The sequence below is a fragment of the Mustela nivalis genome (assembly GCF_964662115.1).
Source record: "Mustela nivalis genome assembly, chromosome: 4".
Classification (NCBI taxonomy): Eukaryota; Metazoa; Chordata; class Mammalia; order Carnivora; family Mustelidae; genus Mustela; species Mustela nivalis.
In genome coordinates, this window is record NC_139023.1 from 97,549,559 (window position 1) to 97,621,237 (window position 71,679).

At 43.5% G+C, this 71,679-nt stretch overlaps 2 protein-coding genes across 4 annotated transcripts; both read left to right on the forward strand.

Moving 5' to 3' along the window:
* The first annotated feature begins 20,191 nt into the window (after nt 1-20,191).
* On the forward strand, nt 20,192-40,030 carry PITX2 (paired like homeodomain 2). 3 transcript variants are annotated; one of them, XM_082728756.1, is made up of 5 exons: nt 20,192-20,375; nt 24,165-24,220; nt 24,706-24,843; nt 36,080-36,285; nt 38,777-40,030. In XM_082728756.1, the coding sequence occupies exons 2-5, from the start codon at nt 24,175-24,177 to the stop codon at nt 39,338-39,340; spliced, it is 954 nt and encodes a 317-aa protein (XP_082584882.1). In that variant the 5' UTR covers nt 20,192-20,375; nt 24,165-24,174; the 3' UTR covers nt 39,341-40,030. The 3 variants fall into 3 exon arrangements, with proteins under 3 accessions (XP_082584882.1, XP_082584883.1, XP_082584881.1); XM_082728757.1 differs by lacking the exon at nt 24,706-24,843 and having other exon boundaries at nt 20,196-20,375; XM_082728755.1 differs by lacking the exons at nt 20,192-20,375; nt 24,165-24,220; nt 24,706-24,843 and adding an exon at nt 34,681-35,221.
* Nucleotides 40,031-40,828: 798 nt separating this feature from the next.
* On the forward strand, nt 40,829-49,722 carry LOC309863122 (uncharacterized protein; the record flags this gene model as incomplete). The annotated part of the gene is made up of 5 exons (XM_082727593.1): nt 40,829-40,903; nt 41,399-41,562; nt 41,676-41,797; nt 41,889-42,144; nt 45,081-49,722. 5 exons carry the CDS (start codon nt 40,829-40,831, stop codon nt 45,253-45,255), a joined length of 792 nt encoding a protein of 263 aa, XP_082583719.1. The 3' UTR covers nt 45,256-49,722.
* Nucleotides 49,723-71,679: the final 21,957 nt, after the last annotated feature.

Consider the following 71,679-nt stretch of genomic DNA (forward strand, 5'->3'; position numbering starts at 1 on the left):
AGCCTGCTTCTCCCCTCCTCTCTCTCTGTCTGCCTCTCTGCCTGCTTGTGATCTCTCTCTCTCTGTCAAACAAGTAAATAAAAATTTAAAAATTTTTTTTTCATTTAAAAAGAACTGGGAAGTGGGGAGACAGACTGTCAGAGGCTCTACCAAAGATAGATTCAGAAAACTCTTGTCAGGTATTGCCAACCACAGCCACAGAATACAGTATCCTCTGGAACTCTGCCCACAGGAACAAGCAAGCAGAGGATATTTGCCAAGTAGTAAGTGAGGAAAACATGTCTTAATACCTTAATAGGAGAAGTTCCAGCACAACCTGCTGGTGACATCCATTTACCAATAGTGAGGACAAGTCCCAACGAGACAAAAATTAACTACTACTTTCTCAAATACATATACTTTTGTGTTTAATGTAGTATATTCATTTCTTCATGGACCTACATCCAAGGAATCCAGTGTTCATCCTAAAAATAAGATTGTTTTTGTAATAAAACCAACAGCTAAATCATTTCAGATACTTAATTTTTCCGTTCCTAGATATATAACTTCTGCACTTACCAATGAAATCATTTTTTATTATTCCCTTAGGTCTAATTATAGAGACAATCCTCTTCTTCTGAATCACTACTAAATTGAGCAAATCCATATCTCCCATCTATAAACCTATGAAGGGAAATCCTCTGAATGCAGGCACTGGGAGAAGAATTCATGTGTTTCCCAAGCAGTAGAGAATGAAAGATGTTTTTCAGTGTCATAATTTGGAAGGCAGATTTCATAAAAAAGAAAAAGTAGGAACAACTGGGTGGCTCAGTCAGTTAAGTGGCTGCCTTTGGCTCAAGTCATAATCCCAGGGCCCTGCGCTTGAGCCACACTCCAGGGTCTCTGCTCAGTGGGGAGCCTGCTTCTCCCTCTCCCTCTGCCTGCTGCTCTGCCTACTTGTACTCTCGCTGTCTGTCAAATAAATAAATAAATACAATCTTTTTAAAAATAAATTAATTAAATAAAATTTTAAAAATAAAAATAATGGAAAAATAGCTTAAGTACCATTCCAGCCATCACCCAAAGTGGTAAAAAAAATGGTTGTGTGATTAAAGAGAACAGCCCTCTCGTGGATCAAGCACACGTCATCTGACCAGCTGTAGGTCAGATGATTTTTTCCTTCCCGAATGTCCTTTTTTCCTCACATCTATAATAAGGGTAGCAAATCCCCTACAAACACCACAGAGTTCAGATAAAAATCATATAAGGAAACAGATGTGAGGGCATTTGGTTCAGGACAATGTAATATACAGATGCAAGATGTTCATATTTCTACAAGAATGAACACTTTCCTCTAGGAGTATTTTGCGGACTCTGACTCACCACAGGGCCAGTGTAATTGTCAGAGTGTTGAGAGGATTTTGTTTTATGTTCATTGTTATATAGTTCGTGTTCCCATTTCATCTTTTGGGTCTTTATCTTGATTCTTTGATTTGTTTGCTGAATTTTCATTTTGCTTGCTCAGGAATAAAAATCTTCTGTTTGTGATCCCTCCACTGCACGGTTTTCTCATTCCACAGCATGGAATTGTTGGTGTGTCTTTAAAGGCTTCTTTCAGGGGCGCACACAGGCTTAAATAAGGAGTGACTTCAGTTGTTCTTTCACTGCTGATTAAGTTAGCAAGTTTCGGAAAGACAAGAGAACAAGTTAGCTCTGTGGAGGAATTGGCAGAAGAGGGAAGCATGGCTCCTCAGCCTTGCACTGTGCCCTCAAACGCTGAGAAGCACTTGAAGTACATACTGAGACACGGATTTTTTCCCCTCAAACAAGACCCCATCCACCTTGGCCTAAGATTTTCCTGACAATAATAATCACGTTGGTTTTTCTGAGGGCTCTCAACTTGAGTGCTAAACCAAGGAGTAAGACAAAAGAGTCAGCTAATGACCAAAAATACCAACTTTGTTACTGATGCAGACTCGGTAAGATGACTTAGCTTACTGTGAGAACAAAATGAGTTTGTTCGTTCCCAGCGTTCAGCCTTGTTTTCAGAACAGCCCACCTGAAGGAAAATGTGAGACCATGAGAAAGATGCACTTACCCCGGTCACTGTCTCCACTGCTCCAAGTGGAGAGTGAAAGGAAAGATACCAGCCCCCCTCACGCTGAAGACTTTTAATAGAATAGTTCCCACAATCAAGGAAATTTGAGTAATGGATATCACTAGGCAACCACATCATCAGAGGAGGAAGGAATTGGTCTAAAGGTTTGGAGTACATAGAGATGATCACTCCTCACAGAAAGCAGGAATCAAAGGAGATAAAGAAATACTAATAGCTTACATTTATTGAGTTATCACTGTGTGCTACGTACTACTCTAAAGGCTTTATGTAGATTAACTCATTTGAGCCTCATAACAAGGTTTTTCTATAAGGAAAGTACCATTGTCATCTCCATTCTACAGATGAGGAAACTGAGGCACAGAAAGGTTAAGTAACTGAATGAGAGAAAAGAAAATTATATCCAAATAGAAGGCTCACTGGGAGGAAAAGCAACATTATATCACCTATAAAAATTCATAGATCGTCCAGCCCAGATGGAAGAGTTTCTTTTCTTCTATGTTTAGGGATTCTATTCCCAATACAGCCACGGCTAAGAAAATCCAGACACACAGTGCTACTCCTGAACTGGGCTGGCCTCAATGTGTATGACAGGAAGGACAGGAGGAATTGTTCTCTCTTCAAAATGTTTCCCCCTTAGGCTGGTGTGGAACCTGCAGGAAGTCCCCAGTGACTTCTCTGTTGGGGGTTAATGCATCCAAAACCTGTTGTAAAAAAAATAAGCATGATTACAACGAAGCGACAGTAAGTTACAATCAGCCTTTATCTCCTTGCAACATATTAACATGAAGGTGGGGATTAGCTCTAGGAAAAGATTCCTGAGGAAAGGAGATGGGTTGAAGAAGGGTGAGAAGAAGGAAAGACAGTTCCCAGGCTGGGGAGCTCAGTGAGAAGGGCTCACAGGTGTCCAGGAGGCAGTGGTGAGGCCACCAAGATTGAGACCGTAAACACAAAACAGGGAATGGTCGCCTTTCTCATACCTTCACTTTATTTGACTTGATGTTCCCAAGCTTTTTGAGGGGGAAATTTTCTTATAAAATCCCTATCATTTGCCAAAAGGTTGATTTATCTATTGCTATAGAATGAGAACATTCACTTGTCCTTGAAACTCTTCAACTGTCCACTGCCACCACCAGACACCCTGAGAGTCTATGAAGTCAGAAATGACAGAAAAGGGGGTGCCTGGGTGTCTCAGTGGGTTAAGCCTCTGCCTTCGGCTCAGGTCATGATCCCAGGTTCCTGAGATCGAGACCCACATCAGGCTCTCTGCTCAGTGGAGAGCCTGCTTCCTCCTCTCTCTCTCTCTCTCTCTCTCTCTCTCTCTCTCTGCCTGCCTCTCCGCCTGCTTGTGATATCTGTCTATCAAATAAATAAATAAAAATCTTTTTTAAAAAAATGACAGAAAAGACATCAGTTCTCTGATGGGATATATATATTTTTAAATATATGTAAAATATATTCATATATGTAAAATACGTATGTGTGTGTATAACATCAGTTTTATAATACCAGTTCTTCCCTTCATTGTATTAGTTTCCTGAGGCTGCTATAACAAATTATCACATGGCTTGAACAGAAATTTATTTTCTCACAGTTTCAGAACCGAAAGTCAGAAACCAAGGTGTTGGCAAGACCATATATACCCCTCCAGAGGCTCTAGCAGAGAATCCTTCCTCACCTCTCCCCCAGCTTCTGGAAGCTGTATGCATTCCTTTGCTTCCTTGGCTTCTGGCCACACCACTCCAATCTCTGTCTCCATGTTCATACCAAATTCTCCACTATGTCTTCTCCTCTTCACTCAGTCTCAGGTTTGTTTGTTTTTTTCTGCCTTTCTGACAAAGCCACTTTATTAGCCTAAGGATCTACCCAGATAATCAAGGATGATTTCATCATCTCCAGATTTTTTTTAACTTAATTACATCTGCAAAGACCATTTTTTCCAACTAAAATTGACATTCACAGCTTCCAGGGATTAAGATGGAGCCATATATTTCAGGGGACTACCATTCAGCCTACTATATTCCAACAGAGGAACAAGTGGGGATAAAAATGGGGAAATAAATGGAGGAGTACACTATTTTAGAACCTCGCTCCTTCCCTCCCATCCCCCAGCCACCTCATCGAGAAAAATACTAAAATGAGAGATCATACAGCAATGCTCCAAATAGCCTCCCAGAAAAGAGCACTGGGGACCTGTCCCAACAATTTTAACAACCAGGAGTGTGATCTTAGATGATTCATTTATGCTTTCAGGGCCTCAGTTTTCTAATCTGTAAAAGAGAGGTTGTTTGGATGCTCCTTGAGTGTCTTCCAATCTCAACATCTTATGATCCTACAAGAAATTCCACACATGCACACTGCTAAAAAATATAGACAAAAGTAATGTTCTCATTCAGCAAACGCTCTGACTGCCTTCTCTGTGCCAGGAAAAGGAAGAGGCCTCGGTACATCAATACCTAAGCTATTACACTAACTAAAACAATCACCGGAATCTCGGTAATGTTAAAATCAACAAGCCCCCACAAAATTAAACTGTTTTACACAAAATCTCTCTTACCCAAAAGAAAAGAAAGAAGAGGAGGAGGAGAGGGAGTGGGAGGAAGAAGGGCAAGAAGAAAAGACTTAGGATAACTAATCGGAGGCAAAGCTGCCTGGCTTTCCCTAGGCATACCTGATTTTGTTCCAAGCTGGGGAGACAGTGTGCTGGAAAAGAAAATGCGTGCATTCTGGAGATTTAGTTCAATCTGAAAGGGATCCCAATTCTGTGAGATCTTGAAAAAGTCATTTAGCCTTCCCGGATCTGTGGGAAATGGGGGAGATGGGGGAAATGTGGAAAATGGGGGAAACCACAAGAATGCCATGGAGGAAATAGTGAGAACACCGAGTGGAGAAGGTATGGAAGTCATTCAGAGGCAGCTGCCCAGCATGTGCTGTTTCCTTCTGTTTGCCCTGCCCAGGAGAGAGTAAACAGATCTGACCTTAAACAAAGCTGTAAAGTGTTTGAAGTTCACTTTCACCTGCTTGCCTGAACTTGTCTTTTCCCTCTTCATGGTAACCCTTCCACGCAAGGAATTTGTCATTTATCCATGTTTATTGGACGATCTGAAATTATACCAAAATGCTACCTGTAGCAGACTTCCAGTTATTTTGTCTCTAATTGTGGAATGTTTGGATGTGAGCAAGAAGGTGACAGCTCAGGGTGTGGGAGCAGAGAAGCAGATTCTGAAGTCCTCTGAAATGAAACTCGGACCCTGGTTGACCCAAAGGAGGACTCTCCGTTTGATATTTTAGAACCGCACACAAGGACTAAATGCAGTAGCACACAGACTCCCCTCTTGCTTATGAAGTCAGTCTGAGAGCTAGAAACTCATTCTAATCTGTTATGATTTAAATAAAATAATGACAATACATATTCATAAGAATAAGAAGCCTATAGCTTGTCACATTCACCTTCCCCACATTTGCTTATTGAGACCATTTCCTTTTCCCCCAAGATATCAAGACGTATAATGAATGTTTTCTGAAAGAAACTTAGGTCGTGTTAGTATCTGATAAGTTTTTTAATGCCCAAACCTTCCCCACAGCTCTTATCCAAGAGGACAATAAATCAGATTTCTTGTTTCTTTTCATATAAATACATTTATTTTTTTAAAGATTTTATTTATTTTTTTGACAGAGAGACACACACAGTGAAAGGGGGGACACAAGAAGGGAGAGTGGGAGAGGGAGAAGCAGGCTTCCTGCCAAGCAGGAAGCCCAATGCAAGGCTCGATCCCAGGATCCTGAGATCATGACCTGAGCCGAAGGCAGAAGCCTAACAACTGAGCCACCTGGACGCCCCATATAAATACATTTAAAAAGCAAGTGGCAAAAGATACTGAATATAATTCAGACCAGTTAATGTTTATATGGAACACTGCATTCATAAGGAAAAAAATTTTTCATAAATTCTAAATTTGTTGTATTTTCAATACAATTTCAATACAGTAACATAATTAGCCAGTCCTTCTGACATCAAGTACTAGATGAATGAAAACGGATTATTTTTACCTTCCCAGGGCCCAAACAATCTAGTGATTAGAACTGGCACAGGATATGTCATCTAAAAATATTTTAGTGCGTCATTTTATGCTATGTCACTTATTTTTTTTAATTGGTCTGAGGCAAGGAGGTTTTCATTAACTCTTACCAACATTATTCCAAAGAAGAGTCAGCTTCAGATAAAGCCATATACTTTTTTAATTATGTGTAACCATGCCAAGGTATTCTTGGGGAGAAAAAATAAAAAGCTCCCTCATAACCCTTACTAAGAATCTTACCATGGGGACTTTGCTCTTATTTAAATTAAGAGTCAATCCTTTATTAAATATATTCTAACTAGCTATTACTATTATAGGAAAATCACCTCTATGAATGAGGAGATTAGGGGTAGGAGAGGCAGGGAGAGTCTGAACTGAATTGCTTATTCTTAACAATTCATCAACAGTTCAGAGCACACTTCGTAAAAATATAAAGCGTTGTTTTTACGTTTTAAGTATTATCCTATAGCGAATTTAGTGTGCTGTTAAACTTGGTGCCAGAGCTTAAGGTCTTCCCGAGCTCACTAGGGAATGAGAAAACATCTTTGGTAAATAAATTAGAAGTATTTAAAGGATTTAAATTTCAGTTCTCTATATAAGTTGGAGAGGTTATTATTTATCCTATTCTTTATTTGTTTTGGTTGTCAAAATTATAAGCAGATAGAACTTACAGGAAATGTTGATATACAGAATATGTATATATGTGCATAAATATTTATCCACACATTTATACAGGGTGACCTATCTAAAATCATAATGCTTTACATGGACCTCCTATTGGGAATATTGAAATATAATACTGGGGCGCCTGGGTGGCTCAGTGGGTGAAAGCCTCTGCCTTCAGCTCAGGTTATGATCTCAGGGTCCTGGGATGGAGCCCCGCATCAGGCTCTCTGCTCAGCAGGGAGCCTGCTTCCTCCCCTCTCTCTCTCTGCCTGCCTCTCTGCCTACTTGTGATCTCTAACTGTCAAATAATTAAATAAAATCTTAGAAAAAAATCTAGAATGTTTAAAAAAAAAGAAATACAGTACTAATTTCTCTATATCTGGAAAACAATATAGATAGAATATATTCATAATTACAAGACTCTTTTAAACTGTCTTTCTTCATTAAAAAGGGTGGAAAATTAAATGAAACAAAACACTATCATAAAGCTTAATTATTTTACTTCTAAGTAAGTAGCTCTGATTTAGCTTATGATGACTTGTTATAAGCTTTTTTAAAATAGGTATGAACCAAATATAAAGAATAAAAATCTGACAAGAATAAAACCCTCAAAAAAAATCCATTGTTCAAAATAAAAATGAAAACCACAATCAATGACTTCCAAAACAATGGGATATTTTTCAGCTCAACAGTAATGTTTATCAACTAACACCGAATAGTTTTAAAAAAAAATTGTAACTACTATATCATAGTCCCCTTGGTTATCAGTTGTTTTGAAGGTCTAGATTCGTATCAGTGTCATAGTTTTCAGATATCTGATAGGAAATCAGACATATGAAATCAATTAAAATCAATGAAATTTACCCAAATCAGTAATTCATCATCTTAGAGATTATTAAATGTTTGCGATTCACAAAAAAATGTTGTTTTTTGTTGTTTCTACCTATTCCTCAACTCCACATATTATGTCTTTGTCTTTTACTATCTATAGGTCATAGACAAGCTGGCAGAGGCCAATGACTCAGTAATAAATAGAATATAGAAGTAGGTTCCTGGGGGGCAGCGAGGACTTTATCACGCAGTAATAGAGGGATAATTGGAGGGCTCCGTTGTTTCTACTCCAGCAATTGTGGCTCCAGTTCCTCCATCCTAGCAGGCTCCTCAGTCTACATGAGTTGTATGACCACCCAACTTGGAACTTCTAGGATGTAGCTTCTTTTGAGGAACTCTCACAAATGTCCTTACCTGTGGGAGATTCCTGGTTGCTGGTTTGGTGGTAAAGCAAAGTGAGAGCAGCCTTGAACCTGATTTAAATCCTCATCCTTGCATTCCTTCAAGTCCTAGGTGTCAGGGTTTGACTCTGATCAGGAGAAGCTCACTGACTGGTTTAGAGTTTTTCAATGAAATAATCCTTGTAGGGTCCTGGAGATAATGTTCTTGCCCAGTTTTTCCAAACTTCCTAAAGATATGTTTAAAGGAAAAAACTAAGAGAGCAACATTAAAGCTAAATCACAGTATTTCTTACAATATAAATCATTATAACAAAATGATTGGGGAGGTGAGAAGTTAACTTCACCTGTGGTTAAAAGTAAATTTTCAATTTAAAAATATAATATTCTTTAAATTCAATCTGGGCAACAAAAGCTTCAAAGAACAGTCTTCTAAAGTCAATCTGCAAACCATTCTGCTCCCTACTCTCTCATCTTCCCCAGCCCCGCATCCTACCACATCAGCACAACCATCCCTTTTTTCTTTCCTTTTTCTGTGATCATTTGCATATAATTAAAAGATTTGGTTAGTCTTTTTTTTTTTTTAATTCAGTGTATGCTCATTGAAGATCTAGAAATATTGTTTCTATCACCCAGAACTCAGCTTCACACACTACTGCCAGGTAAATCTACTAAATTAACTGAATCATCTGGTTGAACCGCAATTCTAGACCTTGAGTCTGCCTTTTTCTTTTGATTTTAGTTCTGTCATTCCTTTTCCTTTCTTGATTTTTTTCCCCTCTATTCAACACATTCATGTGCACTTGGCAAAGGTAGAGAATAAGGAAAGCATTTATGATTTGTGTATGCCCTTTTAACACATAAGAAGACAATAAATAAATATTTCAAGATAAAAAGCATTCTTTATTTCTTACTGACTTTTGCAGATCCTATTTGATTTTTGTAAATCAGAAACCAGTAGAATGACATTAATGCTTTTGGAAAAAAGGGATGAGTTGTCAACTGTAGTGAAAAAGATAAAGAACTACAGGATACAGCTTTAATGCCTACAATTAGCAGCTGCTCTCCAATGGGAGAAGGAAAGAATACAAAATGTTGGGATGCCTGGGTGGCTCAGCCAGTTGGGCATCTGTCTTTAGCTCCAGTTATGAGGGTCCTGGGATCTAGCCCCACATCAGGCTTCCTGCTCAGTGGGGAGCCTGCTTCTCCCTCTGCCTGCTGCTCTCACTGCTTGTGCGCTCTCTCTCTCTCTCTCTGTGTCAAATAAATAAATTTTTAAAAATTTAACATAGGGCGCCTGGGTGGCTCAGAGGATTAAAGCCTCTGCCTTGGCTCAGGTCATGATCTCAGGGTCCTGGGATTGAGTCCCACATCGGGCTCTCTGCTCAGCAGGGAGCCTGCTTCCCTTCCTCTCTCTCTGCCTGCCTCTCTGTCTACTTGTGATCTCTCTCTATCAAATAAATAAATAAAATCTTTAAAAAAATTTAACTTTAAAAAAGAGTACAAAATGTTCTCCATAAATACATCTCTTAGAAAATAAAGTTGATATTTCAGGGGAGAATGAGGAGAGCAAACGTCAAAAAAAAACAAAAACAAAAAAACAAAGAGTAAGAATCCTATTGTTTCTGATTCATACATTACATTCAGGAAAGAGAACTTTTTCACATGTCTAGCAAAAATTGTTGGACTACGTGGATTTGAAAGGAGATAGACATTTACACACAGATAAGGACAATAATGGAAAATCATACTTGCTCCGGGATTACTCCAACATGTTCTTTCAGGACATATAAACATCTTTCAGTGAATCAGTGATTTCAGTTTCTTGAAATCAGACTTCAGGAAACGTACTGAACATACCTGTGAGAAAACACACTGCTGAGCAGAAAGGCAGTTTTTATAACTTCACGAGTGACAGAGACAAAATGATCACCATCCTCCCAAGAGACAGTGTTAAATATCAGAAGCACTAATGAGCAGAGGCAGCACCCTCGAGACAGAAGGTGTGGTATGCATACAATTTCCAGATAAGTATGAAATCATGGCATTTGAACAGTAGCAGCAGTGTTAGTTACAGGTAATATTTGAAAAATACGACAACCGTCTCAACCAGCTCAAATAGCTTTCAACCTGCTCAAGTAGCTTTCATGGTAAGGGTGAAATTTTATCAACATTGGTTAACTTATGGTGTATTAGAAAACTAGCAAGGAGATAAACTGATGGATTAAAAGATAAACTACTCACAGGCCAACAAACAGAAGGACAGATAGAGTTACAATCAAATGTGCACTTTTCTCAGACGGAAAGATAATAACTAGCCCCAGGAAGTGGTGGGTCTGCTAGGACAGCCTTGAACCTTCTTTTCAATTTAGTTCTCACAGGGTCATGCTGCATAACTGAAGACCAGTCTTTAAAAGTCTCTAGGACACTATTTTCCATTGGTTAAATGAGGCTAATAATATTTCATGCAGTTTTGGTTTTTTTTTTTTTTTTGAGGGTAAAACACATAGGAAATATTTGAAAGACTCTGGGAGAAATGCCCTCTATTAATTGGAGCTTTTTGATAGGACATGATTTTCTTCAGTAACTGGAGTTCAGCCAATAGAGATGCAGTGTGGTAGGGAGAGGGTGGTGGGGTTATGGACATTGGGGTAGGTGTGTGCTCTGGTGAGTACTGTGAAGTGTGTAAACCTGGTGATTCACAGACTTGTACTCCTGGGGCCAATAATACATTATATGTTAATAAAAATTTAAAAACTTAAAAAAAATAGAGATGCAGTGTATATACGACAATCAAGTATCAAAATGCATTGTGAAGGGACCTTAGGAGGTCCTTTGCTGAAAAGGGTGACTGGCTATATTTCTGGGAGTAATTTGAAATGTAAGCTGAGGAGGTCACCCTCTAGATCCTTTCCAGTTCTTGCTGTCTACGAATCCTAATTTCTCTTGCCCATTTAGAAAAATGCTGACTAAGAGACCCACAAGATAGAAATGGAAAATAAGACTATGCTTGCCCTCAAACTCTATCACAAAATTTGCAAGGGATAGTCTGGATTTCTGTGACAGCACAGGTGGGGATCCCCTTTGAAATAAACTCAGCTACCGGTTTTCATTAGATGAACCACTCCTCACTTCACCTTCCTTTACACACAGATCAAAGGAATGAGAGAATTTTCACCAGGAAACAGGAAACTCTACTCATCTAACTGTACTCATCTACTCATCTTCTTCTTCTCCTGTGCTTCTTAAAATTGGGAAGCCACACATACACTTACATTTATCTATCCCTTCTGGAAAAGGTTACAATGAGCCCATTTTAAGTCACTTTGATAATGGAACAAACTTGAATTGGGAACAACCTTGTAGGCCAGTATGCATTCTGCTGTGATGAAACAGACCTTGTAGATGGCTCACTGGCCTTCTCTCGTGGCTCACATTCTGCCACACAACCAGTCTATGGACCTGCACTGGTGCCCACAGATGACTGTGTCCTTGAGATCATTACCTTTCCCCCTCATTTGTCTCCTGACTCGCATCTGCCCAAGGTTTCTTCTTCAGCACAGGGAGTCAATTAATTAAAATTTCAAATGATTTTACTGCAGTAATAAAGGTATTAGGGTAGGTAAGTAATGTAATGATAGGTAAGGTGGATAATGATAGGTAAAATCTAATTTCTCCCTTGAGTTTGGCGTGGTTTAGCACCAATAACCAGATTCCTAACAGGTTTTTCTACATTACCCTGCCCCACTCCATGTGCATGTTCTTGCAATGTGGATGTCCCTATTACTCAGTCCTTACTTGCATTTCTCTTTGGTTTTAGGATAAAACTACTCAAACTTCAATTTCAACATTTTTTTTCTCCCTTGGAATATATAGGAAAGAGTTCTTGTAAACCAGTTTTCTGAGATCATATACTAGGCTTAGGTCAACCTGACAATCTGAGCACTAATATTCCTACTGTTCAGAAATATCCCTGAACTTATCTTTCTCTTTCCTAGAATGACCTGCACAGGACAAATAGTAGAGATTGGTTTTTCTGTTCTCTTCAATTCAATCGTTTCTTTTTCCCACCTCTCTAGCACAGAAAACGTTTCTGACTTTCTCCGTCCCCCATGTAATATATTTGCTTTTCTTATCTTTGCATTTTCCTCTTGTGTTTTCAAATGTTCTACATGGAAGTTCTCTATTTCTTTCCCCCAGAGGATTCTAACCCTCGTTATGGTCGCCATCCGTTCAGTGTGCTAATTAACTTTTGGCACTTCAGAGATAGATCTAGATTCAAATTCCCACTGTGCCACTTAACGTCTATGTGATCTGAAGTAATTTCCACTCACTCTGCACTCCAGTGGTTAAAAGCTAGGTGACCATGGGCCAGTGACATAATCACCCCAAATCTTACTGCCCCTATTTATAAAGTGACAGTGCCTACCTTATAACGTTGATGTAAAGAATAAACATGATGATCAATACAAAACTGTTTAGCATGATTGCTAAACAAACTAAGCACCCTATAGATATTCATTATTACCATTATTACTAATGTAGATCCACAATGTGTATACCAAGTTTCCTATCTTTACTTTGTCCTCTATACAAATGCTATTATTTCTTAAACCCAGACTTCATCATACCTCATTAGCCAGAGGCTTTCCCTCATGGTCCACATGAAGTTTAGAGTACAAATTTGGGAGAGCTCCAAGCCTGGCCAGACTTTAACACAGTCAGAGCCATTTAAACACATCTGAATCTGAGTTTTGACAGGTCTTCTCTTGGCCCATCTCTTCTGTGTGCTACAGCTTATGAACAGAGCAGCCTTCACCTAAATACACCAAAACCTAAACGCTGAGATTATGATAATAAGTAAGAGACCTGCAACTACAAAACATCATTGAACCAGAGACTTTCTATATAAAACCACACGGTGAAGACCACAGTGGGAGAATCGACACATCCTTCAAGTGCTTCGGGATCCCACAGTGGGGGAGGCAGGCTTTAATTAAGGCGAGACCCAGGGTGGGAGATCTGACCACAGCATCAGTCAGTTCACTCATTCTGGCTAGTTTCAGCAACAACTTCCAAAGTCTCCTCCCTCAAAGTCCATTCCTCCACAAATGAGAGCCCATCAAAGAGAATACTTTCTGTGAGAGAAGCCGTGCCAGTTGCTGCAAACTCTTGCTAGGAATTCCCAGAAAGCTTACCAGGTACATTTATGGGATGATGTGGAGTCAAGCATTTCAAGCACCAGTTATGAGACAAGAAAAACTTATCTTTTCGATTTTGTTGTTTGAGATGGTGGTGATGATGAAACCCAACCCATTTCCCCCAAAAGTAAAGGGAACAGATATAGTACTACAAATTATTACTTGTAACAACAAATTATTACTTGTAACAATCAAAATGGAAGTTCTGAAGTGAAAATTGGGAGCTGTATATTAAACTAAATTGTTTTTGTTATTATTTGAAAATCAAGATTATGCTGGCAGAAAGACCATTTTGAAATCAGCTCAGAAAGTTGAACTTTTGGGGTGCTCAGTGGGTTAAATCCTCTGCCTTTGGCTCAGGTCATGGTCTCAGGGTCCTGGGATCAAGTCCCACGTAGAGCTCTCTGCTCAGGAGGGAGCTTGCTTCCTCCTCTCCATCTGCCTGTTGACTTGTGATCTCTGTCTGTCAAATAAATAAATAAAATATTTTTTTAAAGGGGGGGGGCGCCTGGGTGGCTCAGTGTGTTAAAGCCTCTGCCTTCGGCTCAGATCATAATCACAGGGTCCTGCAATGGAGCCCCGCATGGGGCTCTCTGCTCGGCAGGGAGCCTGCTTCCTCCTCACTCTCTGCCTGCTTCTCTGCCTACTTGTGATCTCTGTCTATCAGATAAATAAATAAAATCTTAAAAAAAAAAAAAAGAAGGTTGAGCTTTTCCTATAACAATGTAGATAGACAATGATGTCGAGTCTGGTAAAGATTTGCAAACCCTCACAGTTTATCCAAAACCAAAACAGAACCAATACTATACTCCTGAACTTACGGGAACTGTCAGCTTAAGGGGTTTACCCAGTTCAGGGTGTCTCTGTGGCTTTATTTTCTGAAGTTGCCATCAGAAATTAAATTCTGTAAAGCTACTTTTTTAAAAAAGATTTTATTTATTTGACAGAAAGAGACACAGTGAGAGAGAGAACACAAGCAGTGGGAGTGGGAGAAGGAGAAGCAGGCTTCCCGCTGGCAGGGAGCCCAATATGGGGCTTGATCCCAGGACCCTGAGACTATGACCAGAGCTGAGGCAGACGTCCAATAACTGAACCACCCAGGTGCCCCTCTGTATAGCTACTTATAATGAAAACTTAGATTGGTCAAACTACATGAAATAGATAAAGTAGCTTGTGTCTTAATTCCCACTATTATAAATGAAGCTAAACCACTGTAGACATTGGGGGTCTTCTTTTCACTGATGATCCCAAGATATTTACTCTCCCTAATGCCAATAACCATGTTGACATATCCTTTCCTGCCTAATTCTGCTTGTACTAAAACTAGGTGGTTACAAAACAAACCCTAAGACATAATTTGCATTTGAATGAAATGATCCTGAAATTATTCTGCTTTTTACTGTGGCATTACCTGTGGGCCTCCCACTTGCTGATGACTCAGTGCAGACTACGGCCAGGGCTGATTGAGAAATCCTGAAATTGGGGATTCTAAATCCTGATGCAATCTATATCCACTACATTAGTTTCTCTTGATTCACAGTTTGGTAAAGAATGCAGGTAGAGATGCTGTGGGCCCAGCTGCACACATGTTCAAACTGCTTTGCAAATGGAATGGGCAAAAGAGTGGGTATCCAAGTTAAAAATCAGGCAGGCATTTCAGATTTCAAGAGACAACTGAAAAGGGAACATCTGTTAGATCCCCTGGGTTGGAGGGCAGTCTGTGTAAGTCTTGGTATCTCTGAGTGTGTGCACACTGTGGAGAGGGGGGAGTCTTCCATCCTCAAATCTAAAAAGACAGAGATTTCGGAAGGCCCAGATGTGCCAAAGGTCAGAGGGATCAATATACAGACCTTAACCGTGGAAGGGGGTAGAGGAAGATAAGAATAGAAAATCGCTACAAAAGGGAAGCCAATGAGAGGAAAGGAAGTTTCTGAATAATTAAAAAGTTAAGAATAAGCAAACTCAGTTGCCATGGGGGAAGGAGGTGAGGTGGGAGATAAAAAAAGCAGTTGATGTGGTAATTAAGAATTTGGTGAGAGCCTGGGCAGGTCACCTCCTTTCTCAGATCAGAGCCCCATCAGAAATTCTTTCAAGTGTCCTTCTGCGTCGCCAAAGATGACAACAGCAAATCAATAAGTGCTTGAAATGAAAGGGGTTGTTGGCGAGCCCCCAGGCTACAGATTTCCCGCCGCCAGCCGTGTTTGAACTCCTAGCGTGCCTTTGCACCGCCTCTTAAGAAGAGCTACCTTTTATTCCTATTCTCAGGACGAAGGTAAGTGCTCAGTTAGCATATCTATTAAATGTCGGCTCCAGTTCTCGCTCCCCGCGCGCGCCGAGAAAGCGCGGCCGCAGCTCGTCCGCCGGCCGGCGAGGCAGGAGGAGAGGGGAAGACTGGCCAGGCTTTCAGGGGGGCCGCACACCTCCGGGCCCGGCCCAGCTTCTTCCGCGATTTAACGCTGCGGGCTTATACCCCAACGGTCTCTGCCAGAGCAAAGGGCCTGAGCGACCGCTGCCACCAGAGCGCTCCTGCTCTTTCATTTATTTACAAGCAAGCACAAAATCATTAACAACAGGAAATAATCAATGCTCCAAATTAACGCTCGGAATCACAGGAAACTCCGTTCTGAGTTCCAGACTCCGCTCTGTTACCCTTCCAATATTCATCCCTCCCCGAGTATGTCTCGATTTAACAATCTTTCCAGAGCCCAATATCCCCGGGATGTTTTAATTAGGTAATTCATTAGTGAGTCAATACAGACATTTATATATTCTTTTAGCTCGAGTGGTTAAGTACTAATTTCGAAATGATTATAAAACACCGGAATAGGCAACGCACAATAATTTTAATTTATATGCAAATCAATTGGTTCATCTTAATGCCTTAAAAAAAAAAAAAACCAAACTTAAAAAAACAATGACTGTATGGTAGCATTGAGGACACAGATCAAAGTGCCCGAATGGACAATTCGGAAACCGGACCTGGACTAGGGAGAAATTTTAGAACGGCCAACAAATCAATAATGTTTGAGGCAGTTAAACATCTCTAGCCATTGGTATTTACATACTCAGCTTGTTGTCAGATAAGGAGCTGGGGAAATTGCTTGCCAGGGTTGAGATCATAATCCAGAGTGAAGAAAGTAAATGATAGCACGCACCTCGTTGTGGCGGGCTCTAAAATAATACTGTACCTTTCCCAAATGCTGACTTTTGGGTGAGAGTGAGTTGGTGGAGGTCACTCCACATTCGTTCTCGTTTGCCCCGCTTTAATCACAAAATTGTATGTCCTCCCCAAGCTCCACAACTTGATTCCTGTACTAACAGTTGTCACCTGCTTCAAAATATTAGTGGGAGGGGTATAACTCAGAATCTCCCTAAAAATTCTCTGAACCCATTTAGCCAGCACCGCTCTTCTTATGTTGATGGGGGGGAGGGGGTTATGTTTAATTCCCTGTGTCCTCCCACATATTAAATTAGATAACCAAAAAGACAGGGAAAAAAAGGACTGTGGGAAATGATCCAGTGCACTGGCTTATTGGAAGGTTATTATCTTTAGACATAGCTTAAAATTTTGGAAACATAAAGAGAATGTATTCTTCCGGGGAAAACAAAAATTTGAGATATTCTAGAACAGTGAGTCTCACTGGGGATTACCAGAAGATCCACCGGAGTTGTTTACGTAAAAGTGTAACATCCTTGAAATTCACAGATACATAAGGTCAGTGTCTCCCCACCCCCAGGCTCCCAGCCCAGGCGATCTGGCCCTTAAGGAGCTGGTACCTTTGATGCTACAATCTTGTTTACATCTGCAGGGCAGGGAATTGCTGCTTTGCTTGGACGCTCCCTCCACCCCCTTCTAATTTGAAGTAATCGGAATCTAAATACAATCGCCACGGCCCACTCTTCCATTTCTGCTCTGACGAGGGAAAAACCTGAAATCCATGTCTTAAATCAGCTCGGTGGTTTGTAGCCCCCCAGCACCCTGCCTCTCCGCTGCATGCCTAATATATTCCCTAGTGGTTCTGGGCATTAATTAGTTGTTTAATAGGAGTATGACTAAAAATGTAAAAGAAGGATTAGGAGCGTGAAACGTATGTCCAGCTCCTTCCACACACTCGAGGAGGGAATGAGAATCATTCTGTATCTTCTATTTCTCCAGGAGCCATTAGCATTTCCCACCAGCTGCTCACTTCAGCTGCACTGGCGCTGGGCGAGGCGAAGACCCAAAAGCTCAGCGCGATGTCTGAGGCGGCCGGGACTGGGGTTAACCGGCCCCCGGCGGACGAGACTCCAGACAGAAGGTGGGGTGAGGGGAACGTGAGCTTCCAGGAGCCCCTTCATCCCCGCCCGGGTTTGCAAACCTCTGAATCTTGAAAGGGGGAGGGGGTTGCACGCGCTTATTTGCGCGTCTCTCCAGCGCTACCCCTTTCTCTTTCCCGTGTCTCTCCGCGAGTCTCTGAATCTTCCTGTCTCTGATTTTTCTCACTCTTTTCCCACTTTTCCATGAGATTCCTCATCCTCGCCACCAGATGAATGGAGGTCGTTCTGCTATGAGCGTCTCTTAATCTCTATAAAATGAAAAGAAAAAAAGGGGGGAAGGCATTAACCCAATACTCAGGGGATGGGGAGACAGAAAATTCGATGATGGAGAGAGATGAAAATGTCTTTCTCTGACTACATTCTCTGGTTTGCTATGACATTAGATTTCAGTTGTGGGTCTTGTTGAAGAAATTTGATTGTCTTCATTCAGCACGATTTCAAAAACCAGAAATAACAATTCTCAGGAACAGAGGGGAAATAAAAATAAAAATAGTACTTGGGAATCCCCCCCCTTTCTCTCCCTTAAATATAATTGTCTTGAATTTCCAATAGGTAAAGAGAGAAAGTTCGAGTTTTCATAGATGTTAGGTGGAAGTTAGAAATGGCTCTAAAATGTGGATCTCTCAGTTTTTTTCGTGGCTGAAGAGGCTAACCCTTTCCATAAAATGAGTCCATCTGTCGACTGTTAGCTATTTCAAAGTGAAGGGATTTAGCACTCAAAACAAATTGAGCAAGTTTGTTTGCCCGTTTTTACTGCTAACTCAAATGAATTCAAAACACGGAGTAATTCAAGAAAAACATAACATGTTCCAGACAGCCCCCAAATGTAGGGAAAGCCCAGCACCTATGTGGTGACCTGGGTTATTTTAAACACCATGTTTTTTGTAATGCATGTATTTCTCACAGATTCTCCCAACAAGTCATTATCTTTTCCTAAAATTGAGAGAACTGGTATACTGATTTAGGAAGAGCAATACAACTTTTAGAGGGAACTTTATTCTCCATTGAAGACCAAAGGAGAGGGCTCTTTAATGGCGGGCCTGGGAGAGTGTTGTTCCTATGCAGAAATTAATATTGATGGGAAAACCAAACCGGAGGATATGACTGCTTTCCGCGGCTTTCCAAAAACATACATTAACAGGATGCCCTTGAAATTGAAAGAACGTGGTCTAGTATGCCTGGCAGAAGCCTTCACACCTAGCCTTCCAGACGAATCATATTTATAGTTCTTATACCAGAAGGCAGGACAGAGCAAAAATATCCTGCTGGCTACCAAACTTCACGCCCTTGCTCCGGTGAAGAAATCGGAAAATCAGGGTTTAGAAGTAAGGCACACTTTTCGAATGAACATGACTCCTCTAACTTCACGTGCTCTTCGATTTTCAGGAGCAAATGTGGGTTTGAGGGTAGCTTCCCTTCCCACCCCCACCACCATCCTTTGCAATTTAATACCATGCTCGCCAGGAACCTTAACCTCGTCATTTTAAAAAATGAGATATCCGTGACCCGGGGTGAACTTGTTGAGTGTAGGTACAGCAGAGGAAATTCTAGACTCTATGAGCGCCCAAGGCTTGCCCAGCGCAATCCTTTCGTGTATGCTGGTCAGTGCGCTACCATTCCCACCTGCGCAGGGACAGCGTGCTTGGTCCACCCGCCTTGACCTCGGGCGCGGTGTCCGGGCCGGCAGTGCTGGGCCAGGCATCTCGGCCTCCTCTGGTTAACTAGTCTCGCTCGCCCCCGGCTGTCGCCCTCCCGACCCTCTTCCCCACCCTTCCCCCGCTCGCCCCACTTTTCCAGATTTCTCTTCAGTCATCCTCTCTCACCCCCCACTCCGCCTACTTTCGCTCCAGCCTCCTGTGAGCCCCTTACGTCCCCATCACCCCCACTCCGCCATCCCTCGTTTCCGTGACCTCTTCTCTCAATCCTGCAGGCCTGCAAGAAGGTCACATACAGGCACTCTCATACTCACACCCCACATGCCTCGCCCCAAACAAACCCATGCACATGCACTCTGTCCTTTGTTCCATTTCTTGGGCCACTTTCCCTGTCCCTTCCTTCTCCTCCGTCCTGGTTTGCTCCCCAGGAGTACGTTCCCGTCTCCCGGACGCCCTGGTCCTCCCCCTCTGATTATTAGAGCTCCCGGTCCGGCGCAGATTCCTTTTTCTTCTCCTCCACCCCATCCTCCCCTCCTGTCCTCCTTTCCACAGTGGGATTGCTTGTGCCTGCTACTCCTCTGCTCCCGTCTCAGAGCCCTGCCCGGCTCCCTGCCCCTCTTTCGCTCTCGGGGCTTTTCCTCCGGCTCCCGACTCTCCGGCCTGGCGGCCTCACCTCCCTGCCCTGACTCGCTTCTCGTCGCCCCTGTCCGCTCCCCCCCGCGCTCGCCCGAACGCTTTGCTCGCTCCTTGAACGCCCGCCGCGCTGCCGGGCTCGGCTGCCCGCCCGCCCGCCACTGTGCAGTGGAGTTTGGTGGAATCTCTGCTGACGTCACGTCACTCCCCACACGGAGACCGAGCTGAGGGAAGAGAGAGGGATGAGAGCGAGGGAGGGGAGAGAGAGTGCGAGACAGCGAGAAAGCTGGAGAGGAGCAGAAAGAAACTGCCAGTGACGGCTAGATTCCTGCGGCCACCGCGCACCCGTGGACTCCCTCGGAACTTGGCACCCTCGGGAGCCCCGCAGTCCTCTCGGGCTCGGTTTTCAGGCGCTTGCGGTGCAGCCTGCGCCTCGGCTCGCTGGAAATCTCCCCGGGAAGCGGTGGGGCGCAGAGACAGTAGCTCTCTCCCGGTAGCCGGTAAGTGGAGGCCGTCTCTTCCGCAGGGGTGTGAGATAATGCGAGTTTGGAAATTTGTTCCACTTTGGAGAATCTTCACCGTAGGTGATTTGTGGTTCTTGGGGCTGCCTTCCCCCCACCCCTCGAAGTAACTCAGTTGGCTAACAGACCTTGTAAAGCCCCGTTCCTCTTGTCCCCAGTCGCTGACATTACAATCTATGGGGTTGCCGAAGTCGAGTGGGAAGCAAGACCACGGCTGGCATTTAAAACGAAGTATCTTCCCTTAAATCTCGGTGCCAACACTGCGGGGACAAATCCTCAGGCTGAGGATTAGCATTCTCAAGATAAAGGGCCGGGTACAAAGTTTCAGCTACTGGAAGATTAGCCCCCTTCCCATTGTTACCAATTGGAAAAAAGATTCCATTTTAACTGGCAGTTAGTGACCTCTCAGGCCCAAGCGAATTACCTGGGAGCCAGGCCTGGATGCCAAGCTCACACAATTACTTCGGATTATAAATCCTTTAAATTGATCACCAGTCAACTCCAATCTTGCACTTGAGGAGATAGGTTTTAAATGGTAAAGAGGAGAGGACTATTTTTCCAAGTGTCGAGTAAGAAAAAAATTATGTTTCTAAAGCTGGGACATACGGTTCTCTTTTAATTCCAATTCAGTGACTTTACTTTCCTAAGTAATTTAGAAATCATAGGGTAATATGTTATTTACTATCTTTTTGTGGGTGAGTATTATGTCTTACTAAAGTAAACTAAATGAAAAAAACTTTTACTATTATGAATTAAAATAAAAACAGTCACTCATACATTCTAAAATATTTGTATGAAAAAAAATTATCTGATTTAAAGAGATTCCCGTGCACTTTTTGGCCAGTAATAAGAATTAAACATGGTATTAATATAATTTGGGGAGAAATTTATCTAAAATTCCAATACCAATTATGTCAAGGAAACAAAGCACGTAAGTAAAATAGATTGAAGATTTTTATTGGTGTAACATAAAATAAGCATACAAGATTTTAATAATCAAACATTCCCTAGAAATTAAATAGCTACTTCATTTATGGAATGTTTTACTTTACCTCAGCAAAACTCCACTTAAATTATTCAGGTGCATTGTTCCTCAAGTTGAGCATGTTTGTCTTCAAGTGTTCCTAAGGCATCAATATTAATTGGTTTAAAAGAAGGCTTAAACTGGTAAAATACAGAACTGTGTTAAGCAGTATTTTAATTTCCTTAAATGATTACCCACTGCAAATTAATTTACTGGCTAATCTCACCAATTTAGTTCATTTAAAACATATGTTCTTGTGCTGTTTATTTTTAAACTTTCCATTAAAGATTTTGTTATGGGGTAACAAAATAAATGGAAAGGGGAAAATTGTGAAAGGATTTGGAATTATTAGAACTCTATTTTATCCTGCAACTTCCAATTATTACAATCAGAAATTATTTTTAAGAAAATTGTTTTATTTCTTACGGCTTTACTGCCTGCCTTGGCCAGTGTGCTTCAGTGTGCTTCATTAACTATATGGTGCTTTTTAGCACACTCACAATAGAAAACTCAACTTGGCCAAAACAAGATTGCCTGGCATAAACATTAAGACCAGGACATGAACTTTTGGGGTGAGAACAACTTCCCATCAGAAAAAGTTGTGCATCTTAATTTGTGAGATTAGCAGTGGAAGCTAGTCCTAAATCCTACAGCCAAATTTGTCTAGTAAGACTTGTCTTCCTTGACAGGGCAGGTTTAAGGATCAGCAAGCGGGTATTGGAGGTTATTTTTAAAAACTATCTTCCCTAGTTAGTCAGATTCAATTCATCTAGTAGGCCTGGTAATTACATGAAGCAAAATAAATAAATAAATAATGCAGGTCTCATGGCTCATTTTGACTGCAAAATAAATCCCCAAGTCACAAGGACACTTAGGAGTGAGCTAAGGAACACGCCTTGACCTTCTTTTCAGTCCTTAGAACAGAGTTCTTGAAGATTTGTTTTGTATTGCTTTGTTTGGTCTTCAGCACTGAAGCTTGGGAGTGGGGGGAGAATGTGTAATAATTGACTGACTTTACACTGAGCGACCCCATCTTTTTCTTTTGTATATTTCATTCCTTAAAAAAAAATAAATAAAAACGATTTGCAGTTACCATCTGCAATGCTTCGGCTACCCGTTAATAATGCAGCCAGTTCAGATGTTAAAAAAAAAAAAAAAAAAAAAAAAAAAGATTATCGAATTGATGATGACATGCAAATTTCCCCTGAAATTATCATAAGTAAACATTTGAAGTCTGGACTAATAAAATCCCATCTGTGTTACTTCATATCGAGTTAGTAGAAAGCTGTGATAATGAATTTTGTAATATCTCACGAACAGACATCTCAATCAGGGACTAATCCTGTGATTTTACTGCAGAATCACTAAATCTGGAGCCGCCAAACTGCTACTTCTGGGCCCCCGGGCCTGCAAGGATCCGCAGAGCCCCCGCCCACGTCCCAGCTAGCGGGTGGGGGGAACCCCTGGATCCCCACGAGGCCGCGCTGGGCAGCCCCTCCTCTAAGCAGCGACCTTGGCCAGAGGCCCCCGAGGCCCGGCTTGTTCCAGGAGAGGCCGAGGAGCCGGGAAATACGACCCAGACTAGAGCCAGACCGGCAGCTCCCTGCCCCGCCTCAGCACTTGGGCCAAAGAGGCAACGCCCGCTCCTACCCTTAGCCCGGGACCCGAGCGAAGTGGGCCCTCCCGCCGCCGGCGTACCCTGGTTAGTGTGAAGAGAGGCAGGCGCCAAGATCCGAAGGGCCTGGGGAGCCCGAGACCTTCTTTCTTTTCTTCGGTCTTTAAAGCAGCCGCGGCTCTTCTACCCACCCCGACAGGGTCTCTCGCCACCCACCTCTCCCGGTTTGCCTGTGGCGGGAAAGGGGGCGCGCGTTAAAGGCTTGGCTCGCTGCGCTGTGGTTGGAAATTTGAAAAAGATTTGGTTCTCCGGGGAGAATCGGGGGAGCCGTTCTCTACGAGTTATTTCTACATCCTTGGTGGAAAGAAAACCCTCCGGACTTTTGCCCTGTTCCCCTCTGTCTCAGTCGACCACCGTTTCCCTCCTCTGCGATCTTAAATCTTACTTTAGGGTAAATAAATGGCCGGGTAAGTATCTCCAGGGAAAAGTGTGGCTAAATATGGAAAAGTGGCTCCTGATGGATGAGAGGCCCGAAGCCAGCTGGCTCCTGGAGCACCCTGGGCCAAGAACCTTAGAGTCCCGTTCATTTCAGAATTAGAGAAAATCGAGCACAGCCTGTTATATAGGATAGTTACAAGTTGACGCTGATACTCTACAAAGGTTCACTAAGCTCCTACTCACGGAAAGCGCCGTGCTTAAAGGTGGCCTTCCACACAACTTCCTCAAAGGGCTAGTCCTCTTCACTCACCCCCAAATTTTATCTAAGTTTCGCCCCGTGTTCCGAAGGGCTCTTAAGGCCTGACACAAACATCTTGTAAGATCCTGCACAGCCAAAGTCCCCCAGAACACGATGGATTTATCCCTCAAGAGGGCCTGGGCCCATTCACCGCAACTCTGGAGGGCGATGTCCCCCTCAGGTCCATCCAGATGTCCTGGGCCAGGGGCTAGGGTAGGGCTGAGGCTGGGCAGCCAGAGGCTGTCAGGTCAGAGAAACACGCCTGAAACCCAGCACCGAGTGGGCACTTAACAGCGAATTTGAGGTTGTCCGCCCCACAGGTAGCCTCGCTCCGCGGAGCCCGGCACGCTTGGCGACCCCAGCTTCTCACCGCCGTCCTCCTTTATTTTGCAGATAACGGGGAATGGAGACCAACTGCCGCAAACTAGTGTCGGCGTGTGTGCAATTAGGTAAGAGTCTTTCCTCCTGCCCCGGGCACCCGACGGGAGACCGCACCGCGCGAGGGGGGCGAGAGGGCACTGGCCGCTTGGCGAGGCAGGGGCTAGGGGCTCTTCCAGGAGGGGCCGGCCGGGACAGAAAGGGAATCAGAACCCGGACGCCGGTGGCCTCTCCCGGGGTATGGGGGTGAGGGGCCGTTGCGGATAGGGAGGGAGCTGCTCGCCGCGTCCCGACGCCCGGGGCCTACTTCTCCCGGAGGGAGCCGCTGGCAGCCCCAGGGAGGCGCAGAGAACAGTACGCTGCCCTGGGTCGCGTTGCCAGAGGGTCTGGGAGAGGGGAGTGCCCTCTGCCCTTTCCTCTAACTGGGTCTTTGCTCTTTGTCCCTCTTTCTCTTCTTCGTCCTGCTCCTGCCCCCCCTCCCCCACAACCCCGCTTCTTTCCGCGGCGGTCCCGGGCATCTCTCTACCCGCTTGTGGGGCGGGCGCGCGTGGCCCAGGCGTGCAGCCGGCGGCCGTTGAATGCCTCTTCTCCAAAGACTCCGAAATCAAAAAGGTCGAGTTCACAGACTCTCCCGAGAGCCGGAAAGAGGCGGCCAGCAGCAAGCTCTTCCCGCGGCAGCATCCCGGCGCCACTGGTAAGGCCGGGAGCGAAGCGCAGGCCGCGCGCAGGGCACCCGCCTCCGGGCCTCTAGGCTTCGGGTAAGGCGCACGCTGGCAAGGCCGCCTGACTCGGCGTGCCTGCTCCTTGACTTAGACACTTGGACTCTGGGTGGGAAGGGAAATAGCCGTCCCAGGGACGTTAATTCCTTTCCCAAAATTATACTGCACTCCTGAGACCCAACACCTCTCCTCTTGCTCTTTCTCGCTCTCTCCTTGCGGCCTGATCTCCTGCCCACACCCCAACCTACTTCTGTGCCTCGAGCTGGCGCGGAAAAGTAGTCCAACAGCGACCTCTGTCGCCGGCCATGTCCCACTGCGTGCAGCACCACCAAGGGTCCACCCCGCCCCTGCGGCTCTTAGCCGAGCCCCGCCCAGGCTTGTGGGTGCGGGGTTTACCGCGGAAGGCAAGCACCGGAGGCTTGTGTTGGCAAAGATTCGCCTGGCCGAGGGGTGGAAGAGCTCACTGGAGCCCCGCTGAGCCTAAGGGCAGAGACTGTGCGCAGCAGTCAAGGGTGTGCTGAAATGTGTGCCCCTGTCGACGCGAACTTACCTGTTGTGCAGGTTGCAAGGCCTCGGGTCTTGGTGGTGTCCTTGCTGAATTAGCTGGTTTCGTTGTGGACGAGTCAAGGGACACTGCTGCTCAAAGTCTGCAGGCTTGTGTAAAAGTTAAAACGTTAAAAGTTAAAACTTGTGTAAAAGTTAAAACGTCTCCAACCCCTGCACAGACCTTTGCTGGACTGAAACAACCCCTGCACAGATCTTTGCTGGACTGAAACTTAGTTGTGTGTGTGTGTGTATGTGTGTGTGTGTATGAGGGGACACGCTTTCCCTTAGAATTCATGAGAAACTTAAACTTAACTGTTCTGCTATTCTCCGGATTTTCCAGGTTACTATAATAATAAGTGCCTAGCCTTAGGGAGTTGTTGACCTTTGATAGTGTGAGGAGATAAAGCCCCCCATCACCCTCAGCCCCTAACACCCTCTTTCCGGATTAAAGTGTAAGGATACAAATGTAATGTGTGCCGGAGCGGGGCGAATTGGGACCCCCGCCAAGTAAACAAACCATATTACTAAGAAGAAAACAAAGGCCCTACATTCAGGCTTCCCAGTAAATCTGAGAAAATTATCATTTGTCTAAATAAAACTTCTAAAGTGGTCTGGAGCAGAGCACTCCGGACACCACAATATCGGGAGTCCTCCTGCTGGGCCAGTTAAACGCTCACTTGTCTGGGATTAACCCCATGGGGTTAAATGGGGCCATGCAGAGATAACGTCGGGTGATTTCTGTCATTAAGATTGTGTTAAATTCTTCCTCTGTTTGATAATCGGTCATAAAAATAAATTATTAGACCGAAGTATGTTTGGGATATGGTTAAAAATCAAGAACAGCAATGTCTCCCCTCAGGGAAATATTTTGTGTGGGTTCAGTCCTGGCTCTGGCCAGACTGGGGGAGCTCCCCAATTGCACTTTGCATAGGGTGGGCTGGAAGCCTCCAAGCTGAGACTGATGTTTCCTGACGCACTGGGAGCGGGAATGATACAGAATGTTTTCTATCCCTACCCCAACCCAGGGCTTCTAGAGCCCAGGCATGGTTTCTGAGGACAGGTGGTCTCCATCTAAACTAGGAAGGTAGGGCCTGTTGGAGGAGAGGCTTGAAATGGGATGGGGGGGGCCACCTAGGTGGGCAAGAAGCTGCGGAAAGCTGCTCTTTTCTACTTGTGTCACAGTTCCCACTCGGGCCACTGGGCATCCACTTTTGATAATTAGCAGGTAAATAAAGAACTAGAAATAGTGAACAATTGTTTTTTTAACCATTACTTTCAGGCCAGGATTATTTTAGTGTAAATGAAAGGCTCTACACTGGCAACATTCTGTTTTCTACCTTTTGGGCCAAAGAGGGAAATTACTGCCTAAACATGTTTAATGCCATTAATTAAGAAGAGGCATGTGATAGGGAGAAATGCCGAAAATCTTGATTTTATTGGCTTTTAGGGATGTGGTAGACAAAAAAAAAAAAAAAAGTCACACATGAATAGCCAAAACTACAGTGCCTCACAAGGAAGGTTGCCAGAGTTCCCTCTACTGAATACAAGTAAGTTTAACTTATGTGATATGCAAACTACTGGACACAACCTGCTTTTAAAAGAAAAAGTTTTCGCCTTTATTTTTTATAAACTTTTTTTTTTTTTTGCTTTCAAAAAGAAAAAATGTTTGCAACGATATGCAGTTTTCAAAAGGAATTATGACACTTTATATTGGCATAGCCCTCTCCTCAAACCCCAAAACCAGTGTGTCCTCGTTGAAGACTGAAAACGGTCTCTAAGTAGACAAGGTTAACCTCTGGAAGGCTCCAACTCTGCCTTCCTTCCCAAGGGAACCCTCGTCCCCTTAGTAGCCATCCAGCTGACCCACAGCCTGGCTGGAACCCTGAAACTAGAGGAGGCATGAGGTCTGCGGAGACCCTTAAGGTCACGGTGAGGAGAGAGGGTTGAAAGAGGAATGGCTAGGCACCCAGGTGGAGGGAGGGAGAGTTGGCAAGTTAAACTGTACCCCCAGAAAGAAGGGGCGGGAGTCTGCTGTGAACGTCCCCTAGGAGTCAAGGAACGGAGATCCTTGACTTCTTGCTTTGGGTGGAAAGAAGCCTCCTCGCTGAAGTCGAAGAGTGCTCTTGACTTTCAGGAAGGGGAGGGAGTGATCCTCCCCTGTCAGTAACCCTTAAAGTTTCGGGGCGGTGGCTCTGGTTTGCTGGCTGAAATCGGACAGAGCTGCCGCCCCACGGTCCCGGCGCCCAGGTTCCGCGACCATACATGGGCGGGTACCTTGGCCGGGCCTTCCCCAGAGACGCCATTAATTTTTAAATAGCTTTGGTTCAGTGGATGCTGCCAAGAGTCTCACCCAAGTCTCTGGTGTGTTCAGACCTCCCTCCCTTGGGAGGGGGATTCCAAGGCCCCTTGTGGCGCCCCCAGCTGCGACACACACACCCTCTGCAAGCAGCTAGATCCCAGTCTTCTTCAGAGGACCCGGGCTAACCCCCGCCGCTTCCGCGGCCGCAGAGCCTGCATTCATTCAATCAGCAAATGTTTGCCGAGCACATACTACGTGGATTCCTAATGTACCCCCTGAAAGCAAATAAGCGGGTTTCCCTTCGCCATCGTGAAGCAGCTTTCATGCTAACAAGGATCCAAGCGAGAGCGCAGGCCGGATCATCTCTAGAGAAACGCGGAATGGTGGGACAGGCTGCAGTGCCCGGGGCCAGAGCGTGGTCTGAAAGAAGGGGGATGTTCAGAGGGTCCAGGGCTCTTAGAGGTGAGGCCCGAGCAAGCGACAGGGGCAAGCGGAAGGGGCATGAAGTCTGAGGCAGAAGCGACCAGAGAGGGGAAGAGGGTTATGAAGAGATTTCCATTTTCCTTACAACCGCCCCACCCCACCCCACCCCGCGCCAACTCTAGCTTATTGGTAGACGCTGCCTCTGCGTTTTGTGGGTTTGTTTCCCCGTCGGGGGAAATTGTACCAGTTGTGCAATAGGTAGTCAGTCCCTGCGGATCCCCGCCCGCGGAGGTAGGCTTTACAGGTCGTCGCGTTCCTTGCCACCGACACCAGGCGAGCTCAAAGTTTTTCTCGAGGCTGGTTGGGCTGTTATTTCTCACCGCCCGCCCGCTGTTAATATATGCAGCAGTTGTTAGAGCGACTCGGGAGGGAAAAGGAAATGTATAACGAAAGCTTATTCGTGAGCAGGAATATACTAATGGAACAATCTGATGTCTTCTTAATCCTATGTAAAAAGCTTTGTCGTCTTCCTAATATTGACTGAATGGGTAATTAATGGCTCTTCATCTAGGCGAATACCCTGTAATCCAAAGATAGGCAAAAGACAACAAGCCCAAGGTAGAAGACAAAAGGCCCAACTGTGGCCGCCACCCCCCTCCCCCACCAGGGTCTCCAAATAGGAAAGTTTCCTCCTAGGAGAAAAAAGGCAGGAGTGAGAGAATATAAGTACCTTTCTTTCCTAGGCTAGACTTAACCGCAGAAACTGGTCGTCCAGGTCAGTTCACCACACTGTCTGCCCCTGCCCCCACACCCCTAGTCCCCCTCTCTGCATTTCTTTCTTCTCAGTTCCTCTATGGAGTCACCCCCATTTGGATCCCCACGATTACCTTTTCTTCCCCCAAACCCCATCTTTCGTTTGGGGAAGTGATTGATGAAAGGACCAACACACGAAGTCCTCAAAAGGATCGGGCAGAGGATTCAACCTCTTTCTGATCCAGACGGAGACTCCTTTCTTTTACAAGCTAAGGTAGAGTCTGGACAGACTAAGATAGGTGGGAGGGGAGGAAAGAAATTAATAGAAGGAAAATGAGCAGCAAAATGGTGTATGTGTGTTAAAGAGTGATCAGGAGTGGTGGAGTCAACTTCATTGTAAGAATCTGACAGGAAGAGTGCCCCAAATTCTCGCGGCATGTTTTTAACAGGCTGACATTTTAATTTAAACCTTTAGAAGTAATATATTACTTGGGTTACTATGATGAGGTGGGTTCCATTTTTTTTTTTTTTTTTTGTCAGCTGACAGCTTTTAAAATATTATTTCGCTAGGGAAATAAAAGCTTCATCTCAGATTATAGGTGGGTATTTTTGGATTTATGTGATTTATGGTCACCATGACAACTAATGCTGAATGTTAGCTACCAGCATGTCTGGGAGAGGGAAGACAGAAAGAAGGGAGAGCAAGAGAAATAGAAAAAGGAGACGGACAAGAACTAGAGGGGAGAAACACAGAAAAGAGAAAAAGAGGCGCGTTTTAATCCAATTTTTAAAAGTGACTTTAGCCAGTCCCTCTCCAGTTCTCCTCTCTGGACCTGGATATTAATGTCTATCTCATTTTCTTTTACCGCTCGCTCTCTCTCTCTCTCTCTCTCTCTATCTCTCTTTCTCTCTCTGCCCCCCATCTATCCCTATCATTCCCCTTCGGCTTACACAAATTTATACCCTTCCCTTTATTTGACTTTTACACAGCTAGCTGTTTTCTGAGATTAAATGATAAAGCTGTGGAGTTAACAAACTAATGTGAAAAAGCATATAGCATGTGGGTTTCATGGTTTCAGAGGCATGCCCCCCACCCATCCTGCCTCGTCTAATCCCTGCTTTTCTCTTCAGGCGCTATTGTGGGGGTACCTCCCCCTGCCACCCTGAGCACCCCCAGCCAGTTACTCCAAATTTAAGTGACTGAGTGTGTAAGACTAAAAAAATATGGATGCCGTTTGCAGGGACCCAGAGAATGTGGGTGTTGCTCAGTACATGCACAGATTTATGATTCAGAAAAGAATCTGCCCCTTTTCACAAACCAGCACTTTATTAATCCATTTAGAGAATGGTTTGGGGAGGGGGATCAGTCACAGTAAAGTTTTTAATTTCTGGGTGTTTCCACTTTGTGGCTGGAGCGGGTGGGGCGGAGGTGCAACTAAAGGGTCTTTCCAGCTCTATTTGTGTGTGAAGACAGGGCAGGCAGAAGTAGGAGGGGAGGAAAGACCACTTCTTGGGCAGGGGGCAAGGTCTCCATCTGACCTCTGTGCCTTACACCACATGCGCACGCACACACAATCATGCCCTTCACGGGACTCTGCCCTGACTTTGGGCGGGCCAAGGCCTTGAGCTGGCCTGAACCAGAGCAAGACCTCCACCCCTATATGACCTAACAGCCAAAGGAGACACTTAATTGAGCCATCTTGCATGTGAGCTTTGAGGACAGATTTTTTTTCCCAAAAGTTGTGGCTCAATTGGTTGGATATCAGCCCATATTTGGGCCACTGCACCAGAGTTTGGCCTCGCCGTCCAACCAATTTTGCCGCAAGGGCCAACCAGGCTTTGCGCAACTACCACTAAAGAGTGTGAAATTAAATAAGACCTTAAGACTGGTAATCGGTGGAAAATACCAGCAGCTCAAAACACACCTGACCCTGTGTCACACATTTCTCTCCTCAAGGGTCTTGCCTTGAAAGAATAAGCAAGAAAACCCAACTGAGAATTCTTGAATGTCTTTTGATTTGAAAACTCAAACCTGCACTGGGCTTCCTTCCATGGAGGCCTTACAGCGTACCTCCAGTTTCCCTGAACTGAGCATCCTGATTTTTTGTCTGGATTGGAAATTTTAGTGACAGAGTCTAGGAAATCTTAGAAATTTCTAGAACCAGTCAAAGAAGAATGGGTTCGTGAGGAAGCAAGGGTAGTGCTCAACCTGTAAAATACAAAGGATTACTTTCAACCCCTTCCTTGTCTCTACTACCAATATCTGTGCACTCACAAGGTTTTTGTAGATTAAGTCTCCAAAGTTGCCCACCACCACCACCACAATTCCCATCGAAAAGTGTTTCTTGGTTTCCTCCTAGTCGGTTTTTGCCATCTAGACTTTTCATGTAGGCGTATTCCCACCATCCGTGGAATGGATTCTGTTGGGCCTGAGAAGGTAGTCAGCCAGGCTCGCCAAGTGTGAAGTGATTAGGACATCCGGAGAGAGTTGAAACTCTGGAAAACTGCAAAGAAATGTCTTTCCAGCTAAGTTGATGGTTGGGGGGAGGCATTATATATTATGTATGTGCATATCTAGATAGATGACTGATTGATTGTTAGATAAAGTTATGTTCTTACTTTAACCAGAGATCTCCAGATAATTGTCTTTATTTTCCACTTGACTTTGCAATGGATAGATACAATTTAAGATTCTTCAACTCTTTAGGCTTTTAGGCTGCCTGGAGATCACCAGTACTTGCAGTATCTCCCACAATTTGGTACTATGAAGAGCTGTCACTTGCCCTTGAGTTTTTCAACTACTTTGGAAGCTGATTTGGAGACTAGGTCTTTCATATGTGTATTTGCCCATGATGTGAGTGCTGTTAGTCAACAGAGCCACAGAATTTAAAATTCTGTAGATTTAATGAGAGATGAGCTTCAATATCTATATCGCTCTGTGGAGCTTCTCAGCTCTCCTGAGTAAGGAGTTTTGAGAAACACCAAGAGCCTCAGCCAAAAATTGCAACTCCCAGATTTGATTCTCAAAGAAACCAATACTAAGAAAGAAAGTATGCTCACTATGGTGGGGAGTTTTTCGTTCTTTCATGCAATGGAGTTTCCTCATGAAATGAAGCCTTATGGGTTTGGTATTTTGTGGATCACAGCTATGCTGAGGTTTAAAAAGAAGAAACTGGAATATGATTAGTAAACACATTGGGCAGAAAAGAGCTGGATTCATATTGACTTAGTTATAGGTCATCGGCTGGCAGTGCAATGGGAGGAAATATTTACTTTACACATATACTTTATGATCTTGGGGGAATCAGAGGAAATTCAATAAGAAAATGGCTAGAAACATTTAAAACCCTTATTTAAAAGACTTAAGCAAATTAGAGTCTTATCAGATTAAAAACCACTACAAATGTAAGAGCATTGTCTTCGGTGAAACGCTGTGGGGTCTGAGGAGATTCTCCGCCAAATCTCAGGGATAAAATGCGTCATTTAAGCACCAGATAATGAGCAGAATGTAAATTAATTTAACCTTCTTTACCAACAGGCTGCTGGTGTAATATGTATAATTTAGTGATAAGATTGCAGGACCTAATATAGCTGGTTGTATGAGCCTTAGCTAATGCAGACCTGTCACATGGGGATGTGTTCTGAACTGAGCAGGTGTGTGTATGCTTGAAATGGGGTGAACTGGAATAAAAGGTTAAAACCAGAAATGCCGATTTAAACCTTACTATAAAGAAAATTCCTTCTTGCAGCTGTATTTTTCTTAAAGTGGGATGATTCTTCTGGGGAGAGACTGAAGAACAATTCTCATTTGGTTCTCTGGATGGCTCTCAAGCGTGTTTAAAACGGGGGAAGGAGTTGCAGATAGGGTTTGGCAGGGAGAGCCAGGCAAAGGAAAGACACATCCACTCTGCCCCAAACTGCATATGTTTCCCAATCCTGTGAACAAGGACAAGGAGGGAGTTTTCTGAAGATACCTCATACTGGTGTTACAAATCATTGACTGTAATGTCAAACAAATACACATTCAGGGATGATAACACTAACTCCACAATAAAGCAATCACCAGTGCAAAAATCCAAAGGAGATTAGTTTGTGCTCTCTTGATGACCTAAGCAGAGGACAAAAGAACTTCCAAAAATTATTTTGAACGATACATTTGTATTTCTTTAATTTATTTGGAAATTTAAGTTTTTTGAAACAGTATTGTAAAGAGTTGGATGTCCCCAAAGGTGTGTTTTTTTTTTCTTTTTAAAAAATAAATGAATAAGAATTTGCTTTTCCTAGCTGAGTGCTCTCCTAGGCTTTTGCCCTTCGCCCCTACCCCACTGCCTCTGCCTGCTTGGACTTTAAAGATTCAACAGCCTTGAGTTCCCTAGGAAACGAAAATGACTTAGAAGTTATCCTTGAAATTGGTTATTTGGCAACATTCTTAATTGTATGGAAATTCATTAAAGCATATTTTATATATAATTAGCTCAAGGTTGTTGATTCTGCAGGCTTTATGGATTTGAATCTGATTGATAATAAAGTAAACAAGAGAGTCGAATTTAAAGCGGGCTCTCTCTAGGGTTAGGACAAGCTTAATACAGTGTACAAGGAATTTGAAAGATCTAGGATATGTGTCTTAATCAACGCTAAGTAGAATGGATAAGCTTTCAGCATTTTGAAAATGCTGGGTTAGGGTTTCTATTCTGTTGTGTATTTTCTGTCTGGGGACTAATAACCATTACAGAAAACGTGATCTGAGGCGACTTTTTATTCTTGTATAAATCCAGAGTGAACCACCAAACAGTTGTTCGTTTAAAGTCAAGGTAATTTTCTTTTGACGGGTCCATTTGCTTCTCGATTTCTAATTTATTAGCCTGCCTTCTCAGGGCTTTGTCTTCTTTGCAATTAAAACAAAGCTTCTTCAGATTAGCGCAGCATTCACTTGACAGGCTGTTTGGAAAATTTAAGCTTGTAGAGGTGATTTGTTGCTGTTTTTTAAATATTCTGGGTTTAAGTAGCATGTCTCCTTTCCATCCAGGAAGAGAAAAATATTTCTCAATTGGACTTGGATGTAGCGAGATACAAAAGAAAGGGGTGGGGAGGCTTGTCGATCCTTGTACCTTTCAGCCCTCGACCTTTCCGCTTCTTTCTCCAGAGCCTTTTGCTCCCAGCCTCGCCTCTCTTACCTCCCCGGCTGAACTAAAAGAGTTTCGGCCGGGGTCAGAGCCGAATTCCCGGGAGCCGGCCTGTGTAGACTTGGTGGGCGCAGTGAGGTATTAGCCCGGCCCCACACAGCTGATAGGTGCAGACAGGGCTGCCCCTCCGCCGCGGCTCGGGGTCTCTTGATTGGTGCGGAGCCACGTCACTCCCGCTGGGCGAAGGGTCTGGGAGGAGGCGGAGGAGGAGGCGGAGGCGGGGAGGGTTGGGAGGGCTGGGAGGGCCTCGGCAAAGTGACGTCTGGACACCAGGAAGCCCGCCTCTGGTTTTAAGATGTTAGGCCAACAGGGAAGCTCGGAGCCGCAGAGCTGGTCCGTCGCTCGCCTAGGTGCCGGGAGTTGAGCTGCTGCGAGTCCGTGCTCGGGCTCGACGGCCCGAGGGGTTGTGCGTGTGCGCGCAGCGGAGGGTGCGCCCAGAGGCCCGCGCCGCTGCCGCACCCGCTGCCGCCGCTGCGGGGGATCTAATATCAGCTACCTGTCCCTGTCACTCTTGACACTTCGCTGTCAGGGCTGCCGCGCGGGGGGCGGGCAGATCGCGAACGCCGTTAGCTTTCCTTATTGGAGGGGTACTTGGGGGAGGGAGGGAGGGAAGAAAGGGGTCTTTGCCCACTCTGGTTTCGCTTTGGAGCTTGGAAGCTTGCTGCCCAAAGACGCTCCGAGCTGTACCCTCCTACCACATCCCCATGTCTCCGTTTGCCCGCTGACTTTTCGCTGCCGGACCCTTTCGCTAGAGCCTTCTGAAGGAGACGGGGGCGGCTGGGTTCAAAGACTCAGCGGGGGTTGTGCTCCCTGGCTTGGCCCGCGGCGGCCACAGCAGGGAAACTCCGCGCCTAGAGCGCAAAGCGGAGCAGGCGGCGGCGGCCACGGGGTTTCGGCCGGGCGGCAACCCGGCACTCGTAGGGCGGCGCGCTCCTTCGTCCATGAACTGCATGAAAGGCCCGCTGCACTTGGAGCACCGAGCAGTAGGGACCAAGCTGTTGGCCACCTCCTCGTCTTCCTCCTGTCACCATCCCCAGCCACTGGCCATGGCTTCAGTCCTGGCTCCCGGTCAGACCCGCTCCCTGGACTCTTCCAAGCACAGGCTGGAGGTGCACACCATCTCTGACACCTCCAGCCCCGAGGCCGCAGGTAAGGCGCCGCGCGGCCCCGCAGATACTCGGGTCCAGCCGCCCCTTGCCACTCGGCCTTTCTCGCCCCCAAGGAAGTCGGCCCCTCCTGGGGGAGGCGTGGTGGGAGTGGTCGTTTAGTTTGCTTTCCGCAGAACTTCCGGAGCCAGGATTCTTTTGGCCCCGCGTTCCTTTCGCTCCACTTCGACCGCCCGAGGTGGCGCGAACGACGCGAGCCATTCTTCTACTCTTCCCTATTCCCATCCTGGCCTCCCGAGGTTTCCTGGGTCACAAAAATCCCAGCATCTGCACTCGAAGACGGTCAGAGGCCGTCCCCCAACCCCCCAACCCGGTCCCTGTTCTCTCGGCTTTCAGCTCCCGAGAAGCTGCGCCTGTTAGAAAAGTATTTCCGAAATTACGCCGCAGAAGAAGCGGTATTTCTAAAGCGTAGAAGAACTTGGGTGGGTGGCGGAATCCCCAAATCTACCTTTGCTGGCCTTCCGAAGCCGCATCGAGATCCGCGGGGGCTCTGTAAAAGGCGCGCGTGCGGGTGTCTGGGGAGATTTGCTGTGTCTGCGCAGAGGCGTGTAAATATACTTGAAAGCAGAGGCTATAAAAATGAAGGTGCCTTTGCTCTGAGATAAACATGTAAATAAAACGTGCGGCGCTGGGGGAGGGGAGGAGATGGGGCGCTCACACCCACACTCACGTCTGCACACCCTACAGTCGCAGCGCTCCCCGCGGCCCGGAGAGGCCACGCACACACTCCTCCCCTGCATGGCAGCCCATTTCTCCCCCGGCCTCTGCCGCCCGGTCCAGCCGGAGTTCGCGGGTAGCAGGTGGACATGTTGACGGGAACCTTTGTGTGTTTCGTTTTCAGAGAAAGATAAGAGCCAGCCGGGAAAGAATGAGGACGTGGGCACCGAAGACCCGTCCAAGAAGAAGCGGCAACGGCGGCAGCGCACTCACTTCACCAGCCAGCAGCTGCAGGAACTGGAGGCCACTTTCCAGCGGAACCGCTACCCGGACATGTCCACGCGCGAGGAAATCGCCGTGTGGACCAACCTTACGGAAGCCCGAGTTCGGGTAGGACCCCTCGCGGAGCCTGGGAAGGCTGGGAAGGAAGCCATTGTAGAGATGCCGGCCGCGTAGACGCTGAGGGAGTGTGGAAGGCGGCGTCCCCCGGCGGGCGCGGGTGTTGTGCCTTTGCAGAGGCAGAAGGCCTCTCGGCGGCTCCAGTGGGGAGCTTACTGCTCCCCCTTACGAGATTCGCGTTAAGGCTGGCGCGGGCGCCTGGGGCGACACCCGCTCACGGCGCCGCCACCCCAGGCCCTCCCGAACTGGGCCGCGTGGCATTCCCCTGCGCAGGGCATTGTGTTCCCGGCTTGCAGTCGCCAGATGAGCGCTAATAAAATCCCTCCCAGGCCGGGAGGCGAGAACAGGCTCCGACCTGTGCGCTTTTAACAAGAAATACCCGCCAGAGACATGCAAGATTTGGTCCTCCTTGGGACTTAAACTCGGGCAGCCCAACCCCGGACTTCTCTCTCTCTACTCGGCTCATCCACCTTACATAGTCTTTGAGGGTTTTGGGTCATTCAGGTCTCTCCCACACCATATCCCTTAGTCTTTGTGATCTACGGAAGCAGTTTTGATACACCATCTACCATCCCGTTAGTCCTCTTAGAAAGAAAAGAAGAAAGACTTCTGTTTGGTTTATTTATCTTTTCTTAGGAGATTGTTACTCATCTTTCTTCCCAATGATAATAGTTTTTTTTTTTTTTTCCTTAAAGGTGGGGGTGGCTTACCTTTGTAGCAAATCTGTACTTTATGGATTGGCAAAAGTGAACTTAAATAAATTACCCAGTAGCAACATTCTGGTTTATGCTGGTCAGTGGGTAACTCCAAACGCGTTAGGATTCTGGAAGCAGAAACACACATAGCAGGATCCAGAGGCTTTGCTGTTAAGGGAGGAAAAAAAAAAAAAAAGCTCTGGATAGAAAAATAGAGCCCCCAGTTAGAGCAGAGAAGAAAGAAGAAAACACTATACAACAATAACGATGAAAAAAAAAAACCAAAATGTTTTCCCAAAGCAGAGGAAACGAAGGACTTTCTGGGTGGCATTTGTGTAGGATATGAGGCTATGCTGGTGGATAACAGCTGGGATGAAGTTGAAAATGGTTTTAGTTTAACTGCTCAGAGCTAGAACTCTGGCTCTCCAACCGCGTGGTTTTGCGCAAGGTCAGTCTTTCATTAGCTCTCCTGCGCATCAGGGGAAAGGGACTTGCACGTACTCTTCTTGCCTGGGCAAAGTTTAGACGGCCTAGGGTGGAAATTGCAAGTAACGAAGATGAAAACACAATCAGTAGGTTCTCTGGAATCCTTCAGAAAAGACCTCTTTCCTCCACCCCCTCTGATTCTTTGCAATCCCTCCCAAGTTCCCTGTCACTACCATGCTGGGCTGTCGCTCCCTCTGGCTGCCTCCATCCAGGCCCGCTGTGTGTCCCTTCAAGTAGGAGTGAAGCGTGCTTTTTTATAGCAGGCGGGTGCAAAGAGAAAGGGGGATAAAAAGGAAATCGAGAATGAAAGGAAAAAGGGGGGAAAAAAAGAGGATTAGGCGGCTGGGACTGGCTGAGATGTGTAATGTGAAACATCACCGGTGTCAGCTCTGAAATCTGGGGCCAGGCCCTGCTCCAATACACAAAAGCCACAGTCTGCGGCGACGGGCGGGCCGATGTGGATTGAGAGAAGGGTTGTGTCGGGGCCACCGGACGCGGGTGGGGGCTGACCGGGTTAGGAGGCTGCTTGCAAAGCGGAGCAAAAGGTCTGGGCCCAGCAGGAGCACCACTGGGGCGCAGGGGCCTAGCCTGGAGTGGGCGAAGGGACGGAGAGGCTACAGAGCGGCCCATTTTGGGTTCCCAGAGATTTGCCAGCCAAGCTCGAGGAGTATATGAGGCCAAAGGGAAAGTGATCTTTTGCTTTTTGATACCTTATTTTGCTAGGCAAGGATGGGGGTCAAGGGCTGGCACCAGTTGTGAAAGCACGTTCTGTGCAGTGGGGGGCGGCAGGGGAGGTCTGAGACGGAGAGAGGAGCTGTGTGAAAGAGAGCCTGGGCCTCTGGTGCCCTCTGAGCTCCTTATCCTCTTCACTGTGTCTGTGGCTTTGGAAGGGAAGCAAGTTTGCAAGGCCGCTGGGTAAGGGTTGGGTGAAAACGCCGCTGCCCCCCGTTTATTTTACAGTAAGTGTTTTTGGATCTTGAGGAGGGCCTGGGTTAGTGAACAAGCCGCCTACAGGCCCGGCCGCCAGGTGTTGGACTGGGGTTTGTGGTACAGCTCAGAGCCTGGGCTCTCAGGCCTCACCCCGCCAGGCTTCTCTTGCTTGGACAGGGCTCAGGCAGCTGGGGCCCCAGAGGCAGTAGGCGGTTGGGGAGAATTTGGGGGGCCGAGGTGTGTGCGTGCGTGCACGCGCACATACATGTGTCTCTGTCTTTCAGAGGTGGTGGCCTCTGGTGCTTTCTGGGATCGAGGTTTTACTAATCTGCTCTGTGGCATCTATTTGCCCCCTTACCCTCCACCCTCAGGTTTGGTTCAAGAATCGCCGGGCCAAATGGAGAAAGCGGGAGCGGAACCAGCAGGCCGAGCTGTGCAAGAATGGCTTTGGGCCGCAGTTCAACGGCCTTATGCAGCCCTACGACGACATGTACCCGGGCTATTCCTACAACAACTGGGCCGCCAAGGGTCTCACGTCAGCCTCTCTGTCCACCAAGAGCTTCCCTTTCTTCAACTCTATGAACGTCAACCCCCTGTCATCACAGAGCATGTTCTCCCCACCCAATTCCATCTCCTCCATGAGCATGTCGTCCAGCATGGTGCCCTCAGCTGTGACCGGCGTCCCGGGCTCCAGCCTCAATAGCCTGAATAACTTGAACAACCTGAGCAGCCCGTCGCTGAATTCCGCGGTGCCAACGCCGGCCTGTCCTTACGCGCCGCCGACTCCTCCGTACGTTTACAGGGACACGTGTAACTCGAGCCTGGCCAGCCTGAGACTGAAAGCAAAGCAGCACTCCAGCTTCGGCTACGCCAGCGTGCAGAACCCGGCGTCCAACCTGAGTGCTTGCCAGTATGCGGTGGACCGGCCGGTGTGAGTCTCGCCCACGGCACCCGGATCCTAGGACCGTGCTGGCTGGGGCAGCTCTGCCCTTGAAAGACTGGGAGTTACGCGAGAAGGTCGTGGGCACTCAAGAAAGGGAGAGAAAGAGAAGATATAAAGAGAAAAGGAAACCACTGAATTAAAGAGAGCTCCTTTGATTTCAAAGGAATTTCCTCAATGTCTGACATCTTTCACTAAAAGTATTTCCAACAGTTGCAAGGACACACACAAATGTTTGACTGGATATGACATTTTAACATTACTATAAGCTTGTTATTTTTTAAGTTTAGCATTGTTAACATTAAAATGACTGAAAGGATGTATATATATCGAAATGTCAAATTAATTTTATAAAAAGCAGTTGTTAGTACTATCACAACAGTGTTTTTAAAGGTTAGGCTTTAAAATAAAGCATGTTATACAGAAGCGATTAGGGTTTTTCGCTTGTGAGCAAAGGAATGTATATACTAAATGCCACACTGTATGTTTCTAACATATTATTATTATAAAAAATGTGTGAATATCAGTTTTAGAATAGTTTCTCTGGTGGATGCAATGATGTTTCTGAAACTGCTATGTACAACCTACCCTGTGTATAACATTTCGTACAATATTATTGTTTTACTTTTCAGCAAATATGAAAAATGTGTTTTATTTCATGGGAGTAAAATATACTACGTACAAATTGGTCTGGATTCTTTCTGCCCTCCTCTGTCGCCTGGCCAGGGTTTCTCAGTCACTGCTTCCTAAACAAACCAGTTCCCTCTGCCTGCCTAGTTAAACACATAAGGCAGCAGCAGGACTTATTTAAATTTGGTAGAAATAAATTATAGTCATTCATCAGAAACTAAAAAGAAAATAAGAAAAGCCACTCCCAGGGGGGGAAAAAAAGGCTGCAAAGTCTGGTCTTGTCTCCCAGATTTTTCTTTGGCTTAAACCCAGAGGATTCCATTATTGCTAGCAAATAATATAAGAGAGAAAGAAGAAAGGAGAGAGAAATTTAGAAAGTATGTCAGCTTGGAATGACTTCTTGGGGGGGGGGGGGGTCTCCAAATCCAGTAAATTGTTCTGGAGAATTATGTGTGTATGTATACATGTACAGTTTATATACATTCCTCTCAAGAGGCATACATCTATAATAAATTTACAAGGAAACACCTCCAGTTCAAAATATTTAGGCCTCCACGTTTATCTTTCAGGCTTAAGTAGAGAGATTCTTCATGTAATATTGCATTCTATTTCCAAATCCTTTCGAGACATTAAAAGAAACAAAGACCATTTCTAATAACTACAGCCCTTCAGTTTCCCAAAGAGCCCAGGGGTTGAGAGGTTAGAGTGGAGTTTCCTGAGTCTTGTAGAGCAATATGTAGTTGAGGCAAAGGTCATGATCCCCGTGTTTTGTTTTAAATAATATTGACCCATTAATTCTAAACCTGCTTGTTCCTGAAATTATACAGGATTATGGTTTGCAAACTGCGGGACAATGAAGCAAATCAAGATGAATTACAGCCCTGGCCCTCCCTCCCATCCTCTGACATCTAAACGGGGAATGAGGTCGGTGTGAGTGTTTAAAAGAACTTTAAGCACCCGCTCTTCCTTTGTTGGTGGTTTTCAGCTTTCTTTTTTTTTTTTTTAATGTGAAATTTGATTTCGTAACAAATTGTAGCAAATACGACTTAGTCCTAAGGAATTCATTACCGAGGCGCTGGGGGAGGGGGTATGAAGGGTAAATTCTGAGGTCCTTTGCTATTCTGGTCACCCTCCTCCCCCCAGTGGGCGAGGACAAACACACCCTGGGGAGTAGGGAGCGAAAAGAAGCCAGCAGTTTTCTGGAGCCGAGAAAACCTGTGTTTTTGCGCTTAGGTTACTTTTATCTGGCTGAAACTTTACCTATAAGCTTTTGAGGCTCAAACACTGAGTCTTTGTTCTGCATGGGACTGCCGCTACCACTTAAAGAGATCGCAGATAATGTCCCCGATTTAAGATCAGTGCTCAATGCACATTAACTTTCTTTCTTTCTTTCTTTTTTAAGCTCTGCCTCTAACCTACGGAGGGATCACGCGGCAGTGGGGGGCAGATAAAAGTCCTTTGGCCGAGGGTCACCTCCGTCCTTGTTGTTCACTTGAGAGCAGTGGAGAGGAAAACGGTCCCCACGGGCGGACTTTGGCTTCTGGAGCCGCGGAGCCCAGCGGTCCGGGCCTCCCCGAGCTCCGCCTGGTATGGGGGGAGGGGCAGCAGGGGAGGGGAGGGAGGTGACTGGGAGAGGGGATTTGGGGATGGGGGCTGGAAACGCTAATGAGACCTGCTGGGAGGATTTGCGTCTCCTGCAGGTCCAAGAGTGACTTGGGAGAGCTGGCTCCAGGAGGCGGACCTCGGCCTAGTTTGCTGGCTGGAATAGAGCTCTATTTCGAGGCAATCAATCAATCTGCAGAAAACAAAAATGGAAGTCGAGGTTTGGGAAGAGTTGTCTCATCCCCAACTTGAGTGGTGCGGGCTGGGGGCGGAGACTCGGGACTGATGAGAAGCCCTTTTTCCCACCTCAGCTCCTTTCTCTGGACTTCCAGAAGGAAGAATTACCCTCTTCAGCCCCCTTGTTCCCCATACCCATCCCCGCGTGGCCGCCGACACTTTTCCGCCCCTCTTTTTCCTTCCAAGCGAGAAAAGCCTAATTCCCGAGCCAGTGGAGTCGGTCCTCACGCCCCTCCCGCTCCCACGCGGGTCCCCCTCTTCAGCCATCGCTACTGCCACCACCTCGGTTCCACTCAATCGATTTTTGCTGCATGTCAACACTTATTACCGGTGAGTGTGAGGGTATTTTTTCTCCTTCTCTAGGTCTCTTAATGATTTCTGAGCTAGTTGTGTATTAAAGTGCTTAAAGGAACCTTTAAGGTAATCTATAGCATGGACACCAACCTCCCCCGCCTGGGATCAAATATGGCGAGCCGGAGGTCGGGTCCCCAGGAGCCTAGGCTAGGCCTCAGTGCTCTGCCCCCCACTTCTGCATGCCCAGAGGCTGGGGCGGGGGTGCTGGACCAGGAATCCCGCACAATGTGCGGTCGAAGGGCTTTCTCCCCACCCCTCCCACCCCAGTCACCCCTCACCTGTTGCTCTAATCCTTTCTCTCGCCTGTCCCCGGTTTTTAGACTTTTAAAACTCTTAAGTCCTCAAACTCTTCATTCCCTTAATAGAGAATTCAAATTGGTGGAGACCTGGGAAAAGGTGTATGTGGCCCACCTGTGTCTCAATTTCCTCCCAGTTCCTAAATCTGAGTTTTACTGCCCTTAACTTGGCTAGAAATTTAATTTTAAAAACGATGTTGGGCAACCTGAGCCATGTGGGCGGTTTGATTAGGAGACAAATCCTCCCTTCGCCTCCCAGCCCTGCTCTTTCTTCCACCCCCACCCTGTCCTGTGAGGTGCTGAAACGCGGGAGTGCCTTTAGGAGTGTAACAACAACAAAAATAATGGGGGGGGGGAATGAAGAGCATCTTAAAAGTCCCAGTATTCCTCGAAAGCCCCATAAATTAACCCTGAGAAGAGCAGAGAACTCTTTTTAAGGCAAGTCTATAAAAACCTGGCACGCTGTCGAAGGAGGAGAAACTGCTGAGCCCCCCGCCCACCCCCACCCCCACCCCCCCGCCCGGCGTCGCGAATGTGACCAAACAAAGGTCTGCCCTGCAATCCACATCGTAATCCACGGGCGCCTTCGCTGCCGTCGCCGGGGCTCCCCAGCCTCCCGCCCGAAGCTCTCCGTTGACGCGGGCTGCGCTGGGAGTCCCTGGCTCGCCGAGGTAAATTTTTTAGAGAGGAACCAAAAAAAGAGGGGGTGTAATCAGATCAGAGGCCTTTATGAATATAGTCTCTATTGATTGATTTATTAACACCCTCCCCAGCGCCACCCCCCCCCCCCCCCGCAAGCAGCAGTTAACTAAGCACATGGGGAACCAAGAAACGTGGCTGATGGAGAAATAAACGGGAGAAGTTTCTCATAGATTTTCAAAAGAAATATTTTAAGACGACCTTTCGTCCCCCAGCGTCCCTAATCTGACAATTGCATTTTCACTGAACTTGAGAAAGTGACAATTGAAGAAGAGATTAAAGAAGAAGAAGAAGAAGAAGAAGAATGTGTTACATAGAAACCTTCTTTTCCTTTTCAGGTTTTAGCAGAGAAACCAGAGAAATTTTACTCTAATCTTAAAAGTTTATTTGTCACTCTGCTTCCCAAACCCCTCTTCCCCGCCCCCCATGAAGAGAGGCTTTCTGGTTGTTGACATTCTATCTGAAAAGATAGAATCCAGAATTTATTGTGCGTGGGATGTATAACTTCATTTCTTGCTGAGTATTTTATGTATTTTATGTAAATGTTGATTTTAGATTTTGAAGAATAGAGAAGGCCTGGAAAACATAAAAGGTACCATCAAAGTTGTATTTAATTCTACTTAATTGTGTTAAAAAAATCATTGCTATTTGTTTTGTAACAATATATTAACAGTTCAGTGGCAACTGGAAAACAGGAGATAGTTGAAGCTTAAATTCCTCAGTCAAAAAAATGACTAAAAGAACTATATAAATTTTTTTTAGAAATATATAAAAAATTAATAAATGTGTGGTAAAGGTGTTAATTTCTGAGAGCTGTGTGAGGGACTGCATTTTTTTTTTCTTCTCTCTGAAGGGCTAAGTTGAGACTCATTGTGCCCTCACTGAACAGGGTATGTGTCTGCACCCTTTGACTTTGATGGATCTTTCCAGACCTAGTTCTACCATTCTTCCTGCAAACATGTTTAAGGTGCTCCCCTCCTTCCACTTTGCCCTGTCTCTTTCCCCTCATATCTTCCCCCTCTCCTGTTTTCTTTATCAACACCAAAGCTTTTTTGTTCGTTCTTAGTTTGTTCTGGTTTTTTGGTTTTTGGTGGGTTTTTTCCCCCCTGTTCTATCAGCTTAGAAAATGGTCGGCTTATGCTAGGACCTCATATACCAGGGCTAAGGATCTAAGTCCTTAGATCCCCTAAGACTCTCTCTACCAATGCTTCCTCTGTCCAGAAGTAGCAAAGCCTTCCTGTCTTCATCGACAGTTTGCAGCCGTGCTGGACCCCTCCCACGCAATCCCCGGGCAGGAACATTTATCTTCACTCTGTGAAGGTGAGACCTAGAACCGTCTCAGCTGTTCCCGAGAAGGCAGTGGGGCAGCATGTTAAATGGCACTTGGATCCCAGACTAGTGACAACCCAATTCTTGAACTCTTACCCCATTCTGCTTGCGTCAATAGCCCCCTCAACTCTGCTTCTCTGGGTATCTGGGGAGGGTTGCTGCACCCAGTAGAAGCTTCATGGTATCTTTCTCTGTCCTCTGGGATGGACTAGCCGGGCCTTCTTTGGCTTCACTTAACGCGACTGCCTGCGTTTGGTTGACGACCGGCGTGTGTGATTTCACGCGGCAGTGTGCTGGCACGGGGTGGGGTCCCTGATGTGGACAGAGGCAGAGACCCTGCAGGCCATTCCCAGTGCCAAGGAAGGGGCTTTGCCTGCAGGAGCCCAACGCTACAGACGACAGGTCACTTTGTTAGAAAATAATATAGTATCAAACAAAAGAAAGTAAAATAAAACCCTTCTGCGGGCCTCAGGCAATGTTCATTCACATTCTACTAACCTCAGCGCCTCCAGCCCTCGCTTAAAGTCCTTGAAATCGTAGGAGCCAGTCTTATCTGATGAGGCAGGGTCTTGTTTGTTTCTTCGACAGAAAAAAGAGAGAGAGAAAGAAAGAAAGAAGAAGGGGAAAGAAAGAAAAAGAAAAAGTCCCGCCTGCGAATTCTAGGCTGCTGCTCAGCGGCGTGAAGCTCCGCTCCCCAGCCCGGAATCTTCTTTTCCCTTGCAGCATCCCCCCAACCCCCGCCTTCTCAACTTCCCAGCTCTAGGGGACCGCAGTCTGGACATCTGACCAGGATCTTCTGGACTCAGCGGTTCTGCGGCAGCCACGCGGCCCAACTCTTAGAAGGACCCAGGGTGCCGCCGTTCCACCTGAACTTGCCTCGCCTTCGGCCTCACTGAACTGTGGCTGGGGCACACTCCTGTCCTACCGCCTTCTACTGACCAGAACAGCTGCTTTATCTTAATGTTCATTTTTTTGGCCGGGCAACAAGGGAGAAGGGCGATGGCAAGACGTGCTGCTTCGCATTACCCTGACGCTATTTTCAGAGGCGCCCGGAGAAGTGGCGGCCCAGAAGGCAACCCACGCACCTCCGAGGACCCCTTTCGTGTCCCCGCACTAGTGTTTGCACGTCCCTCGGGACGATAACACCCGAACCTAATCCTCAGCTGCCGCCGCGCGCCCACCTCCCTCCGGCGTCCCCGAGCCGAAGCGCCAGGCTAGCATCGCCACCGGGTCGCTGGGGCAGCACAGAGCCGCCCCGAGGTCGCTCCGGGGCGAAGCACCCGCCCCCGCGTCCGCGCTCTCGTCGCCCCCCCGCACGCGCCGCTCTCGGCTCAGGCTGCGGCGTCGTGGGCGGTCAGGGCCCAGGCTGAGCTTTGCCTGTTGGCTGTGCCTCAGGGGCGCCTGCCGGCCCGGGCCACGGAGAGCTTGGTTTCTCCGCAGTCTCGGGAGTCGGCCCAGGGAGGCCCAGGCCCGAGCAGCGCCCCGCCCCACCCGCCGACTCCCCGCCACAACCCTCCTCACCCTCTCTCGGGCTTCTGTGCCTTCATTCCCGAGCGGCCATATACCTTGAATGGGTCATCCCTGCCTGCCTCCCGAGAGCTGCCTCTCGAAGCCCTAGGGTTGAACATTAACCAGCCAGAGCTATAGAGTGGAGTAAAACGTTACATATAAAAATGAATCATCTATCCGATCCTGGGAGAGAGGACCTATAGCGAGCTCTGCGCCAAGAGCTGCCCTGGCAATGTCCCCGGCCCAATGCACAGACCCTTCTGGCATCCACTTCCTAGGGATCATTCGCCGGCCGGCCCGTGAGCTTAGGTGGAGGCGGGGGAGATGGGGGTCATCGAACCAGCCGTTCTCCTTGAGTAACCTGATGTTTGAGCTTTCAAACACAAGCGAATTTCCTTTCCTTTCACACCTGAGGTACACAGAAAGTCCTGGAACAGCCTTTCGTATCTTAAAATTAGCGAGAGTAGCTGAAGTTCTAGGAGAGGCTGCCTACATGGTCAAGAACCCAAGCTGATGGGTCGACTCCGGGAATCCACCACCAGCCCTGGCGCACTGGATGGACCCTGGGAGGCAGGGCTGGGTGGGACGTGAGTGGAGCGGGAGCCCTCTGCAAGTCAGGCTGGAGCCTGAGTGGAGGCGCAAGGTGGGCGGTGCAAGGGGCGGGGGTGGGGGCTGCTCCTCCCCGGGGCTGAACCCTTACACACGGTCCTACGGAAATCCGAAGCTCAGGTCCCACCCCGACTCCCCTCTCCAGGGCGCAGCCTGTTTCCCACTCTGACTTATTTATTTCTTTAAACTTAAGTACTGGCTAGACCCACTTGCCCCGTCAAATACACAGAATTTATGAAAAGGTAACTACGGGGAAAGAATTCAGGATTAGTGCACCTCCTGAGTTCTTTTGCCTTTACCTGGAAACATTAGCATGTCGTGGTGTTCAGCAAATCCCTGAAGAGAAAGGTCATTCTGTTTCCAAATCTCTCACACCCTTTGTCGAACCTCTCCCTTCCCCTCTCCCCTATTCAAGGAAAGAGATAAAGAAGGTGCTAGCAAGAGAAGGATGTAATGTTATATAAAGCTTTTGGGAGCTGCCAACCAACCTGCAGAGTAATTCGCCTACTTCTAAGGCAGATTGGCTTATTTCTATCCACAATAGTTGCTTTACTCAAAACACAGTGCCTGGACTATAATAACCTCCTAGTAAAGATTTATTGAGCGGGCAACACCCTGACTCCCCACCTTGGACTCTATCTATGATCTGGTCATTGAAGCAACATAACTTTTTTTAAAAAAGATTTTATTTATTTGACAGGGGGAGAGAGAGAGAGATATCACAAGTAGGCAGAAAGGCAGCTAGAGAGTGAGGGGAAAGCAGGCTCCCTGCTGAGCAGAGAGCCTTATGCAGGGCTGGATCCCAGGACCCTGAGATCATGACCTGAGCCCAAGAAAGAGGCTTAACCCACTGAGCCACCCAGGCACCCCAAAGCAGCATAATTTTTTACCGAGAACCTTCACCCAAATCTTTGTACTCAGGGGTGTGAGAAAGTGACTTTTGCATCTGGTGTGGCTTATGCACCTGGTGTGAGCTGTGCAGCATTCCATTACTCTCACGGTCATGTCATAGCTTCTTCAGAAACCACTTCTCCAGCGTGTTTGCAGCCTGTAAACTGTGAGAATTTCTGGTGGGAGGTAGAGGAGGGCAGCAGGGACATTCAGGGAACAAGGTTCCAGAGCCTCAGCAGGTATCAGGCATGTGGTGAGTACCATGTATTTGTAATAGTTGAATATTAATCAGTTCTAGGGGAAAGGACTTTGAGGGTAAGATGTGGTTACAGAATATTCATCACTTCAAGTAGTGTCAGTGCCCTAAGTTCAGAACACACTATTTTTATGTGATTACTGTAGAGCAATATAACCCACTTTTGTCATCACCCAACTTTGTGTTACCCCACTTCCCTTGGAAAAATAGAATTGACTCAAATGTTCTACCAGTTAGCTCCCCAGAGGGAATGAACACATCAAAGTAAATAAAAAGAGACATGAGTCACACTCAGTTGCCCTGCAGTGACTTAGAGACTCAGAGAAACACAGGTGGGGAAAGGGCCTTTACTATTAAAGGTGCAGGTAGCTGGGGAAAGGGATAAGATAAAGGGTATTGCAGTGCTCACTCTGTCTTCTCCCCCCACAAAATTACCATGTTATCTGACATTCTCAACCTATTTGCGTCCTGTGTAACAGACAGCTTGACCAAGAGGTCACAGACTAGAGGGCTTGGGTGATTGGAAACAAGTTTGACAAGAAAGGAATCTGGGTGAGGTGCCACCGTGGAAGTGGAGAGAAGATGAGGCCATAGCGGCTGGAGCAGCTGCCAAGCCAGGACTCTGCTGGACTCTGTAGTCACGTGCAATGCCTTGTCGAGGACAGAGGGTTCCGAAGAGCTGTTGCCAACACAACTTCATGGATGGGAGAAAGTTATGTCTCTCTCTTTGCATCCCTCTTCTTTACCTTCCCTTCATTTCCTGCCATCCCATTTCTTCCTTTTCCGTGGGCCCTTCTTCACCTCAGGAGGCTCTCCCCAGAGTTTTGGCTGCTGCTGGATTATCCTCCTTTTGTCCCCTCTTTTGAACTAAGGCTTCCTAGTGTTTACTCTTCCAGATATGAAAAGTTGCTTTATCCAGTCTACTTGTAAACCATTTGTATTCATAAATATGGAGTGCTTGCGTGACCAGTAAAGGTGTCAGGACTGATAAGTAAAGCATGCAACATTGGAATATGCAACAGAGGGACTGCGAACATTCTTTTAATAAAGCTATGCTGGAAACAGGATGTCCAGGAGGGGTCAGTGAATAGCAAACTTTTCATCCCAGGCGGTGTTGCCCTTGGTATTATGACCACCAAAGTGGGACATCTCAGTTCAGTGTACTGTTCTCAGTTTGGAAGTTCCTTTTGCCTGAAACTACCACTTACGCATATTGTCAAAATTATATATTCTAAAAGAACCCAGATACAGTCCTGTGTAGAATTTATGTGCTAATATGAATTCCTTTCTGCACCTCTCCAAACAAAGCTACTTATTTTTCTTGTGTTATATCCTATTGTTATTCAGTCAGCAGTATTTTATGGTGATTTGTGTTCCTTTCATGGTTAGAAAACACCTTCATTGTCATCCTGCATTTTCAGATTAGAATTTAGTAGAAAGATATCTTCCTCCACAGAAGAGTTTCCCTATTTCCAACCCTCATTGATTCCTTTTCCTTTCTAACTTCTTCCAACATCTTTTTTAGAGATAATTCTACCCTCATGATTCTCTCTTTTTTACTTTTAAAATTTCATTTCTGGGCACTCAGTGTTTCCATAACTGAAAACTTTTTTTTTTTTTTAATCTATATTACTCCCTTGTCAGTTACCCTGTGGGATGTTTTACCATGAGTTAAGATTTTGGGGTCATTTTAAGTTATTTTTGTTGGAGCCTGGAATCATACTTGCTAAGTAGTACGTGTTCAATAAATGCCTGTTGATCAAATGGTATAATTAAAAACATTGTTCACAAAAAAATCAAAGGCCTAAGATATTAAAATCTATCAAATTGGCATGAATTGAATCTCAGATTAATTTTAATGTTTTCCTAAATTCCTCTCAACAAATCAGATATGTAAAAGAATTCCATAGCAGATGTCACTGCCATCATTTTTTTTAAAATATCAGAGCACTTTTAAGATAATGAATCATATCATTTTTAGGGTGAAGATTAGGGTTCATATGGTACTGGACACATTTTAACGTTTCTTGGTAGCGTGGAGAATGTGTGTGGTGAGAGAGACAGAAAAGAGACATGTACATGGTGGTTGGAGGATGGGGGCACGTAGATGACAAAAGTTCCAAGTTTATAATGTCAGAACCTAGGACCATTCTACTAGTTAAGAGACCTCTAATCTTCACCATAATTTTACATTCCTAACAATTTAACTATTCATAATAAACAGCAAAATATAGTGCTTCACAACAAATGATGAACAATTTCTTTTCATTTCATGTGAAAAATTAAAAATGTTAGTCAACCTCAGAACAACAAAAAAGTACTAACCCAATCAGACTTTGAGTAAAGTCATAGACCAAACAAACCATGGTTATTTTTACTTGTGCTAATTGTTGCCCCATAAACCTAAATTTTTTTTTTAAGATTTTATTTATTTACTTGACAGACAGAGATCCCAAGTAGGCAGAGATGCAGGCAGAAGCAGAGAGAGGAGGAAGCAGGCTCCCCGTGGAACAGAGAGCCCCATGTGGGGCTCAATCCCAGGACCCTGGGATTATGACCTGAGCCAAAGGCAGAGGCTTTAACCCACTGAGCCACCCACGCGCCCCAAACTTCAAATATTTTTGATTAATTTACTGGTGGCAAAATATTCCTTAGATCATTTACCTTCTCCACTCCCACTTTCCAGCTGCTGTTATAAACAATAAACACATTTCACCAGAACAAAGGGAAGATTGATATTACTTTTGGTGAGACATGTATGGAACATTTAATCAGTCTTGTTATATACCAGAAAAGATGTTTTAATTTACTATGTTAAATAAACATATGAATACTTATACGAACAAGTATATATATGCAGGAGCTGAAATGGTTGAGTTATAATTAGGTGAGTTTTGCAGTGCCTATATGGTTTTCAAAATCCCATCTCTTCTGGAAGAAGCATTCGTCCTGGCTTTGCCGTTTTTTAGAATCCCCTCTAGATAAGGCTGGGGATTCAAAAAATCAAAGGGGAAGATGACTGGGAAATTGTAAGATGAGATAGAGTAGACAAATTATGTTTGACTGGTTCAGGCACTGTAATCATCAATTAGAAAATCATCTACAAAATCAAGAAACAACAGGCCATTATTCTTTTCACAGCACTCTAAATATATTTTGCCATTATATTAGACCTGATTTTATGCATTATCTTTTCTAAACATAACTATAGGGTGATGCAAAGATCTGATGTATTGAATCTTTCTATGTGCCAAGCACTTTGATAAATGCTGTTCACGTATTTTTTTTTAAGATTTTATTTATTTATTTGTCACACACAGAGAGAAATCACAAGTAGGCAGATAGGCAGGCAGAGAGAGACGGGGAAGCCGGCTCTCTGTTGAGCAGAGAGCCCCATGTGAGACTCGATCCCAGAACCCTGAGATCATGACCTGAGCCAAAGGAAGAGGCTTAACCCACTGAGCTACCCAGGCACCCCATGCTCACATATTTCAATCTGTTCTCACAACCATCCTATAAAATAGATACTGGTTTTTTTTGTTTGTTTGTTTGTTTCTGTTTTTTGTTTGTTTGTCTGTTTTTGACAGATAAGAAAACTGATGCTCAGAGGCGACTTGCTTCAGGTTACCCAGCCAATGGGGCAGAGTCAGGTCTAGAGTGGGACTCAAATGAGACACAATCTGACAAGAGGTTTGTTCTCTCAACCACTAAATAAACGGCCAGTGTGAAAGAATTTAGTCTTCTGTATCACTTTTGTTGACACAATTAGAAAATGCCATTCATGAAAGACATATAAAGGAAATATATTAAAACTGCTCTGAAAATAATGTTGCCTAGTCAGTTTATTAGATGATTGATTAGTGCTTGAAAAAGAAATGATTATAGTAACTGAGACAATCAATGGCAAATTTGTTCTACTCTTTCACATGTGTCTCAAGGCACATTTGTTAGACTAAAGTAATAGGCATAACCTCAGAAGCTAATTTGAAATGTGACATTTTATTTTTTATTTTATTTTTTTAAATAATCTCTACCCCCAATGTGGGACTTGAACTCACACCCTGAGATAGAGTTGAATGCTCTACCACCTGAGCCCCTGAAATGTGACATTTTAGATTGGACAGGAAAAGGAGCAAACTCTTGCTAATATTAACGAAAGAGTGCACACACTCATCAGTTGGTATATAATGAAATGATTTTTCCTTGTTCTTGTACATTATGACTTCTTTCTTCCTCCTTTCTTGCCTCTCCTCCTTTCTTGCCTCTCCTCACCCTCCATTGTCCCTTCCTATCCTAACCCTAAGTAACAGCTTAGATATCCTTACACTGGAAAAGTCTTCCCTGACATCTTGGCATTGATTAGATAGAGGGGCCCCTCCTGTGTGCTCCCATAGCCGCATCCAAACACATAACACACTTTCACGAACTTAACACATTTGAAGATTATAGGTCAGGTATTTTGTGGAATGGTTTTCAGTTTGGGGTGTGCATGTGATGTTTTCATGTGATTAGCTTCCAATTACATATCTTCTGTGATATTCAGGAATAACATAGAAACGATGCTCTGTTCCTAGGCATACAACGTCCACTCTAACAGTATCTCCTGATGTTACATTGCTTGCTTGATTTAGGTGGCATCAGCTAGCTTCTCTACTATTACACTTTCTCTTATTGTAGTTAGTATTTCACAAGCATCAAGTATTTCTTTATAGTGAGAAACCGAAGCCTCCTGCCAACAGCCATGTGTGTGAGCTTGGAAGTGGATTCTCCAGCTCCCTGAATGACTGCAGCTGTGGCCCGCAATTTGACCGCCGCCTAAGCTGCTCCCAGATTCCTTCCCCTCAAAACTGGGTGACATAAAAATCTTAAAAACAAAAACAAAAACAAAAACTGGGTGACATAATATTTGTTGTTTTAAGAAAATAAGTTTTAAGTAACTTGTTACATTACAATAGGTAACTAATCTACTATGTATCTACTTCTATAAGTTTTTGTCACTTTTCATCTGTTGCAGTGTCCCCGGTTATTCTTTGCACTTAACGTTCTCTTTTTCTCCCTCTCTTTCTTTACTCTCTCTCCCCTCCCCCCTGCCATTTTTTTTTCTGTTTTTTTTTTATTATTTTTTAAAAGATTTTATTTATTTATTTGACAGACAGAGATCACAAGTAGGCAGAGAGGCAGACAGTGAGAGATGGGGGGAGGAAGCAGGTTCCCCACTGAGCAGAGAGCCCAAAGTGGGACTATCCCAGAACCCTGGGATCATGACCTGAGGTGAGGCAGAGGCTTTAACCCACTGATCCACCCAGGCAACCCCACCCCTGCCATTTTAATCGCATTTTGGGGGAAAGAGAAATAAATTTATCCAATTAGCTACATTTTACCTGAAGTCAAGGAAGTGAATCTTTTTTTTTAAATTTTATTTTATTTTTCAGTGTTCCAAGAGTCATTGTTTATGCACCACACCCAGTGCTCCATGCAATAAGGGCCCTCAATGGAAGTCAATCTTAAGCACAGATTTGAAGGAGGGAAAGAACAGGACTTAGTGGTTCAGTTTAAGAAAAACATTTGAGATAGAAGAAATATAAGACAAACACTAAGAGAGAGGAAAATTTATAGAAAATAACAAGCAACTGAAAAATATATTTTATTTCATATTTAGTAAGTAAAATTCTGAGGTTTTAGAAGTATAATTTTAAAACTATTTCTTTTGTCTGCCCAGCACCACCCTCCTCCTTCTGGAAATAGAAGTGTCTTCTTTTTGGAGGAAATGCTCTTCTCTTTACTTAAACTATATTGTCTAGTGGAGGCTGCCATTTATAGAATTGGTCTCTCTATTCACAAAAAGAGGGATATGACCTGGGCTGACCCTTCAGTCCCTCTTTAGGAATTTCAAATGGACTTTAGAGAGAAGTCCTTTTCATGAAGAGATTTCTAAAGCAAGGTTCTCCAGGGTAGAAGGTTGCAGTCTCTAGTAAGACAGGAAGCTGACTCAGAGAGTAGCACAGATTAGAGTTGGATGGAGAGTGACTCTAGCCATGCGTCCTTGTTTCTGTGATCCTTGAGGTCCATGGCCTTCCTGAGATTTTGCTACTTGGGTCAATATTTATTTCCTGGTTTGTTAAAGGTAGTTAAAATCAGGTTTCTGTTACTTACAGCCAAAAGTTCTTGCTTCAATAGAGTGTCCCTTTCCCACCCCCATAAATACTCTTCTCCCCTGGAAAAAGCAGAAGAAAGTGCTTTTGAAACTATGATACCGTCTTTTGAGATCCTCAAAGGCACTGCTGTCAGAAGAAAAATCTCATCTTCTGGTGTCCTCCACTAATACTACCTGGGAAGTATGGAGGAGGTAAAGTAGAGTTGTGTACACAAACATACACACTCCTGTTAAGCTTTTTTGCCAACACAATAATATTTATTGAAGGTCTATTATATTTCAGGCACTTTTACAAACATCTGTTCTGCATTAGTCCAAGAAAGTAGATTTTCAGACTGTTCCTATTTATAGATGAGATAATACCTTTAAGATAAAAGATGTCAAATATTAATTTTTCCAAAATGGAAAAGTTATGAGCAGAGACTAATTTTGTGTACCCTTCCTTTTTTTTAATATTTAATTCAAATTCAATTTAGCTAACACTGTTAGTTTCAGGGGGTAGAATTTAGCAATTTATCAATTGCATATAACATCCAGGGCTCATTACAACAAATGCTCTCCTTAGCGCCCATCATCCAGTTATCCCTTTGCCTACCTTGTGCACCCTTTTATAACTTCTCCAGGTTTAACCACCATTTGGATATTTCTTTTGCCTTCATAATGAAAGGTTATCCCAAGAAACTTAAAACAAGATTTCAAGAGGCAAACACTATTACAGTATTACTATTTGAATGACTTGTTTTTAAAGACATTTTGAGAAAGATGATAAAAAATGAACAAAAATCCAAATCAACTATAACTAAATAGCGTGACTTGCCTTGAAATTCTAGCTTTATTCATTTAAGTTTGTGTCCTCCAAAGAAACAGACTGAAAAAGTCAGCCCAAATGCATATAAACATACTTAAGTTCAGGAGAGCTGTGATGCTAAAAGCACTAATTCCACTTTTGATTATTACTTTGAAAGCTGGGCAATTTGTGTTTATCCAGTAATTTCTCATGTGCTGTCCCACCCCCCCTTCTTCCTGGGAGAAATGGTTACAACAGTTTAGAGCTCGTTTCTGAAGAAATTTCCACACTGGCAAAGGTACCAACTTTTCACTTTCGTAGTGGGTGGTCTGGCACAGAAATTCCCCAGTGGCTGTGAATCTGGAGCCTGGCTGGGCTTCCCATAAGCTGCAGTATTAAACATTTTTATATGTAATTTAAGATGTGAACTATAATAATTAAAAATAGGTAATTAGGTTTTTCCCATTAGAAAATTGTCAGGAATTCCCAGCATATTCTGTAGAGTTAAGAGTATAGGTCTGTGTCACAAATTAAATTTCTTCTTGCTCACTTAAAAAAAAATGTAGTATCTTGATTCCCGACTTTGCTCTTCCCTTTTTTATCCTTTCTTTTATGTCCTTCTAATGTTTTTTATTAATTATTAAATATACATGCATGTTTAAATTATAATTCATAATATGTTTTGTTTACTATATAATTCATTTATTTAATAAAAAAATTATCAAATACTATGCTAGGAACAATAGAATATAAGAAGGTAATAATGATTTATTAAAATAAGTGTTTTATACCCAACATCTCACTAATGATGATATTAAATCTATGAAATAGGCATTCATTCCCATTTTCCAGATGAAGTAATTGAGATGCCATGAGATTAGCTAATTTGCAACAAATCACATAACTACAAACTGGTAAAACAAAATTTAAATGTGAGATTGTTTGACCTTCAACAGTTTTTCTCTTGACTACACTATGTTGTGATCTTATTCACCACTGCAATCCAATGTAGAATGCTTACCCAACTGATTTCATAATGGTTCCAATTCAGGAACAACCACCTCTAAGTAAAGCAGATGTGCTAACTACTATACATGGAATGATATAACCTATGTTCTCAGGAAGTTTAAAATATATAAGAAGAGATAAATCATGTAAGCATATAACTGAATCCTAAGTCAGAATTCAGTAAGTAACTTAGGAGTAGTACAAAGTACCCTGGGCTTTCAGAAAAGAGTGAGACTACTTCTGGGCTGGGAGGATTAAAGCATGTCTAAGATACTTCTTTATTTTGGTTTTGAAAAATGGGCAGATTTAAGGGTAGATGTAAGAGGAGTTTCGCAGACAGAATAATACAGTGTGTCAAAGTAGTAGAAGGTAAATCTGGAAAGCTAAATTGTGTATAGAATGTTGCAGACACTGAAACCAGACTAAGAAGTTTATAGTTAATTGTATAGGCACTGAGTAGATGGAAGTGAGGTTTTTGAGCAAAATAATGAATGGATAGATGCCGTACTTTGGTAGGTTAATGCAAGGATGTGAAACCAAACTATAAAGAGAGGTAAACTGAAAGGTTTACATTGGGGTATGGAGGAAGGAAAAGCAGACTCCCTGTCAAGCAGGGAGCCCAATGCAGGGCTTAGTCCTGGGACTTCAGGATCATGACATGAGCCAAAGGCAGATGCTTAACCAACTGATCTTCTAAAATTTTTGAGTTTATGTGATTGACTGAATGATGAGCCACCAACAGAAATAGAGAGATGCTATTCATCTAAAGAACTGATTTCTAAGTTAGTTGACAGAGAAAAGGAATCATGACAAGGAACACATAGGAATATAGTTTTGGAATCCCAATATTAGGGATTCCAGATTTTCCTGGAAGACAATTCACCAACTGACATGTTCAACCAAGACTGATCTTACTGAGAACACAAATTGATGGTAACCTATTATGGTTGTAAGGCAGCCTAAAGCTTGCCCAAAACTTTTCACTTATTTGTCAGTTTAACTGTATCAGAAAATCCACATCATTAGATGCCCTAATATAGAGTCAGGCATTGCCCATGGTCCCTAAATGTTATTAGACTGTCCAACTTCTTTCTTATTAAAAATAGTCAACTTTTGATTGAATAGAGGAAGGTTGAAAAAGATTCCCATCTTGGAACACTACGGAAAGACGTCAGTAGTGTAACAGGCACTGGCAAAGAGGAATTGGGTACCAAGAAATTTGAGAAGGGGGAACTCATGATCTGTCAATAATTTATCAACCAATTCAACAGTTAAAAGTATTTATTATAAAGGATCTATAAGCATAAAGTATTTTGCTAAGTCCAATGGGCAAAAACAATGAGAAAAACATTGTTTCTAATCTTAAGGAGTGAGCAAAGGATAATGAATTTATTCCACCCCATAACTTTGCCAAATGCTGATATTTTGTCTAAAGCCTTAGTAAATAAGTTATGTTTCAAGTTTTCACACTAAAGAATTTAAAACATTGTAGTCTTCAGTACTCATTTCTTGAGGATTTTGCCTGTTTAGTTAACCAACCTTTTGAAATATATTAGAGTTCTTGATGAAGTTGGAGCTGCCTGCTGTTTATTTTTTATGTGCATGGGAAAAATGGACCCCTATTTATATATTACAGAAAATGAATTTAATGTGTCATTTCTAGAATAGTGTAGGTGAAGATATATGTACTTATTTTATCAAGAAAATGGTCTAAATCGGTCTAGAGACACAAATGTTTAGCAACATTTCTATCAATGCATGCATTTTTAAAAAGATTTTATTTATTTGACAGAAATCACAAGTAGGCAGAGAGGCAGGCAGAGAGAGGAGGAAGCAGGCTCGCAGCTTAGCAGAGCGCCCAATGTGGGACTCGATCCCAGGACCCTGAGATCATGACCTGAGCTGAAGGCAGAGGCTTTAACCCACTGAGCCACACAGGTGCCCCCAATAAATGCATTTTTTAGAGAACTTTTATTTATCTTTTTGTTAGAGAAACACAAAGAGAGAGGGAACAGAAGCGGGGGAGTGAGAGAGGGAGAAGCAAGCTTTCTGCTGAGTAGAGAGCCCAGTGTGGAGCTTGATCCCAGGACCCTGGAATCGTGACCTGAGCCCAAGACAGACGCTTAACAACTGAACCACCCAGGTCCCCCAGTAAATGTATTTTTTAAAAATTCCATAACTATCATACTTATCAAGAATTCAAAGCTGTGCAGAGTTGTTCATATGATAGAATTAAAATTCAAAGAGATCAGGTGCCTAGGTGGTTCAGTCTATTAAGCGTCTGACTCTTGGTTTTGGCTCAGGTCATGATCTCAGAGTCGTGGGATTGAGCCCAAGTCAAGGTTCCACACTCGGAAGGAAGTCTGCTGAGATTCTCTCCTCCTGCTCTCTCTCTCTCTAAAATAATAATAAAAAAAAAATTCTTCAAAAAAATTCAAAAAGACCTGAAAAGATTGTAATACCGAATTGAAACTACAATGGCAACTTAATGATAAATGTGGGTGATTTTTAGAATTAAAAAAAAATTCAATAAATACCAAAAGGGATGAAGCTGGCTTAACAGGATTTTTTAAAAATTAATTTATCCAAGATGTTAGTGGATGTAGTATCCAGGCTTCACGAACCCAATGATTCCAGGCTCTTATAATTGACATCTTCTTGCAATCCCCTCCCACAATGAATAAAATTAACTTACATAGCTAATAAGATATTGTGGAAATGATGATGTATACCTTCCAAGGCTAGAAAAGGAAACAATGCTAAAACAAAGAAATGGTTTCCGAACAAAGATCAAATCCAGGCTCCACCAGGCCATTATGGTATGAAAATGAATCTGAGGGGAGAGCAGTAAAATCCTTTGCTAAGACCTTGGAAAGATCTAAGGTTATGACTCAAGAGAGCCATCCAGTGGCTTCATCCACCTTTGGGCCTGGTTTAAGATATCAAGATTCTTGACTTTGAGATGATGTTGTAAGGGGATGCAATGTTTGGTGACCTTGAGAAGGTGAGGGTTTAATTTACCTGTGGTAGGGAGTTTAATTGTTAGGGGATAGAGGATGGATTTTAGTATCAGTTTGTGACATGGCCCTCAAGTAATTCTTGCTTCCTGATATTCATGCCTCTGTGTAGACCCCTCCCATACTGGATTGGGTTAAGCTATGTAACCAATAGTCTATTATGAAAATGGCAATGTGTAACTTTCAAGATAAGAACATAAAAGATATTGTAGCTTCTGCCTTGCTGTCTCTTGGATCATTCACTTCTGGAGCAGTCAGATATCATGTCATGTCATGAGGAGCTTCAAGGAGCCATAAGGACAGATCCATGTGGTAAGGAACTGAGTCAAAATGAACTCCACTGCCATATAAGTGGGCCATGGTAGAAGTAGATCCTCCAGCCCCAGCCAAATTTTCAGGGGATGTAGGCCTAGATGAGATTTTAACTATAATCTCATGAGAGACATTGAACCAAGGACTACCCCAGCTAAGTTATTCTCAAATTCCTCAGTCACAGAAATCGTTTAAGATAATGTTTGTTATTATCTTCAGCCACTAAGTTTTTTTTTTAAGATTTTATTTATTTATTTATTTATATTTATTTATTTTTTAAGACCAATAGCACACACACATGGCAAGAGGGGATGTGGAGGGAGATGGGGAGACTCTTAAGTACAGCTCAGCACAGAGCCCTACACAGGACTCAGTCTCACAACCATGAATCATGACCTGAGCTGAAACCAAGAGTTGGATGCTTAACCAACTGAGCCACCCAGGCACCTCTTTTAAGATTTTATTTTTAAGTAACCTCTATACACAATGTGGGGCTCAAATTTGCAACCCCAAGATCAGGAGTACATGCTCCATTGACTGATCCAGCCAGGAGCCCCATTCGGCTGCTAAGTTTTGAGGTAATTTTTATGAACTACAGTCTCATCCTGAGGCAGTAATATGAACTGACTGCTTTAAAATGTTATGTTTTTCAACTGCATCCATTAAATAAAGTTTCCATAACAACTATGGTGATTGTCCATTTCTAGACTTACTTCAGTTTAAGATACTGTATATAGTCTGAGTCACATACTTTGAAAGCCATTGGGAAAGTCACTGAGGGGGCGCCTGGGTTGCTCAGTTGTTAAGCGTCTGCCTTCGGCTTGGGTCATGATCCCAGGGTCCTAGGATTGAGACCCGACGCGAGCCCTGCATGGGGCTCCCTGGTCAGCAGGAAGCCTGCTTCTCCCTCTCTCAGTCCCCCTGCTTGTGTTCCTGTTCTCGCAGTGTCTCTCTCTGTCAAATAAATAAATAAAATCTTAAAAAAAAAAAAAAAGAAAGAAAGAAAGAAAGAAAGAAAGAGAAGTCACTGAGAGTACTAAAGGCCAATCAGGATAGTGAAAACAACACAATATAACATAAAGAGGATATGAGAATAAGTGGTGATACCCTGAGTAGACTTGGGGGTGACATAGAATCTGTACATGTGTTTAAAGCAGTAATACAGGGAACATGTAATGAGTACCTCCTGCATATACTGTGTTCCTTCAAAGGCAAGAAAAAGAACAAAAGGCTAAAAGTTATAAAATGATAGATTTTGTTGATTTATTTTTAGTTTTTAAAGATTTTATTTATTTATTTATTTGACAGAGATCACAAGTGTGCAGAGGGGCAGGCGGAGGTGGGAGGGAGCAGGCTCCCGATGAGCAGAGAGGACCCTGGGATCCAGGGTCCTGGGATCATGACCTGAGCGGAAGGCAGAGGCTTTAACCCACTGAGCCACCCAGGCACCCCAGAATGGTAGATTTTAAATAGCATATGAAAGCATCCTTTGGTGCTTCCAATTCTCTAAAAAAATAATGATTTCCTCACTAGAAACACAGACTAGATTGCTAACTATAAAGAATGCAGTACAGAAAAATCCTGGTCTAAAATGTCAGGTAAACTTTGCAAAATGACTTTAAACGGCTTTAAATGCAAAATGCTTTAAAATGGCAGCTTTCCCATCTGATCTCAAATACATTTGTTTAGTCATCTGCAATAAATAGATTTTTCGGTATTCCCTTACACAAACCTTCAAAGTCTTACAGACGTTTCATCGTAGGTAGCACGGTGGATAGCACGGTGCAGTTCATGGAATGTCGTTAGTGTTTTCTCAATTACATGACCATCTGGGAAAAAAAGCAGAAAGACAACTACAGAGGGAAGATACCTCTTGTTCTCCTTATTTTGTGTGAAGATTAAAAAAAAAAAAAAAAGACTTCTTTGAGATTGATGTATTTTCTGACGCTAAGATTTAGACTCAGCTTTGGCCTCATTTTAAAGTAGAACTCTGTAGATAAGAATGTAGATAAGAATGATTTATAAGATTTAAAGTCAAGTTGCATATCATAAAATACAAAGAAGGTAAGCATAAATAATTTTCTCCACTGGGAGCCACTTCATAATCTATTGTCTGAGGTTCATCTAGAGAGTCCATTACATGCCATGCATGTAAGGGTTAAGCTTTTAATCAGCTAATCAGAGTCATATAATTGCTCATGATAGAGTTGGGGAAAAGCGGAGGATTCTTAACTCTTAATTCTTTTTTTTTTTAAGATTTTATTTATTTATTTGAGAGAGAGAGAGCATCTGAGGGGAGAAAGTCAGAGGGAGAAGCAGACTTCCCATGGAGCTGGGAGCCCGATGCGGGACTCCATCCTGGGACTCCGGGATCATGACCTCAGCTGACGGCTGTGGCTTAACTAACTGAGCCACCCAGGCTCCCTTAAGTCTTAATTCTTAATTCAGTTTTGGGGGTCTCCTAAGAGCTATATTATTTTTTTGAATAATAAAAATAAAATACACAGAAGATGAGTTAATGTTCTCATCCTTAAAAATATCTTAGGAATTATTGCTACGATAATGTTTACAATTATAAAAACGTGTCTGTAATACTTTACTTATTAGATAATTGTGTTTAATGTAATAATATTTTAAAGCAGAAATGTGGAAAACAAAACTATAGTATTTTACCAATTGTCTCTGAAGTTATTAAAGAAGTCTTTCTCAGTTTTACCATCCATAAATTGGGATTAATATTTATGAACAACATATAAGAATGTTATGCAAACTTTGACTTATCTATTGTGCTTTGAACATGAAGATACTGGTAATTGTGAAATATTTTTAAAGAACAGTTTCATCCTCAAATTCATTAAGAGAGTAATCGTATTTCCACTAGAATAATGTATATTAAAATGCTAAACTTAAGTCTGAAGTAAACATTTTTTTTTTTGATGTTACACAGGCTCAGTGAGCACTTCCCCAAGAATGTAAAAACCCATTTGTAAGTTGCTGTCTGAGAAAAATTTTATGTTCAAGGTCTTTCCTTATCACTGCTCCTCTATCCTAAGCCTTCTAAGTTATTTTTCTATCATCATTATTTTTATTTTATATTACCAGTTAGATTAAGTAAAAAAATATATAAGGCAAAGTATTCATAAATACATCAACATTCAAACATGGATACTTGCCTTTCAAAACGTTAGTCAGCATGCCAAGATTTTTAAATTGCAGTTCAAAGTTCTTGAATTCTTTGCTTTATAACTGAGGGGGAATGGCTGCTTTTTTCACTTCTTATAAAATATGTCCCTAGTCTGACACTTCACCATTCTCTGGGATCCTCTGGGATTAACATTTATAAGCTGAAGATACACAAAAAATGAAGGATCAAGGCTTTCCAAATAGGTATAAATTTGTTTTCCTTGCATTGGTAGAATGAGGTAGTCTTGGGTATTACTGAGGAGAAGGGAGAACACTAATTTTCAACACATACTGCAATTAAATTCAGTTTCTTGAAAAACTGAATTGGTCTGGGTTTAGAATTTGGAAAACTTATAAGAAAGTGTATTTCTGATAATGATAGGAGATCCACTTTTCATATTGGATAGCTATTTATGTGTGTCAATATTAAATATTTAAAATACTGAAAAACCAATATATTTAGTTCCCTTCTTAAAAAAGCTGTTGGCTTTTTAATTTTGAATCCACCCTTAAACTATGTTTGAAGATTTATTCTGAAGACATTATAGCATCAACTGAGTAAAACATGGTCAGGATATCTTGGTATATAGGAATATAATTTTTTATTGCTACGTATTTATTTTGTATAATGAGAGCTAACCTCATATAATTTTAAAAGAAAGTGAGTTTTAAAATGTAAAATGAGTGGATTCCTGTTTTCTCAACTATCTCTGTAAATTATATGCCTATAACAAAATAACTCATTGTTATTGAGATATAGAATATGAAAATTCAATATTCCATTTCTTTAAGTCATAGTTTAAAGTGAGTTTTCTGTGTTTGACTTCAAAGAAAATTAATCCATTCTCAATTTGTGTAATCCTTACCCCTAATCTATTTCAATTATGGCTTCCTTAGTGGGTCTGATATTTACACTTTACTTAATAGCATGATTATATTTGAAATGATGATATCAGGGGCGCCTGGGTGGCTCAGTGGGTTAAGCCTCTGCCTTTAGCTCGGGTCATGATCTCGGGGTCCTGCGATCAAGCCCCACATCAGGCTCTCTGCTCGGCGGAGAGCCTGCTTCCCCCTCTCTCTCTGCCTGCCTCTCTGCCTACTTGTGATCCCTCTCTCTGTCAAAATATTAATTAAATCTTTTAAAAAACCGAAATGATGTTACTAGTACAACAAAAAATATACATCTTCGTATTTTAGAATATAATTTCATAGACACTTTGATACATTATTATACTTCATAAAAGCCTATGGCTAACTGAGTACATTTTAACACTATAGAAACATACACTATTTTAGATGGTGCAATGGGTAAGAAGAGAGAGTTGGTTTGGAAAACACTGACTATCACCACGAACTCATTGGTCACCTATCTTTTATCTTTATTCTTAAGTAGAAACAAGATTAAATCCATCAACTCAACAGCACAAGTATTCAGATTGCATTTTTTGAAGAAGTGTTTCAAGGAAAAGTGTTCAGAGAATGCAGTTTGGAGGACATCTGGCCCATGCACATACAAATAAATAGCAGTAAATACTTAACTTGGAGCTGCCAGAATTGACAATTTATATTCTAAACATGCCTTATATATTGGAAGACTCTCTAAAACTTTTCTTTAAACTTTGAGCTTTTGTGATGGTTTTCCAGAAATTTAAAAGAAAAAAAAAAAGAGGAAGACATGCCATTCCTTTCAGTAAAAGACTTTAGCTTCTTAAATATATATTTTTCTTTTAAAAAAAATATAATGAAATTATTGTGGAACATTTTATTTTAAAAGGATCACTAAATTGTGAGCTAACTTGAATCTTATTTATCTTTGTATCCCCAAATCTTAATAGTATTCAGTACAAGTTAGAGATTCACTAAATATGTATTGAATAAAATATTTCACAAAACTATCATTTAAAAAAATCAGAATCTTTGCTATTATTAAATATGACATTAATTCAAAGATAACAGCTAAAGGTTATTTTATCTTCAGTGGCCAAATCTATATCATTAAACAATTAAACATTAACATTTAATAGGCAATAAACTTAATATAATTAGGCACAATTGTATAAATGCTATTTATTAATTCCACATTAATTTTTGCTTTTAAAATGTTTTTCTGGCTAAAATCCCAAGTATTACATATATCAAATAGGATACAAATCTACATGAATTGAGGTTAAGTCACAAATAGCCAATTTATAAAAATGTATAGCTAAAGCGTGAATTAGTCTTAACACCAGTCACTTATGTTGCTAACTAGAATAAGTTATCTTTATTTCATTGACTCTGGAGTTTATTTGCATTTATACCAGACACTTGGAAACTAGCTCTTGTTACTATGATGGCTGATAATGGATAAGATGCTGTGCCAATTTTAGTAGGCAGTAATTTCTTGTCTAAAAGTACAAATGTGTGAAAATTAAAACAAAATGGGGATGCTGAGAGATGTTCAGCTTGAGTATTACTACCTCAGACTCCGTCTGTTTTCAAATTATCTTTTCTCCTCACATGTTTTAAGAAAACCTCCAAATAACCCTTGAAATGACAGTACATCTTTACCAGGATCTCTCTTCTGAATTATGCATATTTTAATTCTCAAATTATGCTAAGGATCCAGATCTACTCTAGGACTACTGAATATACAGAGCTAAGTAACATTAGTTTACTAAAAAGAATTGCTCCCTCTAGTGAATTCACAATATTACTTCACTTTTTGGCACTGCAGCATTGCATAATTTAATAAATGATATAAATGATGATGACTACAGGTTGATGATAGTGGTCTGGCCTACTTCTGTGATATTACATTTTAATGTTTTCTGTGCTTGCATATAGGGAAGCTTTGTAATGACTGATTAGAGCCGCTTGCTGGATATTTTAGAACACTGCATTTTAAAAACCTGCATTGAAAAACAATTGACTTCTAAAACTCTTCAGATTACTTTTGAAACACCCATGTTACTTTGCTGGCTATGGCCCTGTTGACATTAGCAAAGTAAAGAGGGGGAATTAAAGTAATTGTCCTGATAATTAAAAGTGTGCCTGGTGGAAATAAGTTTAACTGGAAATGTAATTCTAGATACAATGCTTGTCTTTGCTCTGGTTACCATATACCTCAGAAAAATTATACATGATTAACCTTATTCCTCTCTACTAGTCAGAAATGCTGTGCAACTAGTGACACAGATATAAAAATATTGGAAACTTTTTGGAGTTTTATTTAAATTTCTATTACGGTACCTGAACTTAAAGTAACTTAGTGGGGCTGCTATGAAAGGAAGAGCATTATTTAATTCCTGATCTGTTAATGCAGACCTTGCCTTAAAATACTTCACCTTAAATCACAGATAGGAGACATTAAAATTGAGTTGTTGTCCAGGTGACTACATTTATACAACTGATTCCTTTAAATGTGACAATAATAATTGAACAAAACAAAATCTGTCAGGACTCACTTTTTCTTCAAAAGCAGGATTCCATTTTCTGGGGGAAGTTGAGTTAGTTGGATAATTATTTCTGCATTAGATGAAATGGAACCGAACAACTATATCTATTTATCTATCTATCTACCTATAGATAGATAGATAATCTGTATTGGACCTCTCTGCCTGGCTAGGCAAACCCTTTTTACAACGTAATTTCAGTGCAGATAGCAGATGGCACGGGTTACCAATCCTATCGAGTTACTGTTTTTCTGTATCAATAAAAGTAACTCCATCAAGTTTTATGTGGTTTTCACCTTCCGAGTGCTTAGCAAATATTAATTCATCATTGCAGCACTCCTATGAGGAGGTAGGAAATTTTAATAAATAAAACATAATAAAATATACACTAGATTAATTTACTTGAAGCACCTGTGAAAGTCAAGCAGAGTAACACTAAAAAATTAAATGATTATATTAATTATAATGAAAGAAGTTCATATTGTTTTATGATTCACTCTCCCTTGAAGTAATTTCAGGAGGAACTCATGGGAATCATGGGAGTTAGGAGTTTGCCATGGTTTAAAACATTTTTCTCTACTCCCCTCTCTCGAGCGAAGGAACAATTAACAATACTTCCATGGGGACGTGACTACATACAGGCAAGGCGCAACTCTGGTCTCACGCCGCCCCCGGCGGCCCCTGCCCCTCCCTCTTCCCCTGGTCGGGGGTCACCGACCCGCCCCAAAGAGCAGAAGCCCCGCCCCGACGCGAGGCGCGCTCCTGCGGCCCCTCGTGGCGGCCGGCGTGAGGGCTGAGGCAGGGATTCCGGTCCCAGAAGCCTAGTTAGGTCCCTGGCCCGGGCTTCGGTCAACTCCCCGCCTTTCCCGAAGCTTCCTTCTTCTCCACGACCGAGCGCGCCATTTATTTTGAGAAGCCCGAAACTTCGTCCTCGTGCCCTGGGCACCTCCGTCGTCGTTGCGAGGAGGAGCGGCGCCCTGACCTGGGGAGGGCTAGGGCAGCCGCGGGAGGCCCGCCGGGAGGGCCGGGGGCGGTGGAGGCGGCTGCCTGCGGAGGCGCGGAGTCTGCGGGGGGCCGGACGTCGCGGCCCCAGCGGGGGAGGGAGCGGGGAAGGCCGTCGTCGGAGGCCGCTGAGAACCAGGAGGCAGTAGTCCCACAGCAGGTAGCCGTGAAGTTTGCGGCCTTGACCGTGTCCCAGGTTCCCACGTGGTGGGGCCCGAGGACCCGTCGAGGGGGCGGTGAGATGGGACACTGCGTGCTTGGCCTCTCTGGTGGAGCGACTGGTGCCTCACCCGCAGGGCCCAGTTCGACGAGGTACAACTCTCAGAGATTTTCCCAACGCCCTGGCGCTGCCCTCGGTTTGCGGCGGTTCCTGTGGACAGCGCGCCGTGTTGAGCGTGGCTAACCGCAGAGCGGCAGGGCTCTCCTCACGGCTCTCCTCATGGCTCTCCTCACGGCTCTCCTCACGGCTCTCCTAGCGCCAGCCTAGCGCCGCTGGTTGAGCTTCATCCCAAGGTAATGCCTTTTGTCTTTGGAGCAGTAACTGATGAGGAAGAAGTCTATTGATTTGTTCATTTTTAATTTCATGAGTGGTGAGACTCCAAGGCTTTGAAGCAGTAGATTCGAGTTTCGAGGAAAACAGAAGCGCAGGGAAGAAAACATTTATTTGGTCCATTCCCCGCCTTTCCCTTGCACTGCGGGAGAGAGGAGCGCACTTGGAAAAGATTCAGGAAAGTTCATTGTTTCTCCTTCCGAAGAGCTATTTCTGTCTTCCTCTTAAGAGTATATATATTTTTTAAAGGTTGTATTTATTTGAGAGAGAGAGAGACAGAGCATAAATAGAGGGAGACCGGGAGAAGTGGGCTCCCCGCTGGCCGAGCAAGGAGACCCATGCAGGGCTGTATCCCGTGATCCTGAGATCATGACCTGAGCTGAAGGCAGAGGTTTCACCCCCTGAGCCACCGAGGAGGCCTTCTCAAGAGTATCTCTACTTTGGGTCACTCCTGATTTAAAGAGATAGAAAAGGAGCCTGGGTAGCTCAGTCGGTGAAGCTTCTGCCAAGCTTCAGCTTAGGTCAAGGCCTCAGGGTCCTGAGATCGGGTCCTGCCTGGGGGCTTCCTGCTCAGCAAGGAGTCTGCTTCTCTGTCCCTCTCCCTCTACCCCACTGTTCATGCTCTCTTGCTGGCTGGCTCTTAAATAAATAAATAACATATTTTTTTAAAAATAGAAAAGGCTAAGTGAGAGCCGGACTTCGGTGTATCAGAACTATCTGTTTTTTGTTCAGGTTTTTGTCTGTGGTTTCATTCCTTACATTACACACTACCCTGCCCCATCTCAGGGTACAGATAATAGGTCATTCAGTTAATAGCCCATCTCTGTCTACAAAGAATTTGAGGTGGTTTTTAAAGTTACGAATATAGGGGCGCCTGGGTGGCTCAGTGGGTTAAGCCGCTGCCTTCGGCTCAGGTCATGATCCCAGGGTCCTGGGATCGAGTCCCGCATCGGGCTCTCTGCTCGGCAGGGAGCCTGCTTCCCTCTCTCTCTCTCTGCCTGCCTCTCTGCCTACTTGTAATCTCTCTCTGTCAAATAAATAAATAAAATCTTTAAAAAAAAAATAAAGTTACGAATATAGAGAAGACGACAAAATATAGCTATTAAGAGTACTCAGGGTGGGGATGAAATTATATGTAATCGCTAAAATTTACTAACAAACTTGCCTCTGAGCTTCCTCAGGTTCCTTGGTTGAAGTGTCTTTTCTGTTCAGAGCAAATAGTAAAAGAAATAAAGGCAGTTTGGTTTCTGCAAGGTCACTTTGTAAAATCCTTAACCTGCCACTAGAGGCTGCTCTTACTATGTGAGGCCTAATCTAGTGAAAAGAGCTTTTTCCCCTCAACACTGGAAATTACTTTGGAAATTGCATTGTTTTACGACTCACATTTTCATGTCTTTTTTCCCTACTGACAATTCTTTTCTTTCTAAAAATTTATCACTGTCGTTATTAGTTTTGGTTCCTGTCAGTTCTGTCTGATGGTTTGTTTCGGTATCCAAATGGAAGATGAAGGTACTCTTACTTTTGGCTTATGCTTTTGTAATTCACCACAATATGTGGTCCGGGATGCATTTAGTCACTGTTAGGAATTTCCTTTTTGCAATCAGAAAACTCACTTTTATTAAGGCACAATTCCATGACCAAAACGCATTGTGTCTACTGCTTTCCTTATTAACCATGACAGTGAATTAAATGATTGCTCTCTTTTATCCACTCTCTTTTTAATAATATAAGGAATATTCAGAAAGGACTTTTCAAATAGGCAAGATATAATTAGATCTCAAGCAAATACCGAGTAAGTACAAGATGAAGATTTATGAAAAATCCTAATAGCTGATATAGGGCTTATCCCTCATCAAAGGCATATTGCATTCAAAATATTTTAATTTCTGACAAGTGATACCAACCCCTTAAGTGTAAGATGGCAAAGTATTAATCTGCAACATGAGACCTAAAGTAACATTCAGCCTTCTACATAATATACAAGTTCTGCCCTTTTTGACTTCTAGGTCTCACTGTAATTTGCAAAAGAACAGATTTTCATATTTATTGAGCTCCTGCTACATGCCCATTACGGTGCTAGGTAAAACTATGTATAGTCACTTTTATCTTTACAGCAGTCTTACAAAGAAACATTAGTCCCTTTTTAAAATGAGTCAGTAGGCTTCATGAAAAGTAACTTGTTTGGGATCCAACAGCTATCAATGTTTTATAAAGCCAAGATCAGGTCTTGATCTGGTTGATGCCAAGCCCATCCTCTTTCAACTTAACACTGTCAAAGAAGTGTAGCAAGAACAAGGGTACAAGCATTCTCTCATACATTTGATAAATACTTATAGAATTTTATTTTCATTAGCTAGATTCCATGCTTTATTCAGATTTCATTAGTTGTTATCTAATGTCCTTTTTCTGTCGCAGGATCCCATCCAGGATACATTACATATAATTGTTATATGTCTTTAGTCTCATTTTGGTTGTAGCAATTTCTCAGACTTTCATTATTTTTGCATAAATTCACATTTATATCATTATTTTTGACAGTTTTGAGTACTGGCCAGGTATTTTGTAGAATGTTCTTCCATTATAGTTTGATGTTTTTCTCATGGTTAGACTGGGATTATCGGCTTTGGGAGGATGACCACAGAGGTGTAGTGCCATCTCATCATATCATATCAAGGGTATGTCATAGGTATATCAAAGGACAAGTATGACTTACCACTGATGTTGATTTGGAACACCTGGCTGAGATGGTGTTTATCAAGTTCTCCACTTTAAAGTTGCCTTTTCTCTCCCTTTCCCTACTCTTTGGGAGGAAGTCATTGTGTATAGCCCACACTTAGGGAGGAAGGAACCTATGCACCACCTCCTTGAGCTCAGAGTATCAACATTATTGTATGGACTTATGCACAGGAGATATGTTTACTCTTCCCAGTTTGTCAGTTTATTTAATCATTTATTCATATCAATGTAGACTCATGGATATTTCTTTTATACTTTGGTTATAATCCATTATGACTTCATTTATCAAATTAGTCATCTTTGGTCATTGGGAGCTCTTCCAGTTGGCTCCTGTGTTCCTCTGACATTCCTCTGTGATCATGAGGTTTTTTGTTTTGTTTTTGAGCATTTCCTTTTTTTCCAACACTGTAAGATGCTCCAGGTTCATCCTGTATATTTCTTGCCCTAGTCCTAAAATCAGCTATTCCAAGAAGCCCTGGTTTCTTTTATTGGACAACAGTATTAGAAACCAAGATATGGATGCTAATGTGCTCAGTGCTACTGGGGTGTCATTGCTTCTAGTCTTTGGCAGCTGACAGATCAAGGAAAGAATGTGTGTATACTGACCTCTTTATATACACATATCTATAAATATCTCTATCTGTAACCATCTGTGTCTAAATTAAGCTAAACATGAGTTCATACTGATGCTTTGAACTCTAATCTTTCACCACATGGAATAGTCCCTTGCATGTCTGTAACTCGCAATCCAGTAGTGCAAAACCTGGCCCCTACCATCTGCCATCCATTTGCTTGTTTCTTTATACTGTATGTGTATAGTGGTATTGGGATTGTTAGCCAGAACTCCTATGGGAAACAACTTTATCAACAAAGCACAGTGTTCATATATAGCTTCTTCTCCCCTTAGTCTTACAGACTTCACTCATTTTCAGCTACAGAGATCAACCCCTTTCCTTCTACCCATTCAGTAAGGTTGCACATAAATTTGTAATAAGTCAAATGCTTTGGTCACATTCTGTACTTGATCTGGGATCCCAAGACCTTATAAATGATTTCTTTTCTAATTTGTACTCATTAATGTTTATTCTTCGTGCTATACAATTTCATGGGTTTTGACAAATGCAAGATATTGGATTCCGGATATAGATGTTGGAGACATCCCTATGTATATGACAGTAAAACCATACAAGCATGGAACCCTGGGGGTCACATGTGGTATAAAAAGCAGGAGGAAGGAGTACAGAATGCTGGGAAACACTAACATATAAGGCGCAGCTAGAAGATGAAAAACTAGAAAGAGAGAAGGAGTGTCAGGGGTGTGTAAGAGAGAGCTCTGAGAAAGCCAAGCAAAGAAAACGACAAGAAGAAAGATATTAAAAGTAAGTGTCCTAACACCTAGGGCCTCAGAATGTAACCATATTTGGAGGTTGGGTCTTTTTTTTTTTTTTAAGATATTTATTTATTTATTTATTTATTTATTTATTTGAGACAGAGAGACAGAGGACAAGTGGGGGGACAAGCAGACTCCCTGCTGAGCAGGGCACCCCCCCCCCATGCTGGTCTCAATCCCAGAACCTTGAGATCATGACCAACTGAGCCACCCAGGTACCCCAGGAGGTAGGGTCTTTACAGAGGTTAACAAGTTAAAATGATATAATTAGGGCCCTAATCCAATATGATGAGTGCCCTTATAAAAAGCAAAATTTGGACACGTACATGATGAGTACCATGTGAACATG

Coding starts and splice junctions, on each gene's coding strand:
- PITX2 (XM_082728755.1), top strand. CDS start 35,014: ATGAACTGCATGAAAGGCCCGCTGCACTTGGAGCACCGAGCAGTAGGG. Junction 35,222..36,079: donor CTCCAGCCCCGAGGCCGCAG/GTAAGGCGCCGC, acceptor TTTCGTTTTCAG/AGAAAGATAAGAGCCAGCCG. Junction 36,286..38,776: donor TTACGGAAGCCCGAGTTCGG/GTAGGACCCCTC, acceptor CTCCACCCTCAG/GTTTGGTTCAAGAATCGCCG.